The sequence below is a fragment of the Orcinus orca genome, chromosome 16 (assembly GCF_937001465.1).
Source record: "Orcinus orca chromosome 16, mOrcOrc1.1, whole genome shotgun sequence".
In the NCBI taxonomy this organism is placed as follows: Eukaryota; Metazoa; Chordata; class Mammalia; order Artiodactyla; family Delphinidae; genus Orcinus; species Orcinus orca.
The window spans coordinates 12,629,440-12,687,674 of record NC_064574.1 but is presented as its reverse complement, the minus strand read 5'-3'; the positions used below and the strand labels follow the sequence as shown (position 1 = coordinate 12,687,674).

The 58,235-nt window shown below is 49.0% G+C and overlaps 1 protein-coding gene across 4 annotated transcripts; it reads right to left on the bottom strand.

The window, feature by feature from the left end:
• Positions 1 to 7,484: 7,484 nt before the first annotated feature.
• Positions 7,485 to 50,662, bottom strand: PTGIS (prostaglandin I2 synthase). Of its 4 annotated transcripts, none has more exons than XM_004282888.3 (10): positions 50,399 to 50,662; positions 42,713 to 42,836; positions 40,742 to 40,920; positions 38,080 to 38,223; positions 33,496 to 33,647; positions 23,370 to 23,551; positions 16,053 to 16,221; positions 14,898 to 15,079; positions 13,316 to 13,467; positions 7,485 to 10,832 (listed from the first exon to the last, which is right to left on the bottom strand). In XM_004282888.3, exons 1-10 carry the CDS (start codon positions 50,470 to 50,472, stop codon positions 10,688 to 10,690), a joined length of 1,503 nt encoding a protein of 500 aa, XP_004282936.1. In that variant the 5' UTR covers positions 50,473 to 50,662; the 3' UTR covers positions 7,485 to 10,687. The 4 variants fall into 4 exon arrangements, with proteins under 4 accessions (XP_004282936.1, XP_033267091.1, XP_049554620.1 ...); XM_033411200.2 differs by having other exon boundaries at positions 42,713 to 46,750; positions 50,399 to 50,531; XM_049698663.1 differs by lacking the exon at positions 50,399 to 50,662 and adding an exon at positions 46,566 to 48,930.
• Between the last annotated feature and the right edge of the window lie 7,573 nt (positions 50,663 to 58,235).

The window sequence follows — 58,235 nt, the reverse complement described above, 5'->3', positions numbered from 1 at the left end:
TAAAACAGGCCATCTCTACACTCATGGACTTATATTCTGGTGGGGGATACAGTTAATAAACAAGTAAAAAAATAAACCAGATCATTTGAATTGTGTTAAATGCCATGAAGAAAAGTAAGTGAGAGGAAGTGATACAGCATGACTGGGAGAGGTATCAGCAACTTTAGATAGGGTGGTCAGGCAGGAAAGGCTTCCTGGAGGAGGTGATATATCTAAGGCAAGAATCTGAGGGCAGGGAGAAGACAACCATGTGAAGTCCTGAGGATGCAGGTACAGGCAGGGGAAACAAAACAAGCAAAAGCCCTAAGATAGAAATGAGCTTGGGAAAGGAAGTTAGAGAAGTGGATGGAACCAGGCCAGGCAGAGCCCTTTGGGGATTTTATTCTCAAGGTTAAGGAATGTTTTTGAGGTTTTTTTCTTAATTGTGATGGGAAGCCATGATAGAGTTTTAAGCAGAGAAGTTCCATGTGCTGGTATATGTTTCAAAGTGATTCTTCCAGCTGCTGTGTGCATTATGGGATTTGGGGGACAAAAGGGATCGGGCGGCGGCAAAGGAAGCAGCAGGAAGACCCATCATGAGACTTCTGCAATTGTCCAGGCCAGAGATAATGGGGTTTTGACTGGGATGATAGTGGTGGGAATAGCTGGGCAATTTCATAGCTACAGGGCTCTGACAGGGGAGAGTCCTCCCCAAGTCCGAGGCCAGTGCTAGATATTCCATGTCATTCAGATTTGTCACTCCAGGTGGCCCAATTCCTGCAAAGTTCTGGCTCTGGCTCCAGATTCAGATAAAGAACATCTGTGTACAATTGGATGTTAAAAGTGCAGATAGTGCAAACAGTTCTGTAACTTTTAAGCAAAAGCCCTGTTGCTACTACTTGTTCATACATTTACTCAGTGCAAAGGATTCAGTGCAAACTTAAGAAGGAAGTGTTGCCAGTGGCTCAAAGAGTGAGTTCTGGAGTAAGAATGATTGGTGCCATTTTTTGCAAAATGACCTTGGGCAAGTGGTTAAACCTCTCTGAGGCTCAATTTTTTTCTTCTGTGTAAAAGGAGGATGGAAATTATTATAAGGAATTTATAGAAAGCATTTACTCATTGCTAGCTCTCATTATCTGATAGATCGTAGGTTACCCAAGGGCAGGTGGTGGTCTGTCTTGCTCCTCTCAAGTAACAGAATACTTTACTAACAGGAGCTTAAAGAATAAGGATATTTAATTATCTCACATAAAAATTTAGGAGGAGGGTGGTAGGAGAGTTGATTAAGCAGCTCAACTATGTTATTAAGGACCCAGGCTTCTTCCATTTTTTTTTTCTCTGTCTTCTTCAATATATTGGCTTTTTGTCCCAAGCTTGTTGCCTCATATTCACAAAATAGTTGCCACCACTCCAGGCATAAGTCTCCATAAAACCATATTCAAGGGCAGAAAGAAGGAGATGGCCAAGGTGGCCAAAAATAATATCCCTTTTATGCTTTTACCCGCCCCGGCCCCCCCCCCCCAAAAAAAAATCTCTGCCAAGTTCCATATCATGGGTCACGTGGCCACTCCTATACCAATCACTGTCAAAGAAAACAGGATTCACCCCTTAGGGCTAGGCTAATTACTGCCCTTACAAAATTGAAGTTTATTTAACAAGGAAGAAGTGAAGATTAAAGTTGGGTAGGCAACCAACAGTGTCTGCCACACTGTTCCCATAGTGCCCAGCACAATGCCAGGTACAGAGTAAATGCTCAATAAATATTTATTGAATGAATAAATAAATCCACTTATACGAAGGTATATAAGAAACTTATGAATAAGACACACCTCTGACCCCAGGAGTATCCAGTCCTATTGGTGAGGGTGGGGGCAAGGTATATAAGAAATAAAACTGGCAAAGAGTTCTCTTATGGGCCCCCTCTCTGACTCCAAGCCTTTCATGAGGAGACCCTCTGAGATGCTTCACAGTCTCAAGGCAGCTAAACTGATATTTGTATACATCTTTTTAAAAGAAATCATTAGTATGTAAGCAGTGTTCAAGTCCTCTGGGCAATCCCCTGTGCTAAATAGCAGAGGTCATGAGCTGGTTATCTGCAGACTTTTGTTGTGTGGCCATCACAGATTTTTTTTTTTTTTTAGTTAATATTTAAATATCAGAGGGATTTCCATGAAAATCTGGATTTCTGTTTTCTCTTGAAAAATTAGAGGAACTGATTAACACTGGCCACATTCCTGTGTAACATGGCAATTACAGCTGGCTCAAGAGGAGTGGCTGGCCTTGAACCACAGCCACCCCCTTTAGGCAGGATGTGCTCTCTATCATGCTACAGTCTCCACCCCTGCCTAATATTCCTCACTCAAGACACTTTTCTTATTCATGTTACTTTCCTGGCCTTGGTATAAATTTAAGTTCATGCTTGTTGCACACAAAGGCCAAGGAAGTCCAAAGAAGTTGTCTTGCCGCTCTCTGTTTCCCCAGGCTCTGCATAGTGCCCAATTTAGAAATTTTATGTTCTAAATGAAAAGACCATAAATTATTTGAAAGCACCTGGTCTTCATTTCTTAAAATTTTCCACCATCATAAGCAGAGAGACTATCTAGAAATAAAGCCAATAGAAGGGATTGTAGAGCCCAGAGATTGAGATACTGAGTCCTGTCAATGTCATTAGAGCTCCTGGATCCAGCCATGCCTGAAGGCAGTGCCTCTGGGTTTCCCACTTATGGGAACTAGTAAATACCCCTTCTTACCTAGGCCAGATTGTGTTGTGATTTTGTCATTTAAGTCCCAAAGAGCCCAACTGATTCAATTCTCTCTCCACTAACCAGAAGTTTACCATCTCCTTATAATGTACTTATAGGAAACAGGGCAAAAAGAGTAATAAAACTTAGAATGTTCTACGGAGAAGGAGCCCTGCATTGAGTTCAAGTATAACCATCTCATTCTACAGATGGGAAAACTAAAAAGCTCATCAGGAGGTGCAGTAAGTACCCTGATGGTCAACCAGTAAGTAGGCAGCCAAGTACCAGCACTAGGTCACAAACCATCTTCTGCTCAGGCCCTCTCGGCAGACTTCCCACTGAGAGGCGTTGAGAGTTTTCTCCGAGGCTGAATGAGGTCAAGTCAGCCCAATTCATCCATGTAAATACAAGTGAATCCCCGTCTAAGCTGGGCTGGCAAGAGACATGTCCACTTCTGGGCACTGAGCAAAACTAATTAATCTCCTCTCCCCTCTACCCACAGACCCTTGGGAAGGAATAATTGTTTTCGGTTATGAGGGTACCCAAAGGCTCAAGGGATATAACTGACATCTCTGAGTGGCTGTCACTCAGGACAATTGCTCTATGCGGTGGCCTTGCCCAGATACAGTTCCAGTAGCCCCAGGGATTTTTCTAGCAGCTTGGAGTCCAGTCTTTTTGCCCGTTTCTCTTTTGCCCCAATAATAATAATCATAATCGTAATCATGAGTAAAATGGGGTTAATGATAGAATCTACCTCCCAGGGTTGCTGGTGGGACTAATGAGATAAGGCATGTGAAGTGCTTAGCACCATACCTAACACTAGCAAGTACACATTAATGTAACTTTAGTAACTATACTGACAACCACAGTAACAACAGCTAACGTGGATTACGCAGTTACTATATGCCAGGCACTGTACCTATTAGCTGTTGGTTGGTCTTTGAGTGACCAGATGTCTGATTCTAGTACTTTTTCAATCTAGCCTGATTACCTTTATCAAGCCCTGGGGTTCCTGGTCCAGGTTCCCGGAAAGTGGGTGAGCTTGATTTTCTGACCAACCCAAACATTTTTCCATTTTATCTTTTGCTCACCACCTACCCATCAACCCAACCACCCATTCATCCATCCATATACTCAGCCACCAAACTATCCAACTATACACCCGCCCACTTATCTACCCACTCACCCATCAATCCATGCACTCATTCACTCACTCATCCTTCTTTCCATTCATTCACATATTCTATCCACTATCCATCTTTCTACCCACTCATTCACCCATCTATCATTATCCAGCCATCTACCCATCCATATACCATCCGTCTTTCCATCCACCTGTCTATCTACCCATTCACTCGTCCATCTATCTATCCATCGATCAGTCTATCCATCCATCCATCCATATGCCCAATCACTTACCCACCTAGTCACTCATCCACCTACTATCTACCCACCCATGCATCTACATACTCATTCATCCCACCACCCAATCACTCATCCAGCCCAAATATTCATGCATCTACCCACCACTCCCCATCCACCCAGCCACCCTACCCACTTTCTCAGCCATTCCCACCCATCTACCACCTAACATTTTGGGGTGTTTCCTATACACAATGCTCTGTGCTAAGCTGTGGCATGGTCTCTTGAGCTCCCTCCCTGGGAGGAAGTGTGGACACGACCAGAGGGTCCCCACAGAGGGACTACCTGCACGTAGTCCATTGAGCCCCTTCATGGCCTGGACTTTGCCAAAGCCACTGGCTTCCAGGGTCTGTGGTCAAACAATGATGAAATACAGGGTGAGGATGGACTGAGGCATGGGCTTCCAACAGAGCAATTAGAGGTAAACTAGTACCTCTTCCCCACAGAAAAGCCTGGGAACTCCAAGATGCAGTAGAAAAGGAGTGAGTCAGCAAAAGGAGGAAATAAAAGCCACAGAGATCAAGGGCTAATTAACCGATTCTCCTAAGATATCATTAAGTCCAGCCCTCCTGCCCTTTGGAGACTGATCACTCTCCTACTTCCTTTCCATCGCCCTTGTCCACTCTGTCCTGACCTCATCTGCCTCCTCTCTCATCTCCCTTCCCTCATTTTATACTTCCTTGAATCCAACGTCCCTGCTGCAACCAGGGTTGACCTTTAAAGGCACAAGTCTGACCACATCGCTCCCCTACTTATAATGCTTTATGACTCCTCATTGTCCAAGATAAATGACAATCTCTCCCAAGATGAGAAAAAGGCCATTCTTTCACTTATTAGCACATATTTCCCAAGCACCTATTAGGTGCCAAGCTTAGGTTGCATGTTGGGAATCCAACAGTGGTGAAAGCAACCTGCTGTCCTGGAGCTCCCATTTAAATGGGAGACATAACCAGAGACATTTAAAAATAATCTAATATTGATACTCAATGTGAAGGAAATAAGTAAAAGTGTGAGAATAAGAATAATGGGGAGGAGAGGCAGCGATTTCAGCTCAAGAACTTCCTGAGAGAGTGATGGTGCTGATGAGTCTTAAGTCAGAGTGATCACCAAACCATAAATATAGAAGGGAGAGCAGGTGCAAAGGCCCTGGGGCAGGTGGGAGGGTTGAAGGAGATGGAAGACGGCAGGTGTGGCCAGGGCAGAGTGTATGAGGGCAAGAATGGGCTGAAAAGGAGGAGGAAAGAAAAACAGAGGAGGAGAGAAAAACCGTGTAGGTGAGGGTTGTCTGGAGGTTTTTGGATTTCATAGCAAGAGCATTGACGGGTTTTAAGCAAAGAAGTAGTTGACCTGATTTTTAACTTCAGGATATAAAAGGCTGTTTTAGAACCTCTGAGGTCTCTGTTTCTGCTGTGTTCAGAGCCTCCAAACTGGGCACAATACATGACAAGCCCCTCATACCTTTTAGTAGTCACTCTTTATTTCTCCCCATACCTCCCGCCCCTTAACCCCTCGAAACTGCTAACCTACTTTCTGTCATTATTGATCTACCGATTCTGACATTTCACATAAATGGAACCATACAATACGTAGCTTTTTGTGACTGGCTTCTTTTGCTCAGAATATGTTTTCAAGATTCATCTATACTGTACCATGTACCAGTACCTCATTCCTTTTTGTTGACAAACAGTACTCCATTGTATGAATATACCATATTGTGTTTATCCACTCATCAGCTGATGGACATTTGGGTTGTTTCCACTTTCGAGCTATTTAATACCAACTCTTGAGTGGTTGTATTAATTCTGATATGGAACCTACCTTTCTGTGTTAGGGGTATTCAAATGTCCTTTCATAGATTGACAGTGGAAGCAAATGACAAATGTATTTTTTAATGTCCTTACCTGGCAAAATAAAACTCTGGAGTCTTTCTCTCGACTTTTATAGTACAGGGGTCTGAAAGGTCAAAGTCCTGGAGCTGCAGACCTCTGATAGAAAGTCAATGGCTCAGAAAAGCCAAATGCTGTCCCTTTGGCCCTGCATGCGGCTCAGACCATGACTGGTAAACAGAAGAGCATAATGCAGCACTTGTCAAGCTGGGGTGCAGTGCCCTTCTGCAGGCACATATTGGTCTCCTGGAGAGAAAGACTACATTTCCCAGCCTCCTATGCAGTAAGGAGTATCATGTGACTAAATTGTGACCAATGGGATAGAAACAGGTTTTTCCCCTCTTTCCTTCTCTCCCCTTCCTGCTGGCTGGAATGTGGACAAAATGGCTGGAGCTCAAGCAGCCACACTGGTCCCTGAGGTGGAAAGCACTGGTTACAGATGCTGGAGGGACCAGAGGAAGACGCCTGGTGACTGTGGAGATGCCACACCACCTCTGATCTCCTGCATCTGCATGAGAGAGAAAGAAATGTCTGCTGTGTTGAATGTAAACATTTTAACGTATAAAATGTTGCTGTGTTACTTTGTGCCTCCATGGCCCCCCACAGATGAAGGACATTTGCCTCCGGACACTTTTTTTTTTTTTTTTTTTTTTTGGCTAAGCTGAGTGGCAGGTGGGATCTTAGTTCCCAGACCAAGGATGGAACCTGTGCCCCCTGCAGTGGAAGCACAGAGTCTTAACCACTGGACATCCAGGGAAGTAACAGGACATTATTTTTACTCAAAGATTTGAGAGAAAAAAATGATTTTCCCTTTTCAATTTTTCCCAAAGCTAATATAATTCATTTCTTCCTCGGAATTCCCTGGTGGTCCAGTGGTTAGGACTCCGAGCTTCCACTGCCGGGGGCTTGGGTTCTATCCCTAGTCAGGGAACTAAGATCCTGCATGCTGTGCGGTGTGGCACAAAAAAAAAAAAAAAAAAATCTTCTCTTCTTTTTAATATTAAAATAAATGCATATATCTGCATGAAGGATAGGTAACATTTAGTGAACTTGTAAGACACTTTTTTGCTTGCCTTACTTTGGGCTGTGAGCCTCTTCCCCAAAATCCGCTAAGGGTACCCGGTCCCTCCTCTGCCATCAGGAGGATCGTTGATAGAAAGATCCTGAACACGGTCTCAGGAAGCAGGGAGGCCTGCATTTGAATCCCATGTCTACTACTTATTAACCACAAGATCCTGGGCCAGCCACTTCACTTTCTGACCCTCAGTTTCCTCCTTTGTAAAAATGGAGATAATAATATATGGTCTGGAGGGTGGCTGGAGGTGCAACTTGATTCTGTCCACGAAAGGCCCTGTCCCAGAGCCAGGCACATACGGACTCTGTGCTCCCTTCCCAGGCACTAACCTCACTATTCTGGACACAGCCAACTCTCCATCTGAATCACACTCAGAGGCAGTTCCACAAACAAGGGTGATTTAATGTATTTCAGCACATTTCGACTCGACAATATTATATAAAAATAGAATTCTTTGTTAAGACAGCAAGGTGGAAAAATCACTGCTACTCACGAAATACCGTCTTTAAGAAACAACAAACATACAAATCAGTGACGCTGAGCCAGACGATTCATCTCTCCAAGCTTGTTTTTCCATCTGGAGAATGGGCAGGTGGGATGTCCCCAGCTCACCGTGCGCGGGACCCACTGGTGGCAGGAGATGACCCTGGGCAGCCCTCGCACCAGGCGTAATGCACGCCCATGTGGTGGGCAGCCTACTCCTCTTTCTCTCCCTTCCCCCCACCCCGTGACTGTCATGGACAGAGTCTCAGGGTGGTGCTGGCGTGGCCTTAACGCCACTCAAACATGTGTTTGTTTCATTTTCTAACAGAGAAGAGACAGAGCTCAGGCTCCAAGGCTTGGTGACACCAGCTCAGAGGACCCCTCCCCAGCAGATTTCTTTTTCAGTCACTTTCTATTTCTGGCAGCAAGCGATACATGTTGTTACCGGCAGAGGAAAAAAAGTCCCCTTTTTAAACAAATTTAAGTTTAAAAAATGAGACTGTTTAAAGGAAAATACCTGGTAAATAACAATACAAAATATAGCAAAAAATAATAATCACGATGATGGTAAAGAAACACTCCATTAGGTCAACCTAAGAATATTTCTGACATAGGTCCTGCAATTTTGTGATTCTAAAACAAGGTTGAAGAAATACAACGACATCTGGGTACCTTCCTAAATAACCTGTAGCAAGGAGCTAACCCACTCATCTCTCCCTCTTTTCTCTATCGCTTATATTTTTTAAAAGAAGAAAGAAAAAATAATAAAGATTGAAACAAAGGTGGGTTTAAAGCATTGTCTCCCAAGCTGTACTTCAATATCTCTGATACCAGCTGGAGCTGCCTGGTGGGAGAATCGTCTCTTCCTAATGATTGTGGCTCCAAGGTGTCACCTTTAAAGGGAAAAGGCCCTTTTTTGAACACAGGTGAAAATCTAGTCTCAGTGACAAAGCAGCCCTGATTTGGAAGGGGGAAATCAGAAGGGCTTTTCCCCAGCACACCAGGGTAGCAGCCACGTACAAGAGATCTTCCTGGAGCTATTTCTGCGGCCTCCTCCCTTCCCTTCCAAGCCAGGAAGGAAGAGGCAGCTGAGGGTTGCCATGGAAACTGGCTCCGTCCTCCCACAGGAGGCTGCCAGCCCTGATTTCCTGCAGAGTTAAGAAGCAGGAGGCAGTGGGGGTCACCCAGGCGTGAAGATGGGTTTCCCTGGGGATATCCCGCCTCCTGCCAATCACAGTGCCTGTCTGGGAATCCTAGGGCCGCCTGGAGGCTGAGGGCCAGGGAAGCCCCCAAGCCCCGGTGCCACCCTGAGAAGAGACTAGCCCCTGGAACATTCAGAGATCTCAGGTCCTCTCTTCTCGCTCCAGCTAAAGCTACAGGGACCTAGCTATATGTGTGTATGCGTGTCCACATCTCATGAGATGCATCCACCCATGGGTGTCTCTGGCTCTGTCAGCTCTCTGATGCCAAACAGAACTGCCGGTCCACCACCCCATTGAGCCCAAAGAGCACAGAGCCACCCATCTAGCATTTGCTACTGGGACAGTAAGTCTGTTTGCAAAATTCTATCAGCTTACAAGCTGTGCGACTCTGGGCAAGTCACTTCACCTCTCTGAGCCCATTTCCTCAACTATAAAGAGGGCATAACCATCCTCTCTTTGCAGAGATGCTGTGAAAAGTAGAAATACTATATCTACTGTTCCTGTCACAGGCATTTAGAGGGTCCTCAATAAACAGGACCTAATATTAATACTTGTCATCATAATAAAAGTTTCCAGGCAATGTTTCTTTTTGATCTTTTTTTTTTCCTAAAGCTGATGCAAAGGCAAGTTTTCATCAATGATCTGTTTGATCAAAGGGTGGTGCACCCAGGATAGGATGGACCATTGGTCTGAGAACCAGTCAGCGGGTTCCCACCACCTCCTACAATATCACCTCTGAGAGTAGGAACAGGGTTCTCAAACTTGGGTGTCTTCGGGGGACAGGAGGTGCTGTGACTAGAAAAGCAGACCAAGTAGAAATCCTGGTGAACCAGAGCCCACAGGCCCCCGGTAGGGAGACAGCTGCTACTGAGCTCTGGCCAGTGGTTGCCCTTGGGAATATGGGCCCAGTGTGGACAGATCTTTCAAGTTTTCAAGAGAAGCTGGACATTTTGAATCAACTTTCCCAAAGATGACAAGATAACACTAATGTATTTTTTTTTAAATGTAGGACAAACAAAACAGGCCTGCAATCTGGACGGTGCCCACAGCTGGAGCTTCTAAGCTAGAATGTAGGAAACCAACACCTCCTCTTCTTTGGCTTGACCAGTCCCAGGAGCCCTGGCCGCTTCCTTTCACTGGGGCCATCCAGGCGGGGCTGTGTCTTGCTAACTCCCTGCCTGAGTCCCAGCGCTGGGAACACCCACCCCGTCTGGAGCCCATAACCGTAACGCACAGAAGCCTGGTCCTCAGAGCCCATCATCTGGAGGCTGCCCCCACTCCACACTGGGGATGCACCAGCATCGGGAAACCCTCCAGCATTTTCTCAAGGATCGGTGTGAACGGAGAGATGCGGGAAGTGTCTAGCAAGTGGGGCGCCTAGGAAAGCAGATAGTGTAAGAGACTCTTTGGCTTTGGGTAGTTTAATAAAAATTGGGGGACAGAGTTTATTTCAACAGACGCACTGCTAGGCCCACATGGCCTTTTAGTGGCCAGCATCTGCTCTGACTGGTTAGGGTCTGGACGGCACCACTGTCAGGGCCTTGGACGGCAGCCCGTGGGGGCTGGGGCCAGAGCAGTGGGGTCTCCTAGTTGTGCCCCGTCTGCCCGAGCTTTAGTGGGTATCCTAAAGGTGAGAGGGGCAAGAGGGGCTGGGAGCGGAAAGAGCCTCATTTTGGAACTTAACCTTTGCAGCAGATAATCCACAGAGCTTTTGGTGTCTTTTCTTCACTCCCCTACTTTCCCCTCCCCCAGACACAGCCTTCTAGGAAAAACAGTAGGGAAGGGATAACGCTTGGCACCGTTGGGTGTTCAAAGCTCTGTACCCAGGCCGAACGCAGGCACAGAACGTTGGGCGACTAGGGTCAGGCTGGGTGCGTGGAGTCCCATCTGCCCCGGAGCTCAAGGCCGGATGCGGTAACGGACAGGCACGTCGTGTTCTGGCTGCATCAGCCCGAAGCCATACCTGCTGAGGTCAAACAAGGGCATCTCCACGTCCGGGCTGATCAGCTCCAGGTCAAAGCGCGCCAGCACGAGGAACACGAATCTGCAGAGAGACAGTGTTGAAGGCGTGAAGGGGGAGAGTGGGAGGCCTGTTTGGAGTCAGGCAGGAAAGCAATGGCGTCCTCCTGGGTCTCACCCCAGCTCTCACTTTGGTTAAAGTGGGAAAGGAGGGCGCGAGAGCAGAGCACAGGCATTTCCTGCTCACCAGTCCAGGAGCTCCCGAGTCCTGGCTGATGGCCTGTGGGCAGGAGCGACGTGGGTCAATTCCACATCAAAGCATTTCCGAGCCAGTGCCTGACTCTCCAGCTTTCTCTACTGCCTGGCAGCTGTGTGGGTTCCATGCTGAGATGATGGAGTGGGAAGATGGGAAGATCCTGGCCCCTGAGTCCCTGCACGGAGGGGAAGAGCCCCCCCAAACCCACAGCCAACGTTGTGTGAGTGGGAACTAAACCTTTGTTATACGAGCCACTGAGACTTGGAGGTCGTTTGACACAGCAGAGCACAGCCTAGCTTGTGATTAACACGGACAGTGACCCTTCCTGATTCTTCCCACCATACGCAGCCCAGACCCCCACCAAACTCCTGGAACCGTCTGCCTCGTCTGGGCTGCTGCCGAGCCACAGCTGCCTCTGTGAGATCAGAAGCAGGCACCCCTCCCTCCAGATACCTTACTGCTGTCTGGGGAAAACTGTTAGAATATACCAACTTTGCAAGAGCAGGCAGGCACTCTTTACTGCCACCTTCTGGAAAGCTGTCCTAGTAAGTACACAAACCACGTGATGATGTAATCAGTGGGCCCCTAAATGTGGTGGCAGCCCCACCTGATGTGAACGGGTTCCACCTGCCTTATCTTACCACCACCTGTGTTAATAAAGGTCAGGCTGGATCCTCTACTACTCTGGACCTTACCACCCGCTCCCACGGCGAACCAGATGCCCAATGCCGGACAGAATGCATGGCAGGGATTCTTTAATCTTATTGAACGAGTGAAAAAGAGGGAAGATGAGGACAGAGCAATGTCAACGTTCTGGGCAGGAGAGCTGGGCGCACACCTGGGTTCTGCCTTTTGTTTTTCGGCCATGGGATCTTAGTTCCCCTACCAGGGATCGAACCCATGCCCCCTGCAGTGGAAGCACAGAGTCTTAACCACTGGACCACCAGGGAAGTCCCTGGGCTCTGCCTCTTAAGGGCGTGTGATTCTTCCCACTCAGGGCCTCGGTTTCCCCATCTGGTCAAAGAAGGTCAACAAGGTGGGATGTATCCATTCCAGCTCTGAAGCTGCAGGATGGTAGAGGGTGAGTTTATATGGGTGGGGTGGGGGGTGGAAGGTATCTGTACCCACACCTGGATTTGGATCCTGGCACCTCCACTCACCAGGTGCCTGACCGTGAGGAATGATTGGACCTCTGGAGTCAGTGATAGACTGACCAGCTGGCAGGTATCATGACAATTAACTGAGATTAAAATAATAACAAATTAGCTCAATTATTGAACACTATGTTCCAGACACAGTGCTAAGCATTTCATATCCATTATCTCTTTTTATCTGTCCAAAAACTTTATGGAGTGGGAACTTCAGTCGGTTCTGCTGCAACACTTGTTTTGAACATGTGCATTTGTTCCAGTGGGATTGATCTATTAGGGCAAGAATGAAGCGTAACACAAATTTCACATTTGCTTGTGGTCATTTCATCTGCAAGAAACACTGGGAGAATGAAAAACTGCACCCAGCTGAACCAAGCTGAGCAGGAATTCAGAAAACGCACACGCCAGTGGGTGGTGACCCACACCATTCCCTTCAGGCCTCCGACCTCAGATAACCCTCCTCCCAGGCGTCATCGTAACTCACAGCTCCATCCAATGCCCACTTGCATGGCAAACGTCAGGTCGTTTTCAAAGTAAAGCACCGTATTTATTGGAGCACTTAGGTATTTCTGTTTATTCCATTTAACATGTGTAAACCTATACTACTGTATTTTCCTAGGTGCATATCTTTTTGTGTGTGTGTCACTGGTGAAGTTTTTGAGGGTTGGGCCCCAGCCCTATCTCCCCCACAATCCTGTGGTTTTTACTTTGTGATTTCCCATGGTGCGGGGATTTTTAGCAATGCACATGAAGCGTTAGAGCAGAACCAACTGTATTATTATCTCCATTTTACTGTTGAGAAAGCTGAGGCCAAAAGCTTAATGTAATGTGCCCATTCACTAGCATAATGCCTAAACATTAATAATAGTAATATTAGTAATCACAAATAATAACTTTTATCAAATACCTACAATGAGCCAGGCAGTGGCTAAAGTACCTAGAAAGGTCCACTTCATTTGTCCCGACACCCCTGGGATGCAGTATGATCAGTACTCCTATTTTACAGTTGAGGAAACAGAGGCACAGAAGGTTACCCAGCTGGACAGAAGGACAGGCGGATGTCATAACCCCTGGTCCCATCTGTTTGTGATCCGACGGCCAAGGCTCTTGGGGCCCAGGGAGAATTCATGAGGCACTCGGCTCCCCGTGCCCGGTACTCACTGTTTGATGCTGCTGATGGCATAACCCCTCCCCAGGCACTGGTTGTGCCCTGCTCCCCATGGCATGCTGTAATTCTTCAGTCGCTTCCCATCCTTGTAAAAGTCTTTCTTCTCTGATCCATCAGGGTTCAGGAATCGGTTGTATTTAAATACCTGAAATAGGAAGAAGGTCCCTTTCTGATGCCACCCCCAAAATAGGCAGGACAAAGAAAAATGTATGAGGATGTTCATCACAGTCTTGTTTATAAGAGAGAAAAACTGGAAATAATCCCCAACTGATAGGGGATTGGTTAAAAATTATGGCAGCTCTTTATAATGTTGAGCTTGGCCTGTGTGTGCTGACATGGAAAGAACTTTTAAGACTGGTTGTTGAGGGCTTCCCTAGTGGCGCAGTGGTTAAGAATCTGCCTGCCAATGCAGGGAACATGGGTTCGAGCCCTGCTCCAGGAAGATCCCACATGCCGTGGACCAACTAAGCCCGTGCGCCACAGCTGAGCCTGCGCGCCACAACTACTGAAGCCCTCACGCCTAGAGCCTGTGCTCTACAAGAGAAGCCACAACAATGAGAAGCCCACGCACTGCAATGAAGACGCAATACAGCCAAAAATAAAAACAAATAAATTAATTAAGAAAAATAATAAAAGGACTGGTTGTTGAATGAAAAAAGAAAGTGTTGGAATAACATGTATTGTGTGATCCTGTACTACACACCTGCCTATTCATTGTGTGTGAGTGTGTTGTGTGTATGTCTGTAAAGGCATAAATATTATCTAAAGGACACACTCCCAACCACTGTTAGAGAACCCTGTGGAACTGGAGAGGAAGTGGAATGAAGACAAATTTTTACTTTTAAATATATATGTCTATATTTCTATCTTATAAGTATATATTACTTTTGCAATTTAAAATAAAAGAAATTAAAATTATTTTTAAAAAAGAGAATGCCAATTTCCTTTGGTTACATTGTAGAGTGGTAATGTGAAGACTGTGTCTGAGCATAGGGCTTTGTTGTACAGAGTAGGTGCTAAATGAAGGAGGGGTGGAAGGATAGGTGAATGGACCAGTGGATAGACAGGTGGAAGAGTGAGGTGATGGATGGATGGATGGATGCATGCATGGATGGATGGATGGATGGATGCATGGATGGATAGATGGATGGACGGATGGTTGGGTGGATGGATGGATGCACAGCACAGAACCTGGCACACAGAAAACATCCAAATCTGTTAGAAACTGTAAAAGTTTGCCCCATCTCAAATTCCAGGGAGAGGTAAAAGTGCTGGGAAGCTGACATTATAACATTCTGAAAACAGGAAAAATTGCTCAGCTGTCCCCTGCAAAGCGCTTAGTGTGTGCCAGGTGCTATGATCTTGGTTACATGATCACATTTAATCTTCCCGACAACGCTGTGAGGCAGGTGCTATTCTGAGGTCCATTTCACAGGTGAGGAAACAGAGATACAGAGAGATGAAGTGATCGGGGCAAGGTTCCACAGCAAACAAAGAGCAGAACTGGCTGCCACTCAGATAGGACAGGTCCTGAAGCCACTCATCTTCCCCCACAGCCCCTGGTATGCCTTTTACCTCTGGGTCTGTGTAGATCTCCGGGTCCTTCTGGGGACTCAGGAAGGGGAAGAGGAGGAGGCGGTCGCCACATCGCAGGGTGAATTCCCGCCCATCTGCCATGGGCAAGGCCATGTCCACCACGACCTCGCGGGTGATGAAGGGTGCAGCGGTGAGCCTGAGGCTCTCACTCAGCACGCTGTCTGCACAGGGCAGGTAAAAGGGGGGTTCAGCACTGTCCTCTTCCCCACTCGAATGCCACCCCCAGCTCTCATTTTACAGAGGCAGGTGGGAAGGCTCAGAGAGGGTGCATGACTTGCCCACCATCACAAAGCAAGACCCAAAATGGCCAAGTGATGAGATGTGATTGCTGCAGTCTTCAGAGACTTTGGACATGAAGGTTTGGGTCTGACCCTAAAAGAAGCTGTGAGGGAAGGTATCTTCCAGGGAGATACCACAGCAGGCTAGGGAAAGAGCAGGGCCATCCATATTGGTTGTGTCTGCCTGCCCAGCATACATTCCCTTTCTGGAAACAGTCCCCTGCTTTCTTCTGGGGACCATCCCCTCCCCCACTCTCAGGAGTTGGGCTGTTGATTTCACTCCCAACACCTGGGATTGGGCTGTGATTGGCTAATCAGAGCACCCATGATTGGCTCCAGATGGGCACACGGCCCAAAGAGAGCCAAAGAGACACATTCCTGGGGCTCTGGGTAGGAACGTTGCAGAGAAGCACACCCTCCCAGAGCCGGGAACACATCAGCCCGGAGCCACTGGCAACCATCTGAGACTGGAGTCAACCCAGTGGAAAATGAGGCTGAGGATGGACAAAGACCTGACGGCATTGCTAAAGCACCTGGATCTACCTGTGCCTGAAGCCAGTCCCTCTAGACTTTTTAGTTACCTGCCCCACATGAAGTCCCTTTTCTGCTTCAGCCCATTTAAGTTAGGTGTTTTGCCACTTGCAACAAAAAATCTCCCACTGAGACCATGAAACATGGGTAGTGGAGACCAGGGCATGGAGATGCCAGGTCTATGAAGATAGGAGGCCCAGGGGGACCCTAGGTCAGAGGACACCGATGGACCCTGGACGCTGGGAACCCATGACGGGGAGGGCGGGCTTGGGGGCCCATGATGCCCTGGCCTTTGGGGCTGTCTTGGAGGGTCTGACTGTCTCACCAAGCACAGGCATGCTGTCCAAAACCTTCTGTGGGAGGGCGGTCATCTGCGAAATGGGCTGCTCTACTTGCAAGAGCATAGGCTCAAGCTCTCCGCGGACAGCAGCCAGGGCCTCGGGGGTCCTGAGAAGGAAGAGCAGGACCCAGAAGGCGGCAGGACCCATGTTCCCCTGAAACGAGAAGGCGCCCCCATTACAGCATCAAGAGCGCAAAGCTGGGCTGGGAGCTCACCAGTCTGTGCCACGGACACAGCCTGGGCCAAGGCACTGGGGCCGGGAGGCCTGGGTTCCCACTCCTGAGGACCCATGTCTATCTTCGGCCTCAGGACACGGCCCAAATATGCTCTGGTGGCTTTGGCCTAGCCCAATGCCTGCTTCAAGGCCACTCTTGGCATCCCTGACCTTGAGCAAAATCATTGATCTGAGGTCACACAGGAAACCTCCATAGCTAATCAGCGAAAATGTCAGTACAAAGTATATCAGTTAAGATTACTGTTAACATCTGAGGATGGATGCATCCTTAGCCCCAATTCCCCAACCTTCCCTGCATGCATGCTTCTTACCGTGTGACTCTGCACTTCCTCACGTTAAAGGGGCAGAGCGTATTTCCTCAGCCCCTTGGATTTGGGCTGAGCCATGTGACCTGCTTAGGCCAATAGAACGAGGCAGAATTGACAGAACAGCAGTGCTAAGTCTAGGCCTTAAGAGACCTTGTGGCTTTCTACTTGCCCGGCTAGCTGGCTGGTCCCAAGAGGAAGATGAGAAACACCCGGAGCAGAGCTGAGCTGTCCAGCCGAGCCTGGTCTAGACCAGCTGACTCCCAGCAGACCCACAGACAGGTGAGTTAAATAAACGCTCATCAAGGTATGCCACCGAGTTTTTGTGGTTGGTTGTTATGCAATAATAAGAAACTGGTACAAAATCTGAATGTTTGCTTTCAAATATTTGAATATTGTGTACATATATAGCAAAGCAGCAATAATCAATGATGACTGTGAAAGCTATTAGTTTCTTGAACAAAAATTATGTAAAACTTCCCAATAGGTAAATAATTAGGAAAACGGATAAAATTTCTTGCCCCAAGACTTCAGCCTTGGCTCACTATTTTAATACTCCGGTATTCAGCATGTGGCTAAGATATGATGGGGTATCCTTAAATGAACTCTAGATATGGTTGGAATACCAATTCACCTCGATTTGGAGGAAGATTTTTGTCTACCATAAATGACTATCTTATCCAATCTTAATAATGGAATATTAAGGAGTCATCACATATCATGTTTACCCAGAAATTCAATGACAGACACTATTACACATGGACGAAAGGACATTTGCACAAGGATATTTCTCACGGTGCTGATGTAACAGAAGATTGGAAGCAACCTCAATAGGAGATCAGTGTGATAAATGATGACCCAGCCATAGGATGATGACACCGGAAGTTGCTAAAAAGGAGCTGACTTTGTGCGTGCTGATGTGGGACAGTAGCCAAGACGCACTGAAGCAAGATGCGGGACGGGGCCTCATCGTGCTACCATTTGTGTGTACATTTAAAGAGAAATATATATGAGAAAGCACAGACCATCTCTAGAAGCAGATTCAAGAACCTGGCAACTGAGGTTTCCTCTGGGAGGGGAGAGAGGCAGAAAATAAATGCACAAAGCATCAATGATGGTGAAACAGATTTTCTTTCTCTTTAGCTGCCATGAATTTAGAGGTGCCAGGTGCCCTCATTCAATCTTCCTATCAAGCAGGCACCGTTATCACACCTTCTTACTGAAAAGGAAAACTAAGCATGCCCTAGTCCCTCCCCACTGCCCAGCAGATTGTGGGGGGCTCAATGGTATTTGTCAAATAAACATCTATGTTCCTTTGGGCTGGGGACCTCCAAGGCAGGCCTGGAGGTGGGCTGGCACAGCCCAGGACCAGGTCTAGGCAGAGTTGGGTTCAAATCCCAGCTGCCCACTTCCTGTGACCCTGGACAAGCCACTCCCCTCTCTGGGTTTTAGAACCTCCCTCTTGGTAAAATGGGAATAAATGCGTGCCCACTCCTGGGGCAGCCACAAGGAATACGAGCGACTCCCACAGGCTGAGCACACGATAAGTGTTCAGAAGTGGTCTCCCTCTCTCACCAGCCCCTCCCTCGGGTTCGAGAACCGATGGAGGCCTTGGACTCTCTCTGAGATTTCCTCCAGAGCCTCAGGTCCGGCTGAAACAAGCAAGGTCACTTGCTGTCCATCACTTAAACAGCCAGGGGAATGCAGGCGATAAATAATTCAGCTTTGGGTTAACTCAGTGCCAAGGCCATTTTACCTGCCCAGATGGTCAGATGCGGGCCACCACTCATTAATTACAAAGCAGGAGTGGGAAACAAGGCTGCTCGGTTAACTTTGCTTTCAGGAAGAAGCTGTGGCAAGTTAGGGAAGTGACGAAGACTGCTTTCCGCCCAGCTGCACCGATGTGTGAGCGTGCATGTGTGTATGATCACACAGCCATGAGATCCTTAGTCCACTACCCTGGAAGCTGAGTGTTCTCCCACAGGACCTTGCCTCAGTTTACGAGGACACTTCTGTCTAATCTCCCTCCCTCTCACTGCAGCAAAAGTCCACCACCCAGCAGCGCCTGTGCTCTGTTCTACCTTTTCTGTGAACGACGGTATCTGACCTCCAGGGGGCGCGCACTGTGAGCCAGACCCGGTGCTCAGCGGCTCACGTGCGCCACCTTATGGCCTCCTCTCCGCACTGTCAGTCAACTGGAGTGGGGACACCTGCAGCCCTGCCTGCCCCGCACCACTCCCCTGCCTTTGGGTAACAGCAGCCCATTTTCCTTCGGAGAACTACCTCCACTTCATGTGAAGTCCAGTGGATTGTCTGGGGCGAAACTACCCCCTCCAGATCTCAGGTGTGACCATGTGACCCCAGCCTGGGCCACTCAGTCAGTGACGGACTCAGAGGGGACAGGTGACCTGGGCTGGGCCAGTGGGTATCAGACTTGGGGTTTGTGCTGGAATTCACGGGAGAAAGAATCCCTCCTCCATGGGGACTGCCAAGTTGCCAAGAGCTGCTGGTGGCCTTTGCTGCCACCACCTGGGAAAGCCCATCTGAGGCGTGAGAGAACACAGAGGTGAGGGGTGGGAGATCACAGATTACATTTATTTTCATTTTTTTGTGATTAAAATTTTTTTCTAAGGGAATAAAAGAATACTCTAAGTGCAAAGTAGATCCTGGATTGGATCCTGGAAGAGAAAAGGGACAGTAGTGGGAAAACTGGGGAAGTCTGGATAAAGTATGGACTTTCAATTAATAGTAATGTACCAACGCTGATTTCTAGTTTTCCCACATGCACGGTGGTTCTGTAAGAGGTTAACACTGGGAGGAGCTGGGCGAAGCGTATTTGGGAACTCTCTGTACTATCTTTGCAACTCTTCTATAACCTATAATTATCTCAAAATGAAACTACTGAAGGGGAAAAACCCAATTCTGTGCACAGCTATTATTCTTATTACCTCCTCCTTTTGGATGGTGAAATTGAAGCCCAGAAAAGTGAAGTGATCTATTCAAGGTCACACAACTAGTCAGTGGCAGAGCTGGGATTCCACCCGAGTCTGTCTCACTCGAAACACTGCTTTTGCTTTTCATCCTCACGTTGCAGTGCCTCCACGATCACGATCGCGATCATCTCCACTGAGCAGCTGAGCATCTGTAAACCCCGTGCCCATGCAGCTCCCACAGTCCGCCTCCCCCCACTCAGGACCACCCAGGAGTTCCTGCAGCCATGGCTGCTGAGGCCAAGGCAGACGTGGAGAAGGAAGAGAGGAATGAAACTTGACTGATGGGGCCGCGACAGTTAGCGGTGTCAGTCCCAGCACTACCGTGGTCAGCAGAGCCACCCATTGCCTGACAGCTCAGAGCTGGGAGAGCAGCCCGGACCATGATGGGCCCGCAGGGGCAGGCCTTTGGGAGCTCTCCTCCCTCCGCCCACTCAGCCCACCCCAACCCAGCCCACGTCCCCTAGGAGCCAGCCTCTTCCCCTGCCTGGACCTTGGATCTCAGCCCACCAGGCCCTCCTCTAGCCCCTGGATGCTGGAGACCCCCTGACCCCTCCATCAGCCTAGACCCCAGGTCTGGGGCTCTGGACTCACGGAGCCTTTTCGAGGATCCTGTGAGATGATGTTTGTAAAGTGCTCAGTCGGGTGACTGGCACAGGGTTAAGCGCTCAACAGTATCTTTTGAAATGATTACTCCTCACTCAGATCTGACGACAGCAATCCCAGCTACCATTTCTCAACTCCTTGGAACACTTTCTGCAGCCGGCCTCTGGGTGGCGCTCCCTACGAGCTCCCCTCCCTGGCGGCTCCTCGTCTCCCTTGCTGGCTCTCCTCATCTTTCCGACCCCCACGCTGGAGAGGCCCAGGGCTTGGCCCGCTTCTCCATCCACCCTTGAACAACCATCTCTGCGCTGTCAACCCCCCAACATGTCCAGCCTGGACCTTAACCCTGGACCCCAGACTCTTCTTTTCTCCAGGCGCTCCTACCTGCCCGCTCTCCAGCTAGAACTCAACATGCCCCAAACAAACCCCCGACTTTCTCCCCCAGAAGTCACTCCTTCCACCATCTTCCTCAACTTCAGCCTTCCTGCTACTCACGCCCAAGCCTGGAGTCATCCTGGTTGACATCTTCTCCTAATGTCCCATCCAAGAGCAAAGCCTGTTGACTCTACCTGGAAATATGTCCAGAAGCCAATCCCTCTCCCTTCTGCCCTCTGGTCCAGCACCATCCTCTCTTGCCTGGATATTGCTGCGGCCTCCTCCCTGGTCTCCTTGCCTCCACTCCCCCCACTACAGTCTATTCTCAGCAATGCAGCCAGAATGACCCCTCTAAAGCAGAAGGCAGGCCATGTCACTCCTCTGCTCACAGCCTTTAAAGGGTTTCCATTTCAGAGGAAGAGCCAAAAGTGCTCCCCATGGCCTACAGGGTCCTGCATGGTCTGGCTCCTGCTACCTCCCTGCCGCATCACCCTCATCCCCACCTCAGGGCCTTTGCACTTGCTGCCCACCCCCTCCCCCATCCTACACAGCTACATGGCTCACTCTCTCACTTGCTTTGAGGTTCTGCTCAGATGTCACCCTCTCGGTGAGGCCTTCCTTGACCACTCAAAAAAGCAGGCCCTCCTCGCTCCTGCCGCCATCCCTTTTCCCTGCTTTATCTGTTCTCCACAGAACTTACGATCTGTAATACATTTTACATACTTCCGTGTTTAGTAATTGTCTGTCTTCTCCCACCACGATGTCAGCTCCTTAAGGGCAGGGGTCTTTGTTCTGCTCACTGCTCTCTTCCCAGCTTCTAGAATGGTGCCTGGCACACAGTGGGCCCTCACTAAGTATTTCTTGAATATGTTTATTGAGCACTAGTTACCTGCCAAGCACAGTTACAGGATTTTACATGGATTGCTTCCTTTCATCCTCCCCACAACGCCTTGAGGAAGGTCCTGCCGTCTCTATTTTACAGAGGAGTAAAGCGAGGCACTAAGAAGGGACTGACTTGCCAAGTGGTGGTAAAGTCAGGATCCAAGTTCAGGCAGGTTGTCCACAGAGCCTGTGCCCCAAACCACTGGGATACCCAGCCTCTTGGCCCTACTCTCAAAAGACTCGAGATCTTGAAGGGTCTTCCACCTGCCTGAATTCTGGACGCTGCCAACAACTCAATCTCAGAGGACACCCTGACCCCAACTCTTGCCCAGTTCTCCTGGCCCCGCCAAAGGCTGTTTGCCGGGCTTGCTGCCACTCAAGCCCCTAGGCCAGCATCCGGTTCTGCTGACAGAGGTCATTTCCATAGGGGATTATGGGGACAGTTTGGAGTCCCAAGTCACTGCCCATAAATATGTTATCAGACACTAATGGGGCCCCAACTGCTGATTAAACCCAGCCCCCAACCCTTCCCAGCCTCTGCCTGCAAGGACAGTTAATGGCTCTGGGAAAAAACTAAAAATAAGTCGTAAGTCAATGGGAGAGGAATTGCCCAGAAATGTCAGCCTGTGTAACTGTCACTGCCGAGGTGGGGCCCAAAGAAGGAGGGGCTCACGGTTGGGGCGGGGGCAGCAGCCAGGCCTGGAGATGCGGCATCCTCAGCCCTGCTTTCTCTCACTCCAGTATCTAGTCCTTCACCAGCTTCACTGGCCCTGTCTTCCCTTGGTTTCCAGAATCTATCCACTTCTTCCTCATCTCCATGGCCACCACCTCCCCTTCCTGGAATACTCTATCCCCACATCTTCCCCCAAGTCCCCAAATCTAGATCTTTCTTATCATCCAGGGTTCAGCTCAGTCATCTCCTCCTCAGAGAGGCCACCCTGGCCAGAGTAGACCCCCAGGACCTATCTAGTCATGACCCTGTTTTATATCCTGCATATCAGCATCTAAAATCACCCTATATCTCTTTCCCTGATGTCTGCCCCACCCCTGCCCCTGGCTGAAACAAAAGCAACACAGAGCAGGGTCTTTGAGGTCCATGGTAAGTACTCAGTGGAACTTTTAAATGAGTCTTCAAGATAACTGGTCTGCATACTTCAATAATCTCAAGGTCGCGAAAAACAACTAAAGGCATCAAAACTGTTCCATATCAAAGAAAACTAAAAAGGCAGAATGACTAAATGCAGTGTGTGATCCTGAGTTGGATGCTGGACCAAGATGAGCCATAAAGAGTATTATTAAGACAACTGGCAAAATTGGAATGCGGACTGTATATTAGATAATGATCCTGTATCTGGGTTAACTGTCCTGAATTTGATCACTGTGCTGATCAAATGATGATGTAAGGGAATATTCTTGCTCCTGGGAGATGCACGCTGAAGTAATTAGGGGCAAAGAATCATGATGTCTGCAACTAATTTGCAAATGGTTCAATAAGATACGTACAGTAGGAGACAGAGAGAAAGCAAATGTGGTCAAATGTTTAAAATTGGGGAATCACGGTGAAGTATATATGAGTTCATTAAACTATTCATACAGCTTCTCTGTAAGTTTGATGTTTTTCCAAATTAAAAACATATATATCGAATGAATGATCCTGTTCAACAGTTAAGAGAGTCAGGGAACTGGGGCAGACAGCTGGGTGTGTGCGCACCTCCCCACAGCCATACTCACAGGGGCACACTCTCACACATGTACACCTACATGCACCAGGATGTGAGCGCCCATGCAGGCACATGCATACGTGCTCGCAGGCATGTGCCTAAGTGTGCCTGATGGCACACACGCACGAGTGCACACACGACACACAAACACTCATATGCACAGCCTCACGTCCACACCTGCACACACCCACCTGTGTGGCCCAGAGCTGCAGCACCAGAGCCCGCGCCTGCATCTCCTCCGACACGCCCATCTCCTCCAGGTGCAGCAGGTAACTCTCCAGCCATTTGCTCCGGTGGGCCCGAGTGGCCAGCCTGGCTGGGGACAACAGCTTCCACAGGCGACCTTTGACCCTGCACACCTGGTCCTTATCCCCTGCAGGGACGGAGCACAGAGGATGAGGGTTACAGATCCACCTCCAGCCCAGGGTCACCCAGCCCTGACCTCCCATTAGGCCAAGGGTCTTCCAGGTGTCACCCCAGGGGATGGGGAGTTCCTGTGGGAAAGAGGCGACAGGGACCCAGCCCTTAAATGCTGGCCTGGCCCAGAGGAAGTACTCAGTCAACATTTGCTAAATGAATGGGCTTCTCAGCACAGCAGGGGGAGGGGCAGGAAACAGGGAGCCACATTCTCCCTTCCTGGGGTCTGATCCCAGAGGAACACCAGCCCATGTGGGTGGGGAGACCCTGAGAGCACACTCAGCACAGCGTCACTCAGGGGTAACAACCGAACTGACCACCAAGAGGGGACAGGTTGGTCTGGGGTCTCAAACTCAACTACCTGCAGGAAAGGCAGGTAAAGTGAATGAGGGAGGAGGGACAGGAAGGGGCCCAACGGGAGGGTCGGGTGGCTCCACTCAGCTCCACCGACCAGCCCAGCCCAGCCAGGGAGCCTGGGTTTCTAGAAGAAACTGAAATCCAGATGTTCAGGGGGAATCTTCTCATGTGTTTTAAAGTTAGCATCTCAGTAAGAAATTTTTAATCACCGCACAGGCCACAAAAGCATCTCAAGTTAAACTGGCTCACGGATCACCAGTTCGAAAACACCATTAAATAAACGATGGCGTGTTTACATTCTGGAAAACCGTGAAGCAGTGAAAACCAATGAGGAAGTTCTTTATGTCCAGCCCTCACCGGGCCCACACGGGCAGACCATTGAAGGAATAAAGTCAGATGCTTATTTATTTATTGTATTAATGTTACAAGATGATGCTGTATTGACATATATATATGTGCAAATATAAGATTTGGTTGTTCCAAAATCACTCCTTGGAAAAGGGGGAGTCGCTTGGATTGCTACAAAATTCCAAAGTACTAGAAACTCTCTCATTGACTTTTTTGAGCCACAAAGCAGTGTTTCAGGAAGGTCCATCCACCCAGTGGCTCTAAACCAGGCTGCACGTTACAGGATGTAAAACGTAGGCGACACTTATTCAAGTGCATTAGTTACGTTTTCAAATAATATGCTCCCTATGCTTTTCTTCAACCTCTAGACACTTTCAGGTGACATACTTCTCAATTTAAACCAGTGAGGCCAATTGTTATCTGAAATACATGATTTTCCTCTTTCCCAAATTTTCAGGTACTGGAGCATCACCAGGCAGGTTTAAATCTCTGGCTGCTCAGGTCCCCACCCCACCCCCACCAATCTCATCAGAATCTCTGGGGGTGCGGCCCAGGCACACGGAGATTTTAAACAGGTGGGTGCAGGGTGCAGGGTGCAGGAGGTGCTGAAGCCACCTCAGTTGATGCTGGTTCTAGATGCTTACTTACAGGACCGATCTGATGAGACTGATAACAAAAGGAGGTAAAGGGCTTCCCTGGTGGCGCAGTGGTTAAGAATCCGCCTGCCAATGCAAGGGACACGGGTTCGAGTGCTGGTCTGGGAAGATCCCACATGCCGCGGAGCAACTAAGCCCGTGAGCCATGGCCACTGAGCCTGCGCTCTAGAGCCCGTGAGCCACAACTACTGAGCCCACGTGCCTAGAGCCTGTGCTCCGCAACAAGGGGAGCCACCGCAATGAGAAGCCCACGCACCGCAACGAAGAGTAGCCCCTGCTCGCCGCAACTAGAGAAAGCCCACGTGCAGCAATGAAGACCCAATGCAGCCAAAAACAAATAAATTAATTAATTAATTAAAAAAAGAGAGAAAAGAATCAAAATAAAATTAAATTAAAATTTTTAAAAAAGGAGGGGAAATTTAACGCAGATTTAGAAATGACTGGCATTTTTTAAGGTCTGACAGCATAAGTGCAGGTCTTGAATGTCACTGTAAATACGGCTTTTAAGGATGACTTTCAAAAGCAATGCAGTATGCAAAGACAACCGACAGAATGGGAGAAAATATTTGCACATCATACAGATACTTGTATACACCCATGTTCATAACAGCATTATTCACAATAGTCAAAAGGTCGAAATAACCCGTGTCCATCAACAGATGAATAGGTAGACAAGAGGTGGCATAACCATACAATGGAATATTATCCGGTCTTAAAAAAGAAGGACATTCTGATGCATGCTACAGCAGGGGTGAATCCTGAGAACGTTATCCTAAGTGAAATAAGGCAGACACAAAAAGAGAAATATTGCATGATTCCACTTATACGAGGTACTCAGAACAGGCAAATTCATAGAGACAGAGAGTAGGATACAGGTTAATAGGGGTGGAGGGAGGGAGAGATGGGGCGTTATTATTTCATGGATACAGATCTTCTGGTATGATGAAAAACTTCTGGAAATACATAATGGTATGGCTACACAACATTGTGAAGTTTATTTATTGAATTTTATACTTAAAATGGTTTAAATGGTAAATTTTATGTTATATATATTTTACCACCACTAAGAAAACAGGAAGATACGTGAATGTCATTTGGCAAATGAGCCAAAGATGGTGGTGTATAATAAAAAATTGGATTGGCAAAAAAACAAGTAAAAAAAAATATAGCAGTAATTTGATCAAATCTGCTTAACATTTGGAGAGCTCTTAGAACAGTGCAGGATACACGAAATCTTACACAAGAGTTAGCTATTGCTACTCTACATTGTTAGAAAAAGGCAAAGTGTCTACATCAGTGTTTACTATGCACATGTGGGCAAAAGAGAAAAACAAGAATATAACACATTTGCTTGTATTTGCGTAAAGGACCTCTGGAAGGATCCACGAGAAACTAATAAAAGCAGCCAATTGTGGAGAGTGGGAATTGGGTGGAAGGAGGGATGACAAGAAGGGAGGGGAGACTTTTCACTGTTACTATTTTATATTTTCAATGTTTGAACCACGTGAAACATATTCAAAATCTGGCACCACCCCCATCCCTGTAAAACATTTCCAGCGAAAGATCACAGATTCATAGACTTACAGATTCAAAAAGCTCATTCTGTATTTCAAACAGATGATCGGGAGTGAAGAAGAGGGGTTCTGAAAAACTGAGTTTGGTGACTCCACCTGGGATCCCGCTGATGGGGAAGACGCAGGTGTCAAAGGTGGAGTCTGAAAAAGCCAATTCCTGAAATGTGAGCATGGGAAGAAAGCAACATTTCTAAACGGTTAGTTTCTATAACATGTGAGCTTAACGAGGGAGGTTCAACAAAATCAATAAGGAGACATCGGGGCTCCCTGGTGGCGCAGTGGTTGAGAGTCCGCCTGCCGATGCAGGGGACACGGGTTCGTGCCCCGGTCCGGGAAGATCCCACATGCCGCGGAGCGGCTGGGCCCCTGAGCCATGGCCACTGGGCCTGTGCGTCCGGAGCCTGTGCTCCGCAATGGGAGAGGCCACAACAGTGAGAGGCCCGCGTACCGAAATAAATAAATAAGGAGACGTTATTTCATTTCCAGTCCTAATTATTTCCATGTTTAGGTTGACCAAAAAAACAAAGCACGACAAAACAAAAAAACTTTCCCACTGGGAAAACCAGGGTTTGCTGTGTATTTAGATCAGAGTATAATTGGGGCTTGTACTGTATTTTACCACGTGGAGAAGGGTCTAGAACTGCTCTGTCCAGGAAGGAAGCCACAAGCCACGTGTGCTTACTGAGTAAATGAAATGTGGCCGCCTGGAACTGAGACATGCTATGAGTAAAAAGTACACCCCAGATTTCAAGTCTTGCATGAGAAACAAAATGTAAAATATCGCAAGAATTTTTATACTAATTGCATGCTGAAATGCTAATATCTTAGATATACTGGGTTAAAGAAAAAACATAATATTTTTTATATTTTAAAAAATTGATTTATATTTTATAAAATTGATTTCACCTCTTCCTTTTTTCTTAATGCGTCTACTAGAAAATTTAAAATTACATATATGACTGGCATTCTGTTTCTACAGGATAGCACTGTTCTAGCAGGATAACACCAAACTGGTAACAATGGTTACCTTGGTGATAGATGTAGAGGGAGTGTGGTCAAAAGAGAATTTGCCTTTTCTGTAATATTTGATTGTTTTTTCCACAAGAGGCCGGGGAGCCAAGTTAACAGCCCAAACTCTGGAGCAGAGTGCCTGACCTTGAACAAGGCACCTCACCTCTGAACACCTCAGTTTTCTTACCTATAAATTGAGGTAAGAGTACTCATCACATAGGGTTATACAGGGATTGAATGCATTAACATATAAAGTCCAAAGAGGGATGCCTAGCACAGGCTTAATAAACATTAGCTATATTATTAAACAAAGCTTAATGAATGTTAGTAAATTATTAGTCCAAGGAGAATATATTCATGTATTATTTCTATAAGTAAGAAATAATAATAAATTGTGAGGTAACGAACACCCAGTTTGCAGCCATAGAGACCCAGGTTGAAATCCCAGCTCAGCCCCTTCCTAGAAGGATGATCTTGGGCAAATCACTTTGTATCTCTGAGTCTCAGTTCCCCATCTGTAAAATGGAGGCAACCTGGCTCACAGGATCATTAGGAGGACTCAAAAAGATCACACACAGAACACACTCTGTACTGGCAGGGGTTTGGTAAGTTGTACTTGCTACATTCCTGCCATTTTTTTTTTTTTTTTTGCAGTACGCAGGCCTCTCACTGTTGTGGCCTCTCCCACTGTGGAGCACGGGCTCCGGATGCGCAGGCTCAGCGGCCATGGCTCACGGGCCCAGCCGCTCTGCGGCATGTGGGATCTTCCCGGACCGGGGCACGAACCCGTGTCCCCTGCATCAGCAGGCGGACTCTCAACCACCGTGCCACCAGGGAAGCCCATCCTGCCATTTTTATAAGGTATTATTCATCAGCCCCAGTGTAATGACTCAACGCTGTGAATCAGAACTGGCCGGCTCGTGTGACAGGTAACTTGGTCAGAGTCAGGAGAAACAGGTTTGATGTCAGACCTCCCATGCTGTGTGGGCTTGGCTGAGGCCCTGTCCATCTCTGGGCCTCAGTCTCTCCATTTGTAAAGCAAGAGGACTAGGCATGGAAACACCTCTGACCACTGGAGACCTGAGGGTACAGTTCAGAGAGGCCCCCAGCGGAGACATGTTTTTTTTTTTAAAGTCTTGTGTTTTACCTTTAAAATGCATTTGATTTTTGCATTAGACCCTGTGATTCTTTAATATAAGAATGCTTTTTCCCCCCAAACAATATTTAAATAAATAATAATAATCCAGTGAAATGATTATTCCAGAAAGAAGCAGTATGCTTAGCTTGGGGCTCTAACTCCCTACTGCCCCCCAACTCCCTCCTGTATGAGAAGCACCAGACTCAGTGGTCTAAGGGTCTCCAAAAGGGTCAATTTTCTTTTAAAATGTTTACATTTCTAAAAGCAGAGGAGGAATAATGCATGTAAATGGTAAACAACAACAACAATAATAATAAAAGAAAAAGAAAGAAAGAAACTCTAAGAGTTCAAATGGGTGTGAGATTCTCTCCATCCCATCTCAGCTTTCCCAGAGGCAAAAATCTATAAATGTTCCCACATTTAAACACAAACACACACACACCCCCATACCCTCTGTTCTGCACCTTTTTCATAACAGTAGATTTCAGCCTATAGCAGTATATCCCATTACTTTCTACAGCTGCATAGCTTTCCTTTGTGTGAAAGCATAAGTTATTTCATCAGCTGCTACGGGGGACATTTAGGTTGTTTTTAGGGTTTGCTAAAACAAGTGACATGCTAATGAATATCTGTGGATCCGTAGACACATGCAAGCATTTCTGTGGGGTAATTCCAAGAAGTGGAAGTACAGGATCAAAGGAATGTGTACTTTATATGTTGATAGTTTCTACCAAATCACTCTTCGAAAGAAGCTGCATAGCCTCACATGCCCACAACCAGGTCTGAGGGCCGTTCTGCACCTCAGCCTCCAGTCCCTAGCTGAGAAACCTTCCCCAACATCGCCACCTGCTGCCCATACTGGGAAGTGCAGCCTTCCCATACCCAGCCCAGAGCTGCTCCCAGAAAAACAAGGAGAGTTCCCCTCTGCATCTACACAGACTCCCCTGCAGCATCTGTATGGAGGAAACGGCAGCAGAGAAACTGCTCTTTCCTGGAGAAGCAATCCATGCCGGCACGTGTCAGTGCTTTATGCACTAGCTTTTGCAAGCAGACAGACCAAGTTTCCATTTTGCTGGCTCTGCCATCTACCAGCTGTGTGTCTATGACAAGTGACTTCACCTTTCTGATCCTCAGTTTCTTTACCTGCAAAATGAATTTAATAATACCAACTTTCCAGCACTGATGGCAGGATTCAATAAGATAAGGAGTTGTCTCTAAAAAGACATTAAGAGTCATGAACAGGCAACTCACAAAGAGGAAAAGCAAATGGCTGGTAACACTAAAAGATGTCTCATACAGTAGTCAGGGAAATGCCCATAAAGCCAGATGCCCTTTTTTGCCCATCAGATTGGCAAGGATTTAAACACCGATAATTGCATGTTGACAAGGTGGTGGGGAAATGCAAATTAAAACAACAAGTTACCCACCTCTGTCCATTAGATTGGCAAACAAATAGAAAGACTGAAAAAATCTGGTGGGGAATGAGCAGACTCCTTTCCTTTGGGTAGGCGTATGAATTGCTCCATGGTTTTGGAAATGATGTGGCAACAGCTAATAAAAATTTTAGGGCTTCCCTGGTGGCGCAGTGGTTGAGAGTCTGCCTGCCGATGCAGGGGACACGGGTTCGTGCCCCGGTCCGGGAGGATCCCACATGCCACGGAGTGGCTGGGCCCGTGAGCCATGGCCGCTGAGCCTGCGCGTCCGGAGCCTGTGCTCTGCAACGGGAGAGGCCACAACAGTGAGAGGTCCGCGTACCGCAAAAAAATAAAATAAAATAAAATAAATTTTAATGTGCATGCCCTTTGAGCCAGCAAACCCACTTCCAGGAAACTGTTAGAGAGAAATAAAATCACCAGATGGTAGAAGAGATACAAGTACAAGGAAATACTATAACGGTAACACACATGAAAAACGAAACAATTATAAATATCCATTGGAGCGGGATGGCTGCCTAAATATTGACCTCTACTTTGCTATATTCATTTTTGCTTGAGTTAGTTTTATCATAGATTTTCTGGGGTTTTCTGGGTATAGCATCAGATTATCTGCAAATAGGGATACTTTTATTTCTTCTTTACTCATTCTTATATTGGTAATTGATTTCTCTTATCTAAGTGCATTGGTTAATGCCTCTAGATGTTTGTATTGACAAGGGAGACTGTATATCGTTAGGTTAAAAAAATAAGTTGCAGTTAATAGATATAATCCCTTTCTATAAATACACAGTGACACTTTAGATACATATATTTGTCTCCATTTTCAAAATAGAGTATCCCTACAAAACACTGTGAAGGGATACATTAGCATGTTAACGTTGGTTTCCATAGGAAGCTAAGCTTGGAAGACTGAGTATTATTACTTTTTACTGTCTACATCTACCACAAGAATATGTTTCTTTTTTTTTTTTTTTTTTTTTTTTTTGCGGTACGCGGGCCTCTCACTGTTGTGGCCTCTCCCGTTGTGGAGCACAGGCTCCGGACGCGCAGGCTCAGCGGCCATGGCTCACAGGCCCAGCCGCTCCGCGGCATGTGGGATCTTCCCAGACCGGGGCATGAATCTGTGTCCCCTGCATCGGCAGGCGGACTCTTAACCACCAGGGAAGCCCTCTTTTTTAATTTAAACAATCTAATGTGTTAAAGTTTCATTCTTAAAAATATATAAATAAATGAAATGGGGTCATGAGCTGTTGTGAGCACTGAATGAGACAATGTTTAACCTGGTATCTGGCACCAAAGAAAATGCTCAACAAGTAGTGTTTTTTCTTTATTACCTCAGCCAATCCTAACAGCCACCTTCTAGGAAGATCCTACTGTTCTTCCCATTTTACAGATGGGATCACTGAGGCACACAGAGATTACGTAAGAGCCAGTAAACCACCTCAAGCCACCTGAGCCCAGAGTCTGTCTCGACCACTGCCTTCAACTGCTCCTCCGGAGAAAAGACCTAGGGCAAAAAGAAGTTAAGTAGGGACTTCCCTACTCTTAATTTCCCTATTCTTAACAACTGTGGCACAGTAGTTAAGAATCTGCCTGCCAATGCAGGGGACACGGGTTCAAGCCCTGGTCCGGGAAGATCCCACATGCCACGGAGCAACTAAGCCCATGTGCCACAACTACTGAGCCTGCGCTCTGCAGCCCGCAAGCCACAACTACTAAGCCCACGTGCCACAATTACTGAAGCCCGTACACCTAGAGCCTGTGCTCTGCAACAAGAGAAGCCACCGCAGTGATAAGCCCGTGCACCCCAGCGAAGAGTAGCCCCCACTTGCTGCAACTAGAGAAAGCCTGTGCGCAGTAACAAAGACCCAACGCAGCCAAAAATTTTTTAATTAATTAATTAAAAAAAAAAAAAGAAGTTAAGTAACTTGCCCCAAATCACCAGCAAGGAAGCAGCACAGTAGGGATCTGAATTCAGGTCTTGTTGCAAGTACCTGAGACCAGGACACACAGTTATTTCTCAACCTTCCTACAGCACCTGTCATACATGCAGTGTCCCAGCCTCACTGGAGATTCAGATTCAAATGGACCATGATGGGGCTGGGTGACTTGTCTTATTAACAAGGACCCCAGAGGATTCTTCTCACTGGGGAAGTCTGAGACACAGTGGCCAGGGAAGAATGCAGTCCAGTGGTTCCTATGGCCCTGGCACTCTGAATCCAGCAGGAAGCTCTTTACCAATATTGAGTCCACAGAAATGAATGACGTGGGTTTTTACAAACCGATGTGGAAAGTTCTAGATGTGGAGTTCAGTGAAAATGCTAAGTAGCAGAACAATGTCTCTCCAGTGTGCTAGGTCGATGTTATAAAAGCACAGGGCTGACAACTAAGAGAAACGAAGGCATGTGTGCTCAGAAAGACATGCTCAAGAATGTTCGTAACAAGCTAACCCAACCAGAAACCAGAACCCACCAAGATGTCCATCAGCCAGGAATGGATGACAAATTGTGGTTATTACACTAATGAAATACTTCACAGCAACGAAAAAGAACAAACTATAGATACATTCAACCTGCATGAATCTTACACACATGAAGCTGAGTGAAAGAAATCAGACATGAAAGGGCACATGTTGTATGATTCGTTTTAAAGGAAGTGTAAGAACAGGTAAAACTAAGCTGAGGTGAAAGAAATCCATACAGTGGCTAGCTCTGGGGGGTGGATATTGACTGGGAAAGGGCATAAAAAGTTTAGATTTACCTCTAAGCTGTGCATTTAGGACATGTGTGCTTTCCTGTACATAAATTATACCTCAGTAAAAAAGAGAAATTAAAAACCTTAAAAATAGAAAAAAAATGACACACAACTCTGTGTGTGTGTGTGTGTGTGTGTGTGTGTGTGTGTTTAGAGAGAATTCAGCAGGATATACTCCAAGCTAGTAATAATGGTCACCTCTGCGGATGGGAGCGGGAGTGGTGGGCTGGGATGGGGAGAAGTTGGAGAATTCTTTTATTGTTCCCTTTAAATTATTCTATATGGCTTGAATTTCTTATACTCAGCATAAACTACTTGTAAAAAATTCTAGAGCAAATTAAATCATAAAACTAGAAAAGGAGCACACACACACACATACACACACACACACACACTCAAGGTCCCCAAGCCCCACTCTAGATGTGCTGTATCAGAATTTCTACCAGGAACCCCAGCTCTAGTCCAAGCCCTGCCTCTCCACCACTCTGCTCTTGCATACCCCAGTGACGGGGATCTCACTACCTTTAAGGTCATTAGAACGTCTTTCCTCCTATGTTGTCTATGATCCTCCCTCTCTGGGTCCCTCCATTAGCCCCACCACCCACCAGGGCCCCCATGGCGCTTACCCACTGACAGGGAGCCACGTGCCAGTTTGGGGAGCAGCAGGTCAAGCTGGCGGAAGGTGTGGAAGACGTCGGCTGAGTGGACGCGGTCCTGGGCCTGGCTCTCCTGGGTGTGTGGCGGTGCCTCGACACCGTACAGAGTCAGGTAGCCGGCTCTGGGGGCGGCAAACAGCTGGTCAGGGGGTTGTCTTTGGATACAGCCGAACCCTCCCAGGGCTGCCTACACGTTTTCTTCATTTGTACACCTGAGGAGCACCTGATTTTCCTACCATGTGTCAGGGACCTCTCTGGGCCACAGCGTCAGCAGAGAAGAAAACAGACAAAACCCTCACACACCCATGGAGCCAACAACACTCTAATGAGGGAGACAGACATACAGAGAAACGAGTGGATGAGTCATAGGTCAGCTGGGGCTCAGAGGGAGGGACAAAGAGGGAGGGGGTGGGGAGGGGCTCTCGGTGAAGGATGAGAAGGAGCCAGCGTGGGAGGAGCAGAGGCAGGGGCCTGAGGCGCAGGGAAGAGCCAACCTCCTGCGGCGGGAAGGAGGCAGAGTGTGGAGGCGCTACCCGGAGGCTGGCGAGCAGAGCAGAGTGAGGGGTGGCCAGTGGGGCAAGATGGGGGCACCGATCAGGAAAGGAGGCTCCTGCCCCTGGAGATGGAGTCAGGGTGGGCTTCCTGGAGGAGGCAGATCTGAGCTGAGACCTGCAGGATAAGCAGGGGAAAGGGGTTCGGGCAGAGGGCACGGTCCCCGCAATGGCCCAGAGCCAAGGGAGCAACCACAGCCAGGTCAGGGCGCTGCCAGGTACTGCCGGCCCAGGTGCTGGACTGGAGAGTGAGGGGCCGGCGCAGAGCACCCTGGGAGTCTGCACACACACACTCAAAACACACACACACACACACACACACAGACACACACACACACACCGCCCTTAGGAATGCTCTCAGAGGAAATGTTTTCACCACCAGCCACTTTTTTTTTTCTTTTTTTTGCGGTACGTGGGCCTCTCACTGTTGTGGCCTCTCCCGTTGTGGAGCACAGGCTCCGGACGCGCAGGCTCAGCGGCCATGGCTCACGGGCCCAGCCGCTCCGCGGCATGTGGGATCTTCCCGGACCGGGGCACGAACCCACGTCCCCTGCATCGGCAGGCAGACTCAACCACTGCGGCACCAGGGAAGCCCCACCAGCCACTTTTTAATGCTCCAGGAGTCCAGCCCCACTGGCCTCAGTCCTGGGAGGAAAACCACAGGTTTTCACTTTTTCCACGTGGTGAGAGGGGCCAGGACTTCTGAGAGAGACACCGTGAAGCCCTGATGCAGCCCCCTCAGGCCCTCCTGGGTCTCCCAGGACAGGGATTTTCCGGAGAAGGAGAGGAAAGAAGCAGGAATGAGGGAGGATGGGGCTGAGAAAGGCCTGTCTGGTCCCCACTTTGTCCCTCGTTCACACAGTGTAGACACGTAGTAGGTCCTCAATAAATGTTCTATCAATGGATGAATGGATGGATGGGAGGGAGGATGGGTGGATGGATGCATGGATAGTGAGAACTTAATCCTGAGAACACTGATCTTGGAGGAAAATATGGGGTCACCATGATTCTGAGCTCAGTTATCCAAGCTACTGTCCCACCTTTTCCCTGCATCCCACTCACCTTCCCCTCATCCAGTTTTGGCCTCCATGCCCCCCAGAGATGGCGAGTTCAAGACCTGCCCATCCCACTGGACTAAAAGGAGGAATCCTTCCTGCAGAACAGCTGAAACGAGCTACCTATAGAGTCTAACCCGTCGGCCCTACTGATGCCTCTGCATCAGCCCAGAAGGAATTCCCTCCTCCTTTTCCTCCAAACGTGTAAGCCCCTGGATCCCTCTTCTTCAGAAGAATGTCCTCAGTCTCCTTATGGCAGAAGTTGTAAAGGCGCAGCCCGCAATCTAGATTCAGTCCAGAAACGTGTTTTGTTTGGTTAATAGAGTTTTCCTAAAAACAACCGAATGCATATTTAAACATTTGGGGAAATTCATACAAACTCTGCATTTCCCCCTCCATCTCATTTTGAAAAAGGAGAAAGCCTGACCACTGGCAGCCTACAGTCCCGCCTGGCAGCCCTGGGCAGAAGTGGAGTCACGGCCACCCCTCTTAGAGGGAAACAAGCTGGCAGGGTCAGACGGTCCTCCCCAGGCCCTGCGGTCTCTGTGACACTGCAGTTAAACACCTGTCACCATTTGTCATCCTACTTGCACTGGTTTTTTTCTTAAAGCAGAAAACTAGTTCCTTAGATAAAATATCTACCAAAAATAGGCAATGAAAAATAACCCCTCCCCAAAAGACAAGAAAACCAGGAAGACCACGAGGTTTCACGCTGTGGACACGAAGGCCCTTCCTGTGGCGCCTCCACATCAAAATAACACCTGGCACAGCTGAAGACCGGCAATAAATAATTACACGGCCTATAAATACACACATGACCTACAGGTGGCGCTAGGAGCCATAAAGAAAAAGCTGGAATGGGCCGGGTAATGAGGGGGCCATCATATTAAATGGGGTGGCAGGAAAGACCTCCCTGAGCAGGTGACCCTTGAGATGAGACTTGAATGAAGTGAGGCGGGAGCCATGCTGACATATAGGGAAGAGCATTCTTGAGCAAGGGAACAGAAACTGCAAGGGCCGTGAGTTGGGAGCATGCCTGGCCTGTTCCAGGGGCAGCAAGGAGGCTGGTGAGATGACACCAGTGGAATCAGAGTTAGAACTCTGGATGTGACTGAGTGAGGCAGGGGCCCACACAGGACAGGTTGGAATCTCACGGTCTCGGGCTACGTGAACACACACCTCTGTACCCGTGTGACTGTCATCCAACTTGCCCACTGCCTTTCTATTTCAGGGGCTGCAGATGGCGATGAAAAGGCCCAAGGAGGCAGGAGCTGCAGCCCGGGGCTCAGGCCCTGAAGACACAGGGATCCATTTACGTCTGCCCTCCTGCACTGTGCCTGCTGTTACCATGAACCTAAACGGACCCAGCTGCCACCGCGTGGCCCCCACCTCCCCCAGTGCCTCAGCTTCTTCTCTGACTTCTTTGCCCGCACAAGGATACGGGATGGCAGGAGCTAGGAGACCTGGGAGTGCCCTGCTGTGAACTTGCTGGGTGGTTTTAGCGGCCCCTCTCTGGACCTCAGTCTCCACACCATATGACAGGGTAGACCAGACCTGCATCACCCAGACCAATCACAGCCCTTGATGGTATCTGCACCACTCCAGGGTGAAATGAGAAAAAGGCGACACACCAAGGGTCGTGCTTGAGAGTGTAGGCTCTGCAGCCAGCCCTGCCAGGACCCCAACCATGGGACTCTGGACAAATGACTTAGAATCTCCAGGCCTTAGTTATCTCATCTGTCAAATGGGGTTTGTAAAGTACCCGCTTCACAGAGTGGTTGTGAGGATTAAATGTATTAGCGCACACTGAGCCTACAAGAACACACACACGTCATAAATATTCCTGTGTGCCCATATGTGTCAGCAAATGCCTGTCCTTTATCTTCAAACTGTGTTGCTGTAATTTTTTGGAGCGGTTGAAATGTCTCGCTTGTATGAGATGCTGGTCATTAGGGATGCCACCAAAAACTACTGGCTCTCCTTCCCTCACTGCCTGTGGCCATGCTCCTCCATCCCTGCCACCACGCAGTCAAATCCACCAGCAGGTCCCACCGACCCCATCCCCCAAAGCTACCCAAATTCTTGCCATCGCCTGGTCCAGGCCACCATTCTGTCTCACCTGGGCAACTAAAACAGCCTAACAGGTCCCCCTGCCTCCCTTTCATTGCCACCCACCCGAACTATGGTCTAGTCTCTGTCTGGCAGCCAAAGAGAGCTTTTAAAACTCTAAGTCTGGGCTTCCCTGGTGGCACAGTGGTTGAGAATCTCCCTGCCAATGCAGGGGACACGGGTTCGAGCCCTGGTCTGGGAAGATCCCACATGCCGCGGAGCAACTAGGCCCGTGGGCCACAACTACTGAGCCTGCGCGTCTGGAGCCTGTGCTCCGCAACAAGAGAGGCCGCGATAGTGAGAGGCCCGCGCACTGCGATGAAGAGTGGCCCCCGCTTGCCGCAACTAGAGAAAGCCCGTGCACAGAAATGAAGACCCAACACAGCCATAAATAAATAAATAAATAAAAATAAAGGAATTCCTTTAAAAAAAAAAAAAAACAACTCTAAGTCCAATGGTGTCATACCCCTGCTTAAACCCCCAATGTCACTCATCTCACTTAGAATAAATTCCAAAGCCTTCCATGGCCTTGAGGCTCTGTGAGACCCGGTTTCTGCCAGTTTCTCTGACCTCATCCCCCCGCCCAACCTCCTTGGCTCATTAGGCTCCAGCCACACTGGCCCTCTCACCAAGCATCTGGGTGACCAGCAAGGCCCCTTTTCTGGCCTGTGTCTCCTTTACAGCTCACAGGCTGAGTCAGGCGACCACTCAAGAGTCCCAGATACAAAATGTCGCCTTGCAGCCTTTGCTTTGGAGCATCCCGAACTGCTTCCCCAACCACAAAGTCCTCCTGGTTCCCTTGGCCACTATTAATGGCTGGTCCAGAGTGCTGGGCTCACCTGAGCAGGAAGCTGTAGGAGAATTCGAGGAGTCCCATCTCATGCCAGCCACTGCCTGCTTCCATGGTGTCACCCAGCAGGACAGTGTGGAGGTTGGTATACATGGCTTCCGTGAGCGCCTGGAGCTCTTTGTGGAGGAGAGTCCTGGGGCAAGGAACCAAGGTGTGAGAGGGTAGCTTCCAAAAATATATATATATGCACACAGGCACCTCCTTGGCCAAACCTCAGAGTCCCAGGGCTCCAGTGCCTCAGTGGCAATGAGGGCTTTTGGAAGATTGGCTTAAACAAAATATTATTTCTATCATCATCCACAATGACGATAGTTATTATTAATTTTGCCAAGCACAATGATCTCATTTCATCTTTTGACAGCCCCAGGGATAACAGTTACTATTATGATACCCATTTTACAGATGGAGAGACTCAGGGACAGAGAGGAAAGTGATTTGCCAAGGTCACACAGCCAGTAAGTGATACAGCTGGGACTGAAACCCTGATCTGCCCAACTCCAGAGTCTGAACTTTTAAACATAATAGCCATCCCCTCTCGGGGCACATGAGCTTGGATAAGGAACCCACAGACTTGCAGAAGAGAGAGAACTAAGAAACCAGCCCTTTCTCCTTGAGATCCAAAGTTAGGGAGACCTGTTTGGATAAAGTGTCCTGGACCAAGGATTGCTAATAAACATGACTCCAAGTGAATGCTCCATGAGGAATAAGGCAATCTGGCTGGCGATCTGGTCTCGTCATTGAGTACCTAGGAGTCTGAGGAGAGGACCAGTTCTGGGAGAGCATGTGGCTGAAGCCAGAAGCCCCTCTGTACTGAGCCCCCACAGTACAGTCAATATTGAGCCATGACTGAATGTATGATTAGAAGCCAGGAAAGATGGGATCTTCTATCTAAGTTTAAGGCCCCTCTACACTGCACAAGGATCTAAACCATAAAGGACCCCACTGCATCGAGCGAAGCGTCCATGGGGTGGTGCAGAGCCGGTGTTCAACAGCGACACCTTGTGGCAGCAACAAGACCAGTGCTAGTGTGCCCATCAGGTGCTCTGGCTCTCTGTCGCCATCTGCTGTTTGGACATAGGATGGACTCCTTTAGACTGAATAAGCCCCTGGGTTCTTGGATAATTCAAGACGGGAAAGTCTCCAGAGGGGTTCCGTGAACTTCCAGGTAATAAAAGCTTTGGGATGTTTCACTGTTGGAAAAACAATAGATACGACCCATGTGAGATAATGTGTGTGAAGGGCTTAACATAGCGGTTGGCACATTGTAAGTGCTTAATACATGGGAGCTGACACAGTGATCAACCCTGCTCCAGCTGTTCCCTTGACTCCACTCCAAGCACTAGTCCTTGACAGAGACAGGAGCCCCCAATAGATGTGGCAGCCATGCCCAGAAGACCTCATGCCAGCTTTTGAGAAATGCCCAGAAACTCTCGAGGGTAGACACTGGAGGAAACTGGGATCCTCCCTGGGTAGGGGGGTAGGATGCAGTGAACTGCGGACTCTTGTTGCTAATGGAATCCCTAGAATAGCAGGACCCAGGACACTCAGGCTCAGGAATACTCCTAGCAGTTGTCCCATAAAGCCAAGGTCAGACTGAGCATTGTCTCTCATCCATGTTCACCTCATGAGGCTGGCCTTTCCTCAGCTTTAGCAGTCCTGCAAAACCCGGCTTTCTAGATGCTTTTCCTGACTCCAGGAGGTGAGTCTTCCTGGAGAGAGATCGCTAAAGATGCCCATCAGACCGTGTGCACTCTTTAGGGGAGGATGCAGAGTCTTACTTCCTCAGTATCTCGGTGGGAGGAGAATGGGCTGTGGAGTCTGCAGACCTGGGTTCAAATCCCAGCTCTGACGCTTACTAGCAGTAGACCTTGGGTAAGTCACTTCACTTCTCTGAACCTCTGTTTCCTCATCTGTAAAATATGGATAAAAATACCTACCTCTGAAGCTGTTGCACAGATATGAACATGTGCCTATCAAACACCTGGCATTTGGCAGGTGTCTTCAGAGGGAGGTTGGCGTCATTCTGTGCTCCTGCATCTAGGATGGTGACCAGTGTATGAACGAATACAGGGTAAATGCCCTCACAGGTCCTTTTGTAAGTATTACTTATGTTTCAGGACCTGCACCACTTCCTAGCTGTGTGACCTCGGGCAAGTCACTTCTCTTCTCTGAGCCCCGTGTCCTCATCTATAAAATGGGGCTGTAAGTTACCCTCCAGCATTGCTGTGAAGACTCATGAGATCATGCATGATGCCTGGCACAGAGTATGGACTCAAAAACATTAATCACCCCACCACCTCCCTTTATTTGACAGATGTGGAAACAGAGGCTCGGTGCGGGGGTGTGGTTTGCCCAAAGTCACAAAGCTAGGCAGTGGGAAAGCTGGGATTTGAATCTAGGTCTAGCTGACCCCAACCCTGGTCTCCTTCTACTAAAAATCAGAGCTGCCTCTTGGGAAGTAAAGAGTTCTTCTTCAGCCCAATTCTCTAGGGTTGTTTCTTGTTTTGTTTTTGTTTGTTTTCACAAAACGAAATGTCTTTACTGGACACCTGTTGTGGAAACAAGCTCAGCTCACACAGGACTTGAACTACGAGGGTAGAAGCCGATCGCCCACCCTGGCCCACCCATGGGTACCATCTGCAGCCACTCACGGTTTCATCTTGGACTTTTCATCACTGGGGCTGTAATGCGGAAGCTGCACGTCGAAAATCCTCTCCATGAGGAAGACGGCGTAGGCGTGGAAGTCCAGCCTGGTGCGAGGCTCCCACACCACCATGTCATAGGAGTGTGGGTCCAGGAGGACAGTGACATACCTGCCCCCCACCAGCACCTGGGAAGTTGGCAGGGATGGAGTGAGGAGTACGACTATGAACAACAGCAGTTCTCTGAGGTCGACTTACCCCGTGACAGGCAGTGGCCCCACCAGCTACTTAACAGACAATGTCCCCTCATCTACCTCTCACAACCACCCTGTGAGGCAGGGACCATCATTCACCCATTTATAGCTGAAATGTGATAAGGCGTATAACGTGCCCAAGACCACACACCTGAGAAGTGGCAGAGCTGGGAAAGGAATTCGGCACTTTTTCTGAACCAAAGGTTATGCTCTTAACCACCTCACTTTTAAGCATCTTCCACGGTTATCTTGGTTAATGTCATATCTCCAGCAGCCAGGAGAGAGTCTGCCCACAGAAGCAGCAGATGGATGTGTGTGCATCGTAGGTGGATGGACGGATGGATGGGATGGATGGATGAATGTACAGACGGATGGATGGGAGGATGTCGGTGGATAAATGGATATATTATAGGTATGGGTGGGTGGATGGATGGATGAGTGGATAAATGGATGGAAGAAAGGAAGGAAAGATGGATGGATGTTGTTGGATAAATGCTAGTGGATGTGAAAGCAAAACCTTCTTTGGGAGGCTGAGCTCTGTATGTAACATGCTGCTCAAGACAGGAAGGAGACAGCACTGGAGAGCTATAATCCTGCAGTCAACAAGGGTGAGGGCATTTTCCCTCAAATGTGTGTGGAGGGGGTCACACAACTCCAACTACCCACTGCCTTAGCCTTGTTTTCAAAATGTGGTCTGTGAGTCATGGTAATCAAACTCTCTTATAAAATACAAGCCAATATCCAAGAAAAATGCTGTTGGATGGATGGTTAGATGGGTGGATAAATGGAAGGATAGATCATTGAATGTATGTTGGATGGAAAGATGGATGGATGGGCAGCTAGAGGGTGCTTGCAAACTAAATGTATGAATGAATGTTGGGTACATGGATGGCAGGATGCTAAGTGGATACTGGGTAAACAGATTGAAGGGTGAATGTTGGATTCACTTCTAACCTCCAAGTTAGAAGGAGACGTGGAAGGTGGGTGGATGAGTGACGGTTGTTTGGATGTTGAAGTGGTGGATGGAGAGAGATATAAATAGATGTATATAGAGTGGACAGACATTGGATATTGAAAGGATAGATAATCAAATGCTGGGTGGTGGTGGCAGATGGATGGAAACATGGGCAGATAAGCAGAAGAATGGAAGTTGGTGGAAACTGAATACATGGTTGAAAGTTGGATGGATGCTACGTCCATGAGTGGAAGAATGCTGGATAAATTGGGTAGACAGGTAGAGGAACAGATGATGGACAAGTGGATGGAGAGACAGATTTTGGATAGATATTTAGAAAGATGGACGAATGAGTGGATAGATGGAGGTTGATGGAAATGGAATATATGAATGAATATTGGATGGATATTAAGACGGAAGAAGGCTGCTTAGATATTGGGCAGATAGGCAGAAGGACAGATGTTAGATGGATGGGTAGATGTGGGACAGATGGAAGTTGAATGAATGGATAGAGGTCGGTTAGATGAACACACCAAGTATTGGATAATATTAAATGACTGCATAGCTGCATGTTGGGAAGATGCTAGAGGGATAATGAAGGGATGAATGTTAGATAAACGTTGGATGTACAGTTGGATAGGCATATAGAAAGTTGGCTGGACCACTGGATGGTTAGTGTATGGATGGGTATTGAAGAAATCAGTAAACACCAGGTTTAATAGGCCCAGCTGCTCATCCCCTTCCCTCCCAAGAGGCAAAAGAGGCACTTACAGTAAAGATATCACCATGCTTCTCCTTCATCCTAGTGAGGAAGCTGGCGGCATCTTTTCCAAACTCCAAAGCATAGCCCAACCAGGGGATACTGCCCAGGTCCAGTGGGGGCTCGCCAGGTCGCCTGCAGAAGCCACAGCACTTATCACCATTTGATAAAGCAGGGAAGAGGATAGAGTGTGGGGCGTGGCGTGAGATTTTCAGTGGAGAGGAAGGCTTCCCTGAGGAGACATTTGACCAAAGACCTGAAGGCCGTGAGGGAGGGAGCCACATGGGTATCTAAAAGAAGAGCTTCCAAGCGGAGGGAACAAGTGCAGAGGCCCCTAAGCTGGATCATGCCTGGTGTGTGCAAAGAACAGTGAGGAGGCCAGGGTGGCTGGATGTGGGAACAAGGCGCGTACAGTAGAAGGTGAGGCCGGAGCAGTAACAGGGCCAGACCATGCAGGGCCTTGCAGGCAGCTCTGAGGACTTCAGCTTTTGCTCTGAGTGAGGGGGGAGCCATCGGAGTTCGAAGCAGAGGAGGCACAGGATTTGGCTTTGGTTTTTACAAGTGGCTTTTGGCTGCTGAGTAGGGAATAGACCACAGGGGGCTGAGAGCAGAAGCTGGGGTACCAGTTGATGTTCGTACATACTGGGGGGTCCAGTTAAGGTGGTCACCTCTCTGCAGGTAGGAGAACCTTCCAGAACCCAGTGGTATTAGGATACAGAGTTCTCTGTATGAGCCAGCATGGACCAGGGTCCTGGTCATCTCACACTTCCTCTCATGCCCACCGGGAAAGGGTAAGGCTGGAGAGCATGGCTGGATAGCAGGAAGTGGTAGAAGAACTGCCCTGTCGCTGACCCCTGACTGCCCCTCTCCAGCTCAGAATCTGAGGTCTCTCAGGAGGCCAGACGCCATGCCCGTGGCCTGTGGGGATGCCCCAGGGGTACAGGTAGCTCAGCCAGGGGGTAGGAAGGTTGTGTGTGATATTCAAGGTCAAAATCTCATCTGTGAGAGCAGAGGGACTCCTCTGAGGATATAATAACATATCTACACCTCACTACGGTGGATGGAATTCTAATATGACTACAATGACCTACAACTGAGTGAGGGAGCTGGTACAGTTGACTTTGAGAAAGGATGATTCTTCTTAGTGGACCTGACCTAATCAGGGGAGGACAGGGCTTACAAGGGGCAGGGATCTTCCTGGCAAAAGAGACTGAGATTTGGCATAAGGGAGATTCTTTGCTGCTGGCTTTGAAGATGGAAGGGGCCACATGGCAAGGAATGCATGGGGCCTCTAGGGGCTATGAGTGGACCTTGGCTGACAGCAAGCAAGGAAATGGGGACCTCAGTCCCACAACCGCAAGGAGCTGAATTCAGCCAGATTCTTCCCTGGAGGTTCCTGATAGGAAGGCAGCCTGGCCAACACCTTAATTTCTGCCTTGTAAGACTCTGGACAGAGAACACAGACACACTGTACTGGACTTCTGATCTACTGAAGTGTGAGCTAATAAATGGGTGTTGTTTTAAGCTCCCAACTATATGGTAATTTGTTACACAGCAAGAGATAACTAATATACTCAAACTGACATTGCACTTGCACTGGGCCCTGCCCTTGGCCAAGCATTCGATATATGAATGTCTCATCTCATCCTCCCCAACCACCCTCTGAGGGAGGGGCTCCATTCACACCTTCACCAAATATTAACTATGAAGAAGGCATCGTCCTGGGTGCTGGAGATACAGGAGTGAACAGGGAAGATGAGGTGGAGAGCCCTGACCTCACAGGGCTTACATACTAATAAGCGGAGACAGACGAAAACAAAGAAGCAATATCATTTCAGAGAGCGAGAAGTGTGATGAAGAAAATAAAGGACATAAAACGTGACAATGAAAAGACAAATAACCCAATTTAACAATGCACAAAAGAATCTGAATGGACAGCTCTCCAAGGAAGATATACAAATGGCCAGTAAGCACATGAAAAGATTCTCAACATCATTAGTCATTGGGGAAATGAAAATCAAAACGACAAGCAGTACCATTTCAAATCCACTAAGATGGCCATAATGTTTAAAAAAAAAAAAAAAAGGAAATAAGTGCTGGGAAGACTGTGGAGAAATGGGAATCCTCATGTATTTCTGGTGGGAACGTATAATGGTGCAGCTGCTCTGGAAACTAGTCTCACAGTTTCTTGAAAGATTAAAAGAGTGACTATATGACCCAGCAATATATCCCAAAGAATTGAAAACATAAGTTCATACATAAACTTATACACTATTGTTCGTGGTATCATTAATCATAATAGCCCCAAAGTGGAACCAACCCAAATGTCCACCGACAGATGAATGTATAAACACAATGTGGTGTATTCATATGGTGGAACATTATTCAGTCATGAAAAGGAGTGAAGTACTGATTCACGCTACAAATTGGAAGCACCTCAAGACCATCATGCTGAGTAAAAGAAGCCAGACACAAAAGGCCATATAGAGTATGATTCTATTTCTATGAATGTCCAGAGAAGGCAAATCAATGGGGACAGGAAGTAGATTCGTGGTTTCCAGAGTCTGAGGGGAGGGTGGAATGGAGAGTGACCGCTCACGGGTACCAGGTTTCTTTTTGGAGTGATGAACATATTCCAGAGTTAGACAGTGGTGATGGGTGCACAGCCCTGTGGCTATACTAAAAACCACTGAATTGTATATTTTAAAAGGGTGAGTTTTATAGTATGGGAAATACATCTCATTAAACAAAAAAGAAAGAAGGGTGATACGAGATAGTGGGGAGGTGCTAGTTTAGAGAAGGTGGTCAGGGAGGGCCTTTCCAAGGAGGTGCCATGTGAGCAGAGACTGGAAGGAAGAGCAGGGAGAAGAACCTTACAGGCAGAGGGAACAGCAAGTGCAAAGGCCCTGGGGCAAGAGTGCACTTGGTGATGTTCTCAAGACAGCAGGAGCCGCTGTGGCGGGAGTGGAGGATGTGGGGGTGAAAGACTGGAAATGACCTGGGGACCAAGAAGGCCAGTGGCCGAGGACAGAGTCTGGCTTTTATTACAAGTGTGGTGGGAACCCTCTGGAGGGTAGGATTTAGGAAGTGATGTGATTTAGGAAGTGACGTGATTTAGGAAGTAGGATTTAGGAAGTGATGTGATTGTGCTTTTAAAAGGTTGCAAGAGGAAATTCCTTGGCGGTCCAGTGGTTAGGACTCCACGCTTCCACTGCAGGAGGCACAGGTTCAATCCTTGGTCGGGGAACTAAGATGCCGCAGGCTGCGCAGTGTGGCCAAAAAAATAAATAAAGGTTGCAAGAGCGAGAGGCGGGAGGGAGATGTGTCAGGAGACTAAAGCAATTACGGTGGGAGTGGAGGCTGTGATCCTCCAGGAGCCAGGCCTAGCATCCGACTCGTCCACTTCCAGGTTGGGGGTTTTTGTGCCATCCCCAGAAGTCCAGGGGGGACCACCTTCCCTTCATCCTTCTTCCCCTCCCTGTCTACGTTCTTCCACCATGGCCTCCTGCCTCCTCAGTCTGACTGTCCCCCAACATAACCCAAAGCGGGGAACAGGTGGTGGACAGAGAGACTGGCTAGATTTGAGGGCCAGAGTTTGGGAAATATGGAAGCAGAACCAGAGGTGAGGGTTGAGGGCATTAGGAAATGCCTCCCCCCGCCCACTTCCTCCTCTCGCCCCACTCCCACCCTGCCTCTGAGCCCATCATTGAGGAGACTCGCAAAGGGGCAGCTCGGGGATTCCAAGGGGGTGCTGGGGACGTGCCAGGACCCTTCCTTTCCCCTCGCCTCTCTGTGAGCCAGCTTCTCCTGAAGGCTCCGTTTAAAGGCTGGCACAGCACAGGGCTGGAGGAGCCCAGCGTGCACCTGCCCTCTTCCAGTCCACGTCTGAGCCCAGAGACAGGACATGGCAGCGGCGATTTCTGCACAAGAGGCAGGAGGGCAGGATGGCTGTTATGAGCCTGACCTTAGCACCACACTTCCTGGCTTCAAATCCCAGCCGTGCTTCTTGCCGGCCGTGTGACTTTGCTTCCCCACGCCTGTTTCCTCACCTGTAAAAGAGGAGTGACGACACTACAGACTACACTGGGCTGTGATGAAGATGAAGGGGGCTATAGAACAGTGCTTGGCACCTGGCAACCGGGGAGCAGCTGGGGTGGGTCTGAGAAGCAGGACCAATATGACTCCCGGGTGCCATTTCTTGAGCAACGGCTATATGCCAGGTGCAAAGGTTTCCTTGCTTGGGAATAATGGCTGATACTTGATGAGCCCTGACTGTGTTATCCTTTGAGGAAGGAAGCATTGTATTTCTATCAAGCCCATTTTACAGCAGATGAAACTGAGGCACAGAAGGGGCTGAGCCACTTGCCCGAGGGCCCACCGTGGAGGGTCTGGGTTTCTAACCCAGGCAGGCCTGGCTGCAGAGCCCACACTCTTGATGCTACCCTGGCCCCAAGTCACCCCAAGTGGACATCTGCACAGCCACTTTGCAGGTGAGGAAACTGAGACACAGAGAGGTTCCAGCGACCTTCCCAAGCGCAGGGCCTGAGACCTTCCCCTAAGACATCTTTGGGGTGTGGGTGGGGCTTCCTTCCCCTGCCTTTCACTCTGCCTGCCACCGGAGCTCCCCAGCGAGCCTGGTGTTATTTCTGGCAGCACTCATCTTTCCCCTGAAAAGTTCCAAGGAGCTGCGGACAAAGGCAGGAAGCCGGGAGCCCAGGCGTCGGATTCCTGATGTGCCAGAGGCTCCTTCAGCCCCCGGGCCCTGAATCCAACCGAGGCCCAGGTCACGTTCCAGGGTGACTCAGCCAGAGGCCAGCGGGGGCGAAGGAGGCTCTATTTTGGGGTCTGCGGTCTCTAGCCTTCCTCACGGACACTCTCACTGTTCTGAGGCAGGGATGCAGGGCGTGACCCTCTCATCTCCAGCTGCTGTCCACATGGCTGATCGCTGCCTTCCCTTCCTCCTCTGTAAAATGGGGGTAACAAGAGTGCCCCCATCTCCAAGTTAGGAGAAAATGAGATTGGAGAACAAAATTCCGGCCCCTGTGGGGTCTCCCAAGGGTCCACGCAACTCTGCCCCCCCAGGGTCCACACTACCACCCGCACAACTGTCAGTGACTCCCATACCCACACTTCTCCCCAGTACCCCACCTGGTGAAACTGCTAAGCTGTCCACAGGTATAAAAATCAACAACTCACCCTCAAAGACAAATTAGCTCTCTGGATTGATAGCAAGAATTAGCTAAAATAATGTTTGGCATTCCTTCTAATCCAGCAATTCCACTCTCACCTACTATTATCGTCATCATTCCCTGTTTTGTTTTGTTTTGTTTTGTTCGGTTTTTTTTGGCAGTGCCGTGCGGCCTGTGGGATCTTAGTTCCCTGACCAGGGATCGAACCTGTGCCCCCTGCAGTGGAAGCACGGAATCCTAAACACTAGACTGCCAGGCAATTCCATCATCATTCCCATTTTAAAGACTGGGAAACTGGACTGCTCTGGCGGTCCAGTGGTTAAGACTGTGCTTCCACTGCAGGGGGCGCAGGTTTGATCCCTGGTTGGGGAACTAAGATCCTGCATGCCGTATGGTGTGGCCAAAAAGAAAAACAGCATAAAGATTGGGAAACTGAGGCAGAGAGCAGTTACTCAACTTGTTCTTATTCCTGGAGGCTGGGAGTTTCCATATGCTAAGCACCCAGGTACCCAGCCTCCCAGAATCCATGTATTCTGTGGCTGCCCTCATCTGCCCCAGAGAAAAGCACAGACTAGGAGGCCCCACAGGATGAGCCCAGCACATTGCCTGAAATAGCAAAAACACCGGAAACAACTTGAGTCCCTCAATAGGGACAGGAATAAAAGGGAAAAAAGAAACCTGCACCTATTCATACTATGGAATACTACACAAAAAATCGAAAGAATGAATTAGATCTCCACATAGCAACATGGACGGATGTCAAAACGAAAATCTGGAGTGAAAACAGCAAAGGTACAGTCTGAAAACAACTCTGTACAGAGTTTCCAAAAAGCCTGACAACTTAGGAAAAATAATTTATTTCTCTATAAGGAAACTTATCTGTAGACTTTTTCGTTTTCATTTTTCCAGGCAAATGATTGAATGTATGGTGTTAAGTTTCACCTGGAAAGGTGTCCAGAGGTTGAAGAAAAATATCGTGAACTCACTGTGTGGAAATTCAACTAACACATTGTTTAAAAATAAAAGGTTTCCAGAAAACTTCTGGAATTTTCAGACACTCTGATTTAAACACACACACACCACACTTCCACCGCCCTGTGTTATCTACGAGCTAATGTCTATGCATATAAGAATAATTTTTAAAACAGCTGGGAGGCTGAGGAGATATGACAACCAAAGGCAGTACGCTGGATGAGATCCTAGCACAGAAAGAAGACGTTAACGGAAAAACTGATGAAATTCAAATAAAGTCTGGAGTTTGGTTAATCATAACAGACCAGTGTTGGTTTTTTTAGTTTTAATGACTGTACCATGATAATGTAAGAGGTTAACAATAGCAGAAACTGTGAGGGGTATTTGGGAACTCTTTGTACAACTTTTCTGTAAATATAAAACCAGTCTAAAATAAAAAATCTTTTTAAAAGATCTGGGAGGTTCCTCTCAAATTAATCAACAGTAGAGGTCCTGAATTGTCGGAAGAGTGGTTAGAAGGGCTTCAGTCTTATTTATAATGGGATAAGTGCTTAAGTCAAATGTATTCCTTGTGCAATTCTAATTAATTTTTAAAATATTTTATAAAAAGAAAAAGATCTATACTGCCATCTCCTTGATTTGAGATAGGTGAGTTTTACTTTTCTCCTAAATCGCAGATTCTCAATGGAGCAGGAGAACCTTGGGGACTAGGAAGCTGAGGCGTTTGGTTCTAGTTCTATTCTGCCCGAGTAGACCTCAGCAGAAGGGCGACCCCTTTGTGGGCCTGAGTTTCTCTGGCAGAGGGAAATACCGAGCCTACTCAGCCCCTGCATCCGGATCGGGGAATCCTGTGGAAGGTGGTTCCAGGGCCGGTAAGAGGGCATCGCTCAGGGCCTCTGCCTTCCCCAGCCTCAACTCTGCCGTCTGTGTAATGGGGGTGAGAGCAAGCCTGGGGGGTGACACCGAGTTGGTGCACGATCCAGACAGAGGCCGAAGAGCGGGAGGGGGCTTCTTCCACCGGGGGTCACACCGAGCATGTCCACGCACCCACTCTGCACCCGTGACTCTCGGTTCTCACCTGCAACCCCCTTGCAGGTCCCAGGCACCGCTATCTGGGCCAGGCCCGGGCTTCTCGCGCCCCGGCCGAGAGAGTGTGTGCGGTGGGTGAGCAGCCCTCTGGGACTCCTGTCCCTGCACCTTCCCGCGCGCGTCTCCCCAACTCTGAGCCCTCTTTAAGCCCTCTGGGCCTGGCCCCCTCGCCGGGGCAGGGGAGGGGCGCGGAAGCCCCTTCGGCCGGACACTTGGACTCCCACCTCCAGGCTCGCCCGGGGGGTGTAGGGGACGGTGGGAAGAGGATCCCCTCCTGCCCGGGGGACTGGAGCGGGGGCTCCGACGTGGGCCTGCCGCTGGCTCGGCGACCCCCTCGTTGCAGCCGGGGCGCGGGCCTGAGCGGAGACGACCCTTTGTCTGGCCGGGGGCGGCGCTGGCGGACCGGGGTGGGGGGAGCCGGGCGTAGGCCGGGCGGGGGGCACTCACCGCGTGCGCCGGCGGGTCAGCAGCAGCAGCAGTAGCAGCGCGGCCAGAAGCCCGAAGACCACGGCCCAGGACATGGCAGGCCCGGCGACCAGGCTGCGGCTGCGGAACGCCGGAGGCGGCCGGCCTGGCTTGGGGGCCACGGGGGCCACGGGGACCCAGTCCCAGAGCCGACCCCGCCCCCACGCCCCTCCCTCTCCCCCCGCCCACCGCCTACGGGCGGGGGCAGGGCCTGCGATCCCTCCCAGGTCCAGAAGGGTGGGTGGGGTGGCTCTTGGAGACTCCGTCCGGCTCAGCTTCTACGGGACGGGCTCCGACCCCTGGCCCAGGAAAGGGTGGGAGGGATGTGCGTGGAAAATGTGGGTGCGGGGGACGGGAGGGATGGTGTAGGGGAAAGGGAAGGGATGTGCAGGGAGGGAGGGGTTACGCGGGGGTGTGGGGGAGGAATGGGGGATTTGGGGAAGAGGAAGGAAGGGAATATGGGGGGACGGAGGGGTGATGGGGATAGAGAAAGTGTGAGGATGAGAGGTCAAGCGGTGGCAGAGGAGGGATTGGGGGTGGGAGGGGACTGGAAGGGCCTTTCCTCCACATTCCACCTAAACAGTCTCCACCACTCTAGCCGCCCCCCGCCCCTCACCCATCCCATCCCCACCCCACCCCGGATGGGCTAGAGACCATTAGTTTTCTGTTCTGTTGGTCTGGGCGGAGTGGGGTTGTACCGCCCCCTATTTTACCTTCAATAACTACAGTGGAGGGGGCACAAGAGCTCAGAGCACCCCGCTCTGAGTCCCTCATCTGCAACTGCTGTAAGGGACGATAAGTGTACCTCACCCACGTGTACCTGCAGCACAGCAGGGGCTCAGAATATGGTGGACATTGTCACATTACCTGGCTGCTGGCCTCTGGTGCCAGTGGCTCTGCAAGAGACCACCCCTGGGCACTGGCGAGAACCTGGGCTCCCAGCTGGAAGCGTCTGGACCTCACTCCACCCTCTCCACTCCCTACACACACCCCACCCCACTTACACCTGGGAAACCTTGGCCAGGGAACTTACCCTCTCTTAACCCGCTTCCTTATCTGGGGACAGAGGTCAGAGTTGTACTTTACCTTAGGGGGGTTGCTGTGAAGAATTGATGAGAGCTTGTCAGTAGAGGGAAGTGCAAACTAGGAGTGCAGGGCACATGTGAGTTTTGTGAGGCAGTGAGCAGAGTGTGGAGCTGGGACCCAGAATGTCTGATTCTAATCCTTGGGCTGTTGCTCACTGCTGGGTGAATTGAGACAGGTTTCATTTCATCTTACCAATAGCCCCCAGGCTGAGCTGTTACTCCTCCCTGGTCTCCTGGCTTCTGCCCTCATCTCTCTGCAGTCCATTCTCCCCGCAGTTGTCAGAAGAATCCTGCTAGAACCTAAGTCAGATCCTCTACTGAATCCTGCTCAGAACCCTCCATGGCTCCACCTCACTCAGAGCACAGCCCAAGTCCTTACAAGGTCCTGTAAGGACTTGATCTGCCCCCTCCCACCTCTACCTCCCTGCCCTCGTGTCCTCCCACTCTCTGCCTCACCCACTCTGCTCCAGCCACATTCATCTCTCACCCTGCCCCAAGTGTTCCAAACTCACTCCCACCTCAGGGCCTTTGCACTTGCTATTCCCTCTGATTGGAACACTCTTCTCTCATATACTTGCACAGCTGGCTTTTATCATCACATCCCTCATCCCTCTGTCTCTGCTCAGTTGTCAACTGCTCAAAGAAGCCCTCCCTGACTGCCTGGTCTAAGGCAGTCACATCAGCCCTGTCTATTGCCTTGAACTGTTTTGGGGTTTGTTTGTTTTTTTCCTTGACAGTACTTAACATTTCCTGCTATCATATTAGAGCTTCATTTATTTGTCTATTTAATGTCGGCTGTCAAGGCAGTTGGATGACCCTCATGTGGCCTCAGCAGACTGAGAAGAGCAAGAAGCAAAAGGAGTTTCTTGAATCTCTTGTTTATTTATCCAGCTTACCCACCAGCAAAGCTGACAATCCCAAAAAGGCCACAGAACAGGCCTGGAGGATTTTCTCCAAATTTGGGGAGCCCCACGGGGCAGCCTTCTGGCAGCGGGGCTCACAGTCCGGCTTGGCCAATACTAAACCATGTGACCTCAGGCAGTCTGCTCCACCTCCCTGAGCCTAGGTGCCTCATCGGTGAAATGGGGATGAAGTGAAGAGTAAATGACCTAATCCAGGTGATACACTTGTCAGAGTGCCGGACGCACAGTGAACTTTAGTGGGGGTCAACTGCCATTAGCACTTAATTCCAATCCAGCCTCTCACCATATGTGTGATCAAGGCTTGGTCTCAGTTTTCTTATCTGAGAAATGGGGAGAACAGTTCCTTCCTCACAGGACAGTTGCACCCAGCATGGGGCCGGCACACAGTAGGTGCTCAATAAATGTTAGCTCTCCAATCCCACACCCCTGGCTTGAGTGCAAACTAGCATCACCTCAGTCCAAATCCCCCCCAAATAAAATGTCCCTCTTCCCCCCCTCAGCCCACGGGCAAAATCCCACCCACCCCCCAGGGAAGGAGGCCAGCTGCTCACACACCAAAGAGGGAAGAAGGTTTTGGGGCCCCTGGCTTCTCCCTTGCTCTCAGAATCTGATTTTGTTCACAAATCAAGCAGGTGTTTAGGAAGATGGCCCCACCCCCTTCCCACAGAATGAACCAGTGTTGGTCTGAGCCAGCCAGGGACATCCCTCTTTGCTAGGGATTGGTCCAGTGGTGGCCACGTGAGCACCATCTGGACATTTGTTGGGGGCTTCTGGGAATTTTTCCCCTCCCTATTCTCCTCCTTTTCTTTGGGGGCCATTGTGTAAGGATGGTGGGGATATTATGAGGGAAGGCCAGGAAAATGGCAGAACCCCAAACCAGAGCTGCAGGAGAACCATTCCTGGAACCACTTACCCCCAGACTTATTGTTTAATGAGATAATCAAATGCCTTTGTTGCTGAAGACACTGTGAGTCAGATTTTCTCATACTTGCTGCCAAAAATTTTCCTAACTAAGGTGACTTCCAGTTATGGCTGTGCCAAGGACAACGTGACGTAATCATGCATCCAAAGCGCCTTGCCCATGAGGAGCATTCAAAAATGTCACTTCATCTCCTTAGTTTTGCTTTTTGTTTTTTCTTTTACAGCTCAGTCTTTCTATGCTTATTGGGCTAATAGGGCATTCAACTTTCTGGTTATGGCATCTTGCAGGAACAGGCAGGCTCTGAAAAGTAGCAGATATTCCAAATTCCCCTGACCCGTGAGGACTAACAGGGCCCTGCAGAGGACAGGGCTGGTATGTCCTCAAGAATGAAGAGGAGGGAAGACACCCCAAGAGTGACCCTCAGCCCATGGTGAAGGGCTTGAGAGCCAGGTTCAAATCCCAACATTGCCCACTCGCTTGCTGTATGAAACCTAAGCAAGTCACTTCACCTCTCTGAGCCTCAACTACCTTATCTGTGCAGTGGACGTGTTGCTGGTGGTGGTGATGGCAGGGAGGCACCCAGTGGGATTTCAAACCCAGCATTTAAGCCTTCATCTGAGAAGTGAAGCCCACGTGTCAGGTGGACCTCAGGAAACCCCTCCTTCCATCCAGCTCTACCAGGGGCTGCCAGCCAGTGACAAGCATCGGACTTTCCCCTGTAGGAGTCTCGGTATGTCCAGATGTCCGCTGTCCACTAGAGCCAAGACATCTGGGCAAGTCTCTGGGCCCGCCTGACCTCCACTCTCTTATCTGGCTGCTGTAAGGTCATAAGGATAATGTCAAGCCCCAACTCCTTCAGAAAATGGGGGGCTTCGCCTGGGAAAGGACAGCCCTTCCAACCCCATGCCCCTGCTTCCTCTCTTCCAGGAACCAGGTCTGGTTCATGTCTGCGTCCTAAAGGCCACAAACCAAATGTGTCAGGAAAGGAAAACATGTGTTGCCTTCTTCGAAGCTGAAAACCAGCCCCATCAGAGATCGGCAGCTGTAGATGCTTCTGTAATTACAGCTCTAACTTCAGTTGGTAATTTGGGCCATTCAAAACACTTTCTCATATTTACTCACTGAATCTCTACAAAGGCCTTATAAAATGGGTACTATTATTATTCCCAATGTGCAGATGGTGAAACCAAGGCCCAGAGAGGCTCAGTAACTTACCCAAGTCACACAACACTTCCTTTCATAGACTGGAGCCTGGGAGTTTGATGCCCTCTGAGGACAGGCTATTTTCCCTGTGGTGTGAACACACCGGGGGCTTTCCCACCCCCATAGCTTTACTCATGCTGTTTACCTGCCTGGAAGCCTTCTCTTTCTCTTCCTTTTGGTTTATCCAAGTCTGTTATGGGAAGGTGTGTTAGTTCAGGTCCTCTGAGACAGCCAAGATGAGACGAGACATACAAGAAATTTACTGGGGAAAAGGCCAGGGAGGAAAGTGAGGGGGAAGCCAGAGGAGGCTGGAAGAAAGGGAAGGAAGGAAGAAAGGAGGGAGGGAAAGAAGGGAGGAAGATTGATTGGCTGTAGACCACAGGGCAGTTCTAAAAATGTTCAGTAAGGCTGACAGGAAGTCCTTGAGCCTCTAGAGGAGCCCTGTGTCTCCAGGAAATGGGCCTGCCTTGGGATCCCTTCCTCCCTCTGTGATTAACTGGGAGAAGCCCCTGGGAAGCATGGCCTCCACTCAACTATGAGGATGAATCCATGATCCATCTGTCAACCAGGCTCCACACAGAAGACTTGAGAGGTACCTTTTCACAGCTGCTGAAGTGAAGAAGTACATCTGCCACCTAAAACAACCACCAAAAAAACAGCAACAAAAAAGCTGACTATATGTGCTTCTATAGGCATGAACCATATCAGTGCAAGAAGAAATTCTTCCACTTTCAGAAGCTGGGCCAGGTTGAGAGTGGAGGGGAAGGAGAGACCAAAGGTGCAAAGCTGCTATTGCTTTTGTGCTGCCAAAGAGAGGGTGGCAAACTCAAGTCTCCAAGCAAGTAAGGTAAGTGAATGAAGCGAGCCTGTCATATCAGGGAGGCAATAGGGAGGAGTGGGGACAGTGGAAAACTGGAGAGCACCACCCCATCCAAAAGGAAGCTGCCTCTACCCAGTTCAGCCAACTGTGGCCATGCAGAAATATAGCCCAGTGTGGCCAGGTCTTCTGATTCAAGAGAAGCCATTATGTTAAAACACTGAATGGGCCAATAACACACATCTGCCACCTGACTTTGGCCCTGGAGTTTAGTTGTGCCAGAGGCCAGTGGCTTAGCCATTTTAGGGTGCGCAAAACAGATCTGGAGTTGGGAGGTTGAACTAAATCACTCTGTAGAATTAAGGAAGAATAGTGGAGTTTCAGGGGGAAACCAGAGGCAGTGAAGGCCAGGCTGACATGAGGGCAGGTTGGGGGCCTGTGTAGAAAATCAGCCAAGTGAAATTCCCTGTGGAATTAGGAGTGGCCAAATGACAATTACAGTGGGAGCCGGGTAATACTGAGTGTTTATTTGTTTCCTATGTTGGGCTATGGAATAGCAACACACATACACATGCTCACACGTCACCTCCAGTTGCACCCACATATTCAGAAACAGTCTGCTACACACACAGGGTGAACACCTCATTCTAACCTGCCCAGACTTTCCTGGTTTTAGTCCTGAAAGTCCCATGTCGCAGGAAATCCCTCAGTCCTGGACCACCACGAAGGCTGGTCACACTACCAACACACTTCTGTAGCGTGTGAGTGGGCTGGAGATAGGTTCAGTGCTGTGGCAGCCATCTTGGGCCCTGAGGAGAGTCATCACCAAGTCACACATTTAATTAACTACCCCAGGACCATGCTGTGGTAGATGAGAACATGGTCTCTACACATGGAGATCAGCTCGGTGCTTTGTGACCACTAGAGGGGTGGGATAGGGAGGGTGGGAAGGAGACACAAGAGGGAGGGGATATGGGAATATATGTATATGTATAGTTGATTCACTTTGTTATACAGCAGAAACTAACACAGCATTGTAAAACAATTATACTCCAATAAAGATGTTAAAAAAAAAAAAAGAACATGGTTTATAATTCTGACACTTGCCCTGTGTTGGAATTAGACAATCATACCCTTTGCTATACATCTGTAGAGCCTCCCACTATGGCCAGAGAATACCCATGCTGAGTAAGGATACGAGAGGAATCCTGTATCTCCATGTGACATTCCTGGTTTCTGCCATTGGCCACTACTCATGGAGCAAGGCTGAGCTCGGCCCGCAGCCTGAAGCAAGACTCCCCAGCGGACCTGCAGACCCGTGAGTGAGAAAAATGAGAATTTGCTATTAAAAGTCATGGAGGTTTTGAGGCTTTTGTTAGGCAGCAAAAGCTGACTGATCTAGGCTTTATCTCTCAACATTTGGAGTCAATTTGGTTAGAAGTTCTTTGTACCAGTTAGATACAGAATAGGCTACTTTCCATGCTTTGGGACTTGGTTTTCACATCTGTACAAGGGGAAAATGACAGGGCCTCCCTCCCATGGTGGTTGGAAGGACTCGAGAAGATCATGGGTCTAGTGCGTACTGTAGGCACTTAATAAAAGGGATTTTATTAAAGAAGTGAAATTCTTGGGCTTCCCTGGTGGCGGAGTGGTTGAGAGTCTGCCTGCTGACGCAGGGGACGCGGGTTCGTGCCCCGGTCCGGGAGGATCCCACATGCCGCGGAGCGGCTGGACCCGTGAGCCATGGCCGCTGAGCCTGCACGTCCGGAGCCTGTGCTCCGCAACGGGAGAGGCCACAACAGTGAGAGGCCCGCGTACCACAAAAAAAAAAAAAAAAAAAGAAGTGAAATTCTTTCAGCACACACTTGCTGAACACTTATTTCCCAGCATTGTGCTAGCCTCTCTGTCAAGAATTTTAGAGGAGGAAGCAAAGAAGGCAAACCTCCCCCATTTTGGTCATTTTCAAACAGGAGTAGAAAAACCACGTCTGGATTAGAGGCAGAGGGATAGAGGAAATGACCTCTTTTCTGACATCCAGGACTTGGGGCTGAATTGTCTAAATGATGGGGGCATATCTGTGGTTTAGGAGACTTGAGGGTCTCTAAGAAACAAGGATTTCAGCTGTAATAAAGCCATCCTCCAGCGTCCTTCCCCAGGGAGAGCCAGGATTATGTAAGGAATGTGGTCGGCAAAAAGCCCAGAGGCGGGGTGGGGGTGGGGGATGGAGGGGTGGGGGTGGGGGATGGAGGGGTGGGGGTTGGGGTGGGGGTGGGGCAGCTACCCAGACGCAAGCAGGGCTGAGCTGGGCAGGCTTCTGTTCCACTCTCCCAGGCTAACTCCATGTGGGCCTCATCTCAGGCTGGAGGTAGTGTTCCGGAGGGGTCCTGTCTATCTGTCTGAGCGGATGGTGCTGGAGCAGAGCAGCTGTGGCAAGCCCCCCCTCCTTTGATATCCCCAGGACAGGGGTGTAGGTGGCCCCATGGCTTCCAACCAGCTGACTTGGCCCTTTGGATTGGAACAAATGAGGCAGCCAGACCTCAATCTCCTCAACTCCCTGCTGTCCTGCCTGAGCGCCAGCCTGACCCAGAAGATAAGGAGAAAAAAGACCCACGTTGATCCGATACACAGACAGACCTCAAGTGCTGGCCCTCCTGCTACCTACAGCACTGCGAGAGCCTCAGAACCTCTGTTGTCTCGTGCAGAAATGGGGACAATACTCAAAACTGCTCTGCTTGTGTGTCAGAGGAACTGAAAGGACCCAATAAGAGAATGGGGGTAGGAAAATGGCTGCAGAAGTTAATATTTTCCCCTCCTCCTTCTAGAAATTATACCAAGGCATCAAAGAGAATGAAAAAAAAAACCCAAAAAG

Excerpts from the sequence above, each read along its gene's own strand:
- PTGIS (XM_033411200.2), bottom strand. The coding sequence starts at position 42,985 with ATGTGGCTCCCTCCCTCACGGCCTTCAGGTCTTTGGTCAAATGTCTCC. Across the intron at positions 13,468-14,897 it reads AGATCTACACAGACCCAGAG|GTATTTAAATACAACCGATT; the intron begins GTAAAAGGCATA and ends TTCCTATTTCAG. Across the intron at positions 10,833-13,315 it reads GCCATCAGCAGCATCAAACA|ATTCGTGTTCCTCGTGCTGG; the intron begins GTGAGTACCGGG and ends GTCTCTCTGCAG.